The sequence below is a fragment of the Podarcis vaucheri genome (assembly GCF_965113315.1).
Source record: "Podarcis vaucheri genome assembly, chromosome: 12".
Classification (NCBI taxonomy): domain Eukaryota; kingdom Metazoa; phylum Chordata; class Lepidosauria; order Squamata; family Lacertidae; genus Podarcis; species Podarcis vaucheri.
Window position 1 is genome coordinate 4,759,395 of NC_138750.1, and position 67,214 is coordinate 4,826,608.

The following is a 67,214-nucleotide window of genomic DNA, read 5'->3' on the forward strand; positions in this document are numbered from 1 at the left end:
CTCCAAGCCGGCTGTTGTCTGCCTATTTTGCATGGATAGTGTTGTTTTAAATACATATGTTTCTATGCTTAGAGGATGTACTTACGTAGGTTAGAAGATTGTTTCTTGCTTCTTTCCAAATAACTCTGGTAGTGGCTTTCTGTGGCTTGTATCAGCCACAGAGGGGGGCCTTGCTGTGTATTTTCAGCACAACTTCAGGAGAAGTCACAAAGCTATCTCCAAGCTGCCATCCGTGTGCTTGAAGTCCTGATTCACTCATAAACCCAGCAAGCTGCCGGCACTGAGCAATCAGAGAAGAGGAGTAAGTTCTCAACACTGACTAGATCTCCAAGGGAAGAGTGATGCTCCACAGGCAGCATCATAAGCCTACTGGGGGAACCAGAAAACCATGTCTAAAGACATCAAAACACAACACCGCAGGTTACATCCTTCCTAGGGATTGTGGTATTGACCCATCTCCGAATGGCTAGGAGTATCCAGTGGAGAACAGGCGCCCTATGGAGAGCAGAGCATAAAGCATGCCAAAGTTCTTGTAATTATCTTTTTGATTGCTGAAGCACATAGAATAGTTTTCAGTGAGCGACTTTAAAAATGGCTTGCTAGTTGACAGCAGGTAGCTCAGGGCACCACTATTGAAGGAGCTATTGAAGGAGCTGTCATGAATGCTTTGTCTTACAAAATATAACCCATGAAATAGACTATACAGTGGGGGGGGTCTTTAGGAGTCAACACTTCTAGGATGCCTAGAAACCACAGAGCCAATTGTGTCATGATTTGGGTATCACTGCAGATATCATATGGGTGGCTGCTGAGTTTCACCCATTTGGTCTATCAAGCTGCAAAGAATGGTGGGGCACGTTCCTCTTGCCTCTTTTAAGAAAACCTTCTGATTCTTACCTAGGAAAACCAAAGGACAGAGTTTGCAGATGTACACCAACTCAGGTAGGAGATGGGGGGGCTGATGTCATCACGATGTCATGACTTTGCATGTGAAGTCATGACATCACATGCAGGCGTCATGTGGCAGCCCAGTTTCCATGGTCAGCAATGCTGACAGCTCTTCCTCCTGCTGTTGCTGCCATGGGCAGAGGGCTGCTTCCCCTCCATGGCAGCAGCAGCAGGAGGAGGTGGAGCTGCCATGAGCCACCACAAGCCATTGTGGCCGCATTTCCAGAAGCCACCAATGTATTTCTAGAAGTGCACGTCTGGTGCCAGCTTCCAGAAGTACATTGGCGTCAGTAGCCTACCAGGCCTGCTGGCAGCAGGCAGCCTAGCGGCGGCAGCCTTTTATGCCTTGTGGTGGTAGCCTGGAGGCCTTATGCCAGTGGTGTGGCAGGCCTTGTGTTGGCAGTCTGGAGGTTTCATGCCAGTGGTGACTTGGCATGCCTTGCGGCAGCGGCATCAACAACTGCCCATCAACTACATGGGGGGCTGAAGTCACTTCAGCCCCTTGGATTTGGTGTCCATGGTGATAGAGGAACAATATAAATTTGTTACTGCCTTTAAGGAGCAACTAAAAGTCCTGCTCCTTAAGGAAGGTGGTGAAAAGAGAGGGAACTCCTTCTTGTTATTTCCTCCTCCTTAAGGATCTCTCTCACTCAAAGGAGGTATCTCCCCAAACTTCCCCAATCTAGGCAAGGATCATCATTTATGGAGGGCAGGGGGCAGTCCCCTTCTACATTTATAGGGAGCAGACTTATTACAACATCTCCTCTGGCTACTGGTCTTTTTCTGGACACAACTGAAAGTGTTGGTTGTGACCTATAACACCCTACATAGCTGAAGCTCAGGGTATCTGTCAGCTGCTCCCTCCTTATTCTTCCACTCGCAGGTGAAAACCCTTTTGTCCCAACAGGTCTTTGGGAACTGATTGCTTTTAATGAAAGGGCTGGTGCCAGGCATCTTTTTGTAGTCATCATTTGTATGGTTTTAAAAATATGTGTATGCACGTTTTAGTGGCTCTTGTTTTATCTGTAAACCAACATGAGTACCTGTTAGGTAAAAGGTGGGGTATAAATTAACAACAACATCAACAAATCTGTGAACTGCCCTGAGACCTCCAGGTATAGAGTGGTATATAAATTCAATAAACAAATGAACAAATAAATAATACATTTCAGAGAACATGTGATTACTCCTTAGTAACAACTATATCTAAGGCCAGCTGTCTGTTACTACACAGAGTGGTACAGAGCAGGGGCAGACCTACATTTTGTGGGCCCTGAAGCTTGAACTTTCACAATCAACATCAAGGTCTAGGTAACCCCTGTTATCTTCTTCAATGTGCTGCTGACTCTCAAACTCTGGGAATGTTGAAATAGATACAAGAACAACAAACTCAAATTGGGTCTACTATACCCAAAACTTTTAAGCAATGTCAATTAAAGTTGCTTCTGGGGCCCCTCTAGGTTTAAGGGCCCTGAAGCTTCATTAGTTTCCTAGTAGCTCTGCCCCTTAAAGAGGCCTGTGTCACACGTATGCATGCAAAAGTCTTGCATTGCTTTCACTGCCAAAGAGGGGATAGCTCTTCTTGTGCTGATACTGCTATAGCTTTTGGGAGGTTATATATAGAAAAAATAAACCTAGCAAGTGCTCTTAAAAATTGCAGTGCTTTATCCTTTCATCTTTGCATGTAGTGCCTAAGAGTGGGTCTTTGACTTTGCCTTTCCCCTATCAAATCTCTTTCCCCGCTCTTGATCTAAAATAGTAGCCCTGCCTGAACCCAAGCTGTCTTCCCTTGAGTGCTTTGAAATTTCATAGAATCATAGAATCATAGAATCATAGAGTTGGAAGAGACCACAAGGGCCATCGAGTCCAACCCCCTGCCAAGCAGGAAATTTCAGCAAGTTGGCACATGACTTGCCCCTTTGCCACTGTGCCACCTGCCCATCTGCTTGATGTACATCAACCAACTCCAGGTAGCAGCATATCAGAGGTCTTGCTTGGTCTGCACTGTTGGACAGAGACAGACATGTTTAAAAGCTGGAGAACAACAGCTAACAGCTGCTGGCATCATGCAGTGGAGAGGCAAAGTATACTTTATAGATGTCCTATACAGTGCTATTTTTCTAGAAAAAGAGGTGCTGGAACTCACCATGAATGCCTCCTTCTTTCTCTTAAAATGGCAATGACACCCACCTGAGAGATGCCAGAATTGAGTTCTGGTGAGTTCCCCTTGGAAAAAAGCCCCGATTCTATAAATGTACCTTAGCTTGACCTGACGTTGCCATCTGCTGTACAGCCACTATTTCCCCCTGTGTTCACTGCTTTTGTGCATCATCAGAAGGGCTCTGAAGTCCACACATTGCTCTTGCATATAGAAGGAGCCCAGGCAAGTACATGCTGCAGAAAATCAGGTCATGACCTTTTGTCAACATAGCTCTTAATTAATTATCCTGAAAGGCTCCTTCCAACTCAGTCGCATGCTTAATAGTTAGCTTGGCCAAATTACGAGAACACACGTTTCCCAATTTATAGGGAGCTGGATTTATTGCAGAAAGCGTGACTGGCTGACTTTTCAGTCTGCCAATGCAATTGCCACAGCTGTTGCATCTTCTATTTCACAGGAAGCAGTAAAAGGAAAAGAGGGACTTGTGCCACATCAGTATTCACAGAATGATGCCTTCCTTCCTTAAACTTCCAGGTTACCCACAGTGGAGAACAGAACAAACAACAAGTAATAGAATGTAGAGCTTTAGCGCACAAGCACCTAGGCTCCACCCTGACACAGAAAGAGTCATGGGCTCACATTTCTTCCACAGTAAAACTTGCTATATTATTCTCTGCCTAACCATACCACACACAGAATGAGTTTTAAGGCAAAAGTCTTTTTCAGGCCTTACCATTCTGAGAGAAGGAAATGCATGAGAAAGGGGCAGCAGTGAGAAACTCACTCATTCTGCCCCCTTGATCTTCCTAGCACAATCATCTCATGCATCCATGGATGCTCCCGGCATGTCTTAGAACAGTGTGTTTACTGGTGATGGGAACAGCAACAAGAGGGCGGAGCTCACATGCTCCTCCCTCCTCTCCTCTCACATTATCTCTTGACACAAAATGCTAATGCCTGAAGAGGGCATTACAAGCCACCCCAATCTCTGCTGAGTGGGGCACAAGATTCCTGGGGTCTGGGCCCTCCACCAGGGTCTGTGTTCCTTTAGGAAAATAGGCATAATGGAGACTAGCACATACAATATATGGTTTATTTTATACATATATACGACCTTTAGTCTTCAGTGAAGGGGTGCACAACAGAATGACAACAACAATGCCCATTTACACCACAAAGCACTCATAACCCACCTACTTTCAGCAGGCAGAAACACCATAACCAGACACTGGAGAGAGCTGTCAGGAGTAAGCATGGACCAATGGTACCAAGTAGTATGGGAAACAGCCCTACTAGAAAAATTAACCAACAAACTGAAACTGACACGGGGACAAATAGAAGAAGACACCTTTACCCTGGTATGGCTCCCCTTTATCACATACACAGCCCAACAAGACAATGACAACAATCCACCAGCAGCATACAAATCAATATGGCTAACCTGATCCAAAACACCCACCCACCCCACTCACACACGAAAACAAAGATCACCACAGCCAATCACAAACAAACAAACACACCTTAGGCCAACCCCAACCTCTCTCACCACCAAAGGAACACAAGTGAACAGCAGAGAACCTGCACAAGCAACGCTGACACCAAACCCTACATACATTAAGCAATATAGAAATATCGCCACCTGACACCACTCACCCATCTCCCCTCCCCTCCACCCCTCTCCCCCTTTTCTTCCTAATGTCTCAACAAATAAAACTGATTTGTAAAAATGTTACATGGAAAAAATACAAGAGAGAGACATTACACATACTTCTGTAAATCAAGAAAATATTTAATAAAAAAGCAAAGAATTGCTATTTGAAATGCTGCTCAGCCTTGTTTTTTTTTTAAAAAAATAATTGTTATTAACCGACCAATCAAATCAAATCAAATCACATCACATCACATAAATTCCGAATTACAAAGCCGAATTTTAAATTTTTGTTGGGGTGACCCATATTTCAAGTTCCGAAGGGGGATTCCAATCATCTTCTTACTGCTGCGTTAATATCCACAAATCTGTCCAAATAATGTTCGTAATTCTATCCAGTCTTATCTTGCTGTTTCCACATCTCATCTTATTCGTATATTTTTCTTTTTTTCTTTATGATCTCTTCTGATAATCTCCTTAAGCAGGTAAACACCAATTATAATCCTGTGTGAATTTTTTACGTTCGTCCAGTCATCATATCAAGATGGTTTCCATATATCATCACTTTCATAAATAACAGCACTCTTTCCATCATTAATCTCGCAAGTCTGTCGCATTTTAGTCCCACTGAGGAGGCTCACCCACAATATGAAAACAGATCTTTCTGTCGGAAATCAAGCCTATATCAGTAGTGACTGGCAACTCTCCAGGTACCCGGCTTGGTCTCCTGTAGACCTCCCCGGCTGCATTCCCCAGCAAGATCCAGGCTAGGTCGCGATAGGCGATTCCTCTCAGCGTGAGAAGAACACCCCCCCCCTCTTTCCTGCCCCCCCCGGCAGGGGAAAGAGATAGACAGAAACGTATTTACATGCCTTTAGTTCTGTCTTTGCAGCATTGCAAAAACATGACTGCTCTCTTCAAGCTCCAGCAGTCAAGTGACTAACACTTCCTGTACTTCCTGTACAAGAACAAGAGGAAGAGCTCATATTACACTCTGAGCTAATTCCGGTGCTTCGCACTGTGAATTGACTGTCCCTCTGTTTCCCACGGAACAGTCCCAACATTCCATCATGTGATGTTTTCAAGCTAGCATTTTGCAGCTGCATTGCATCCATATCGTAACACTTTCCTCCTCCCAGACATAAATTTTTCAACAGAACTTGCCAAGATGGCGACAATATTTTTTGCTGCATCATTCCAAAGCTCTTATGCTTTCAATGGTCTTCTTAAAACATGCTTTGGTTAGAAAATTTATCTCCACACAGTTTTAAATCCACAGCTTAAGTCATTTAAACGGCATTTCTAACTTGTGACTTGTGGGGGGGGGGATTCTTGGTTAATCACATAGAGAAAAGAAAGGAAAGTTTCCCCCCCTCCCCCATCCAGTCCCGTCACCGAACATACCGAGCCTTAGTATGTCTTCTCATGATTTATTCTTGTTCCTCCGACCCGTCTTGTTTATCAGAGATCTCTTCAGTTAGCAATCTTTACTCCCCCTTCATCCTTGAAATATGTGCATTAGCTTCCTCCTAATTGTTTCTTTTGAAGTTCCTGCAGCTAGGGGCGCGGATCAGAGACAGTGTCCAGGAGCGCCGAAATCCACACAAGGGCTTTCTGCCTAGGCCCCCCCCAAAAAAAAAATTCGGGGGTGGTATAAGGTACAGCAGGCAAGGGCAGTCCCCCCCACAGCCTTGGGGGGGCGGGAGGCTGTTTACTCCCATCACAGCCTCTTAATTACCTCGTGTGGGTCGGAGAGATGTTATTGTCAGCCATCTTCTGATGCGCCCCTAGTGGCCACCGCTGCTCAGCCTTGTTTTGACTGTTGCTTATTTTTAAGACCCTGCATTTGTTTAGCAATGCAGGAAGTTGGTGACATTAAAAGCATGTTTCAATTCAGTGTGGTTCAAATCAAGATCGTTTTCTCTCTTTGGGGGGAAAACCCTTCAAGAGCATTTGAAATTTGGGGTGCTCCAGTTCTGAGAATGCTGTTCTTTCTGTTTGTTACCTGCACATGGTTAGAAATTAGAAACTGTGACAGTTGCTCAGATCATTTGGACAGGATTATACTTCCACTGCTGTTTCGGGACAGGACTTAAAAAGATATGCAAGGAAGCCTCCTGTGCCATGTTAGATGGAGAAGCACTGGCTTTTAGGACACACACTTCCAGATGTTGAGCTATAACCCATTTTATATGAACACAGGAATCCTGTGTGTAGAAGAATTTATAATAATATCCATTATCCACTATATGTGAACACAACAAATAAACCTCCCTCCCAGAATATTATTATGGTGACACCTCTGCCTTCCTTGCAGGGGCGGTGTGGTGGGGGCGGGCCACCCCGGGTGTCACCACTGAGGGGGGTGACAAAATGCCGGGTGGCACTCACCACGGGGCCTGCAGCGCGCCTGAGTCACGCGTCTCTCCTGGGAGTGACGCAGTGGCTTGGGCACCGGCAGACTCCGTGCTGCCCCAAACGGTCCGCCCGCCACCTCCCCCTTAGCTGTAGGGCGGCTGAGTGGGAGGAGGCAGGCAGACTCCTCAGATGCGTCCTGCCCTGGCTCGCCCCACCCCGTGGGTGGCTGGCCCCACTCCTGGGCGCAGGGCAAGAGCGCCTCCCCAGGCACTCGATCGGCTTGCTCCGCCGCTGCTTCCTTGAAATACCCCTTCAAAATCCATCTTTGCTATTCATATTGCTTAACCTCTTCATGTTTGCTCAGGAAACATGGGGCTCCCCAATGCATATGTGCTTATTGTAGGGAGCATTTGTCAGAAAGACTTTGGGAGAAGCCGTGGCTTAACCCTTTGCCTGCCCATTGCTTTTCACTTGGAGCTCTTTCCACTATACAGTTTTTCCCAGTCCATATATATATTTACCTTTTGAAAGAGGGGAGTGGAAGAGAAGCAGATGGGAAGGGGGTTGGGGGCAAGATTCAGCAGACAGAGAAAGGGTTAAACATTCCTTTTTAAAGGGGGGCCACCAGGGGGCGCATTGGAAGATGGCTGACAATAACATCTCTCCGACCCACACGAGGTAATTAAGAGGCTAATATGGGAGTATGCAGCCTCCCTTACCCCCCCCCCAGGAGATGGGGGGGACTGCCTTGCCAGCGGTGTCCATAATTCACCCCCGGATTTGAAAGAAGGGGGTGTGGGCACTTGGCACGAAGCCCTCGAGTGAGGCCGGCTCTCCCGGATGCTGTCTCTAATTCGCGCACTGGTTCGCATTAGCTCGAAAGATATAGTTGGAAATATATAATTGGAAAGAAGCTAATGCACATACATCAAGTGAAGATCAGGAGTAAAGTCTGCTGATTAATGGATCTCTGGGAGCGGAGCGACGGGCTGAACAATAAATCAAGTGAAGAATCATCATTAAAAGTTGGAGTGAAACCGAAAGGGGGGGGAGGAAAAAACTTTTCTTTTTTAATCTTATGTGAGTACCAATAACCCTCCCCTCCAGAAAGAAGAATAAGAAGAATTGTTGCAAATTATTAATTACAAGCAGGAGATCAAGAACTGTGTGGAAATGATCAAAGAGAGGATTGGTAGAAACATCGGGGAATGGAAAGTTTTATGACGCAGTTACAAATGGTGTTTCGCTAAGACAGGCTTGCCTATAGAAGGACGAGGGGGAGGAGGACCAGGGTCATCGGAATGTGAATGAATGGTTATCGGAATGTGATCTTGACCTGGCAGGGCCCCCTGAGATATGTTTGGCAAGCCTGGGGAAATCAATGGACAGACGGAGGGAATGTTCTTTATGGAGGTGCGGAAATGGTGTATGTTCTTTATGTGATATGATTTTTGGAGAGTGTAAAACCCACACAGAGGTTGTTTGTTTTCAACCCGCTTGTGAAGACTATCAGAGATCGCAAAGAAAGGAATACATGATAACAACAAGAAGACGAGGAAAGTAACAAAGAGACTATCTGGACAGAACTGGATAGAACTGTGTAATTAAAGCAGCAACATGAGTGATGTTTGGTCCCCTTTCGGAGCTTGATGTATGGGTACCCCCAACAAAAAATTAAAAATCTGGCTGTATAATTTGGAATTAATGTGATTTGGAATTAATGTGATTTGATTGGCCTGTTAATAAAAATTATATATATATATTTTAAAAAATCCTTTTTAAAGAGGTTTAATAGCTATCGATGTTGGAATATGAGTACTACGCAGCTGCAAACAAGCAGCTCGATGTTTACATCACATGATGGGTCTGACCGTGAGACAGGATGTTCCAGGGGATTCACAGGGATTTGTTCTGTGTGTAATATGAGACCTTCCTGTTGCTTGCGTGAAGGAAGTCTGATGCAGTTGCTCGGAGGAGTCTGAGTGAACGGACATGTTTTTTGTACAGTTGTACAGTCAGAAATAAACTAGGGATGAAATAGACTTTCTGACTATCTTCTTTCTCCTGCTGGTATGCAAGGGAGGAAGGGGGTGTGCATCTTCCACGCAGGGAGGCGTCGCCTAACAAGTTCTCCCTGGTCTGCCGGGATGTCAGCCAGAGGTAGATCACCGGCAAACAGGCCCCTGGAGCCTGGGAGAGGGGCCAGCCTCTCCCGAGAGAGCAAGTTTTTCAACAATCACATCTCCCCAGGGAATCCTGGAAATTATAGTTCATTGGGGCAGAAGCTAGAAATTTCTAACAGAATTCCCAGCTACCAAACTTCAATTCCCAGAATTCTTTGGGTAAAGTCATGGCAGTGATAGTGGCAAGTGGCTACTGGTGGCTTCACCAGTCAACTGTCCCAGTATGCAGCAGCAGCAGGAGGAGCAGCAGCTAGTGAATTATAGAAAGAAAGGGGCAAATCTACCTGTAATGACTTCTCATCACACATCATCTATAACAGTACATTGGAAGAGAGATGTGGGGAGAAGATGCAAGATTGCTGTGCTTGGTGATCCTTTGTCATGCATAGCTTGGACCTCAAGAGGGAATTTTCCATGTGATGAAATTTTACCCCCTTTTATTACCTGCTCTGAGCCTTCAGGATGCGGTGGGCTATAGACTGAAAAATAAATCTGAATAAATTCCAGTGTGAGAAATGTAAACCACAGATAATTAGAAATCTAAGCATAAAAGTGGCCCAAAGTCACATTTCTTATTTATTTTCTTTCATTATTCCTTTCCAAACTAAGAATGAAAGAATTCCCACAGTGCTCAGGTGCCTCATAGTCTGGGCTAGGCTGTTTTATTTATTTTCCAGACTCAGTTGCAGCACAGCATTAGCATAGTCACATGTATCTCTCTCCCTCTTGCTATGATCTGAATGTATAATATGCTTGTAAACTAATATGGAAAGTCTTGTGTTGAAGAGAAAGATAAGACTGCAATATATTCTGGGTACTATGTAGGGAGGTGGAAAAAACAAAGCCACTTTAACCTAGATTGTAAAAGTTTGAACGTTTATTTATAAGGCAATCCATGCGCTAAAATGGGCTTGCAATAGGGTACTAAAATAGCTACCTTAAAAGCATTTCATCTTTCTATTTAAGGGTGCATGAAAATGTCTGTGTAGCTGCAGGAATCTGCTACCCAGTGCAAAGGAAACTAACACACAGCTGAAGGAGCCAATTCACAATAACAAAGCATGCCATTTTTCTAACAACAAGGCAAGGACTCTGGCCAGATTTGAGAAACAATGGCATTTGAACAGCCACATTACCCTGAACTGTATATATTTGCATTTGGATAAAGAGTAAAAATGTGCTTTGTCCTTCAAATTATCTTGGGATCCTCTGTTTCTTTTGCCTGCACAACTTGCAACCCACCAAGCCAAATGTATGGCAGCCCATCTAACCAGAGCCGGGGGGGGGGGGAGTGTGCGGGGGGGGGGAGAGAGAATGGCCAAGTCCCTGGCCAACCACAAAACGTGGCTGGTGGGATGCCTTCAGGCCTGCCTTTGGGCTTATGCATTTCCATGGGCTCCGTGTTTTCAGATGTAATCTGAAAGACAGCAGCAGTAACTCTCTTTCAGAGGGACTTACATGGCAGCGAGGGCGGAGGATGCTCTTCCCCCTCCGCTCCCCACCCGCCGGGTGAGAGAGCACCTACCCGGGGCGTCAGCGGCGAGGGCTGGGCACGCGGACTGTGCCCCTGCCTGGTGCATGTGTGCCTGCACCCACCCCAGGTACTACGCCCCTGCTTTACACCAGCTGCATATGGTACAGTGGTACCTCGCAAGACAAATGCCTCGCAAGACGAAAAATGCGCAAGACGAAAGAGTTTTCCGTTTTTTGAGTCGTTCCGCAAGACAAATTTCCCTATGGGCTTTCTTCGCAAGACGAAATGTCTTGCGAGTTCTTGCGAGTTTGTTTCCTTTTTCTTAAAGCCCCTAAGCCGCTAAGCCGTTAATAGCCGCTAAGCCGCTAAGCCATTAATAGCCGCTAAGCCGCTAATAGCCGTGCTTCACAAGACGAAAAAACCGCGGAACGGATTAATTTCGTCTTGCGGGGCACCACTGTACTTGTGGAGCCACAGCAGAGGCAGTCGTACAGTAGCCTCTCCATAGAGTAAACTCATTCTCCCAGTGTGGACCCGTGTGCAGCCAAAATGGCACCATTCACACAAAAGAAGGAGGTATTGGCAGACTCAAGGGATCCCTAATCTTTGCAGAAAATATTGGGGGGGGGTCATAGGCCCCTCCAAAATTGATGGGCATAAATAAATTGCACCGGGACAGGCCTGCTGGCTGACACTCACTCGCATGCTTCCCAGCCTCCATCGGCTCCCTCCCTGCCCCAAGCCCTTCAACACAGCGGCGCTGAGTGGCAGATGCACGCGAGAGGTCCAGGAGGCAACAGGCACAATCCACTCTTCTCCCTATTCCACCCCTGCCCCTCCGTTGCAGGCCTGTGGGTGGCCAGGGAGCCAACGGAGGGGAAAGGGCTGTGCGCCTCAACTCCTCTCCCAGCGCAGCTCTGCTGCCGGGCAGGGCAAGGGCTCAAGGCAGGGCAGGGCAGCCGGCGCCCAAGGTCCTCTCGGTTCTGGGTAGGTATTGCCTGACGTTCCCAAGTCACCCACCTCGGGGCTTTCTGTATTCTTCAATGTTGTTGTTGTTTAGTTGTTTAGTCGTGTCCGACTCTTCGTGACCCCATGGACCAGAGCATGCCAGGCACTTCTGTCCTCCACTGCCTCCCACAGTTTGATCAAACTCATGCTGGTAGCTTCAAGAACACCATCCAATCATCTCATCCTCTGTCGTCCCCTTCTCCTTGTGCCCTCCATCTTCCCAACAACATTCTTCAATGACTGTACTACCAAATATAAACTTCCCTTCCCTGAGCACTTTAGTCCTGCTGTAAAATAGCCTCCCTCCCCATATCAGCTTAAAAAACCCCCCACAGAGAACACTACACACATAATAATAATAATAATAATGATAATAATAACAACAACAATAATTTTTATTTATACCCCGCCCTCCCCAGCCAAGGCCGGGCTCAGAGTGGCTTACAAGCAATAATAAAAACAAGTTGAATGATTACAACTTAAAAACAAAATTAAAATACAATATTAAAATATTGAAACATTAAAATATTAAAATGTAGCCTCATCGCAGGAGGAGAAGGAAAAGAAAAAAGAAAGAGAGGGAGGGAATCAAATTGGCTCTAAGCCAAAGGCCAGGTGGAACAACTCTGTCTTACAGGCCCTGCGGGAAGAAATCAGATCCTGCAGGGCCCTGGTCTCATGAGGCAGAGCGTTCCACCAGGCCGGGGCCAGAGTTGAAAAGGCCCTGGCTCTGGTTGAAGCCAATCTAACTTCCTTAGGGCCCGGGACCACTAGGGTGTTGCTATTTATGGACCTTAAGGCTCTCCGTGGGGCATACCGGGAGAGGCGGTCCCGTAGGTACGAGGGTCCTAGGCCGTGAAGGGCTTTAAAGGTCAAAACCAGCACCTTAAATCTGACCCTGTACTCCACCGGGAGCCAGTGCAGCTTGAAAAGCACTGGGTGAATATGCTCCCATGGCAGAGACCCTGTGAGGAGCCTCGCTGCAGCATTCTGCACCCGCTGGAGTTTCTGGGACAGCTTCAAGGGCAGCCACGCCTAGAGTGAATTACAGTAGTCAAGCCTGGAGATGACCGTTGCATGGATCACTGTGGCCAGGTTGGGGTGGGAAAGGTAAGGGACCAACTGCTTGATGCAACGAAGGTGGAAAAATGTCGCCTTGGCTGTTGCTGTAACTTGTGCCTCCATGGAAAGGGGGGCGTCAAGGATTACACCCAAACTCTTAACGGAAGGCAATGGCACTAATTGGGCCCCCGCAAGAGAAGGGAGTTGGTCCCTCATCCCCATGCCATCCCGACCCAGCCATAGGACCTCTGTCTTCGAAGGATTTAGTTTCAATCGGCTCCCACAAAACCATCCAGCCACAGCTTCCAAGCATCTGGTCAGTGTGTTCGAGGCCGAGTTGGTGTGGCCATCCATCAGCAGATAGAGCTGAGTGTCATCTGCATATTGGTGACAGCCCAGCCCAAAGCTCTGGATAATCTGGTCAAGGGGGCGTATAAAGATGTTAAAAAGCATCAGGGAGAGAATTGTGCCTTGCGGCACTCCACACACCAAGGGGTGGTGCGACGACATCTTCCTCCCTAGTGCCACCCTCTGTCCCCGACCAGAGATAAAAGAGCACAGCCAGTTACAGGCTATGCCCTGTATCCCCACGTCTGTGAGGCGGTGGTCCGGAAGATCATGACCGATCATTTCAAAGGCTGCTGACAAATCTAAAAGGATCAGCAGTCCTGACCTGCCTCGATCCAGTTGTCTACGGAGATCATCTGTTAGGGCAACCAGAGCCGTCTTGGTCCCAAAACCAGGACAAAAACCGGACTGAAATGGATCTAAAGCCGATGTTTCCTCCAGAAACCTACCAAGCTGTTCAGCAACCGCTCTCTCAATTACCTTACCCAGATACGGAAGATTTGAAACTGGGCGGTAATTGGATAGGTTTAAGGGATCTAATGAAGTTTTCTTTAAGAGTGGATACACCACTAATTCCTTCAGTTCCCCTGGGAATGTCCCCGTGTCAAGGGACAAATTGATAATTTCAACCAGGGGGGTCCGCACAACATCTGGACACTCCCTAATCAGCCAAGACGGGCATGGATCAAGGAGGCAGGTGGTGGGCCTACCAACTTGGAGGAATCTATCCACATCAGCAGGGAGTATCCGTTCGAAATGTAACATGCAGTTAGGTCCTCAGAATGTGTTTAATTTCAAGAATATTTTATGCTAAATTTTCTTTTGCTGGTTTCCCCCCTTTCATTTATATACAATCTTTCATCTTCCAGGGATCATCAGGGTTGTGTCCATGGTTCTCCTCCTGCCCATTTCATCCTCACAACAACCCTGCAAGGCTAAGAGATGGTGACTGACTCCAAGGTCACCCAGGGAGCTTCAGGGCTGAATGAGGATCTGAACCCTTGACTCCCTGGTCCAAGTCCAACACTAACCATTATGCCACCACCTTGAAGTGGGGAAACTGTGGCACATTTTTACACCATCAAAACAACTCCTTGCAATGTTTTGCTCAGTACCATTTGTGTCTATTTCCAGCATGGCCTACTTCTTAAATGTTTCAGTCTAAGCCCTAACATTTCATCCATAGTATCATTTAATGTCACACTGTGTTATGCACCGTCAAACAGCATTCTTATACATGCACACGTCTCTCACTGACCTTTTCTCAGAATGTCTGTGGATCCCACATGAGGCCCATAAGAAAGAAAGAGGGGGCAGACAAGCTAGAGGGATAAGGTGCATAGGATCAGGGGCAGGTAAGTCCTGCAGCCCCCGCCCCCATATTTTATTCAAGTTGGTGCCTCTGGGGTGAGTTGGGGGAATCCTAAAGGACTGGAGACACCAAAGACAGCCAGTGAGGACCATGTTTATTGGCCAGAGAATGCTGGCTGGCTGGAGGGGGGGCAGAAAAACAGCAGGAAGGGGAAATAAAATAGATTATCCTGGAAAAGGGCATGGGTGGGTGGCTGGAACTCTGAAGAGGAGCACACTCACTGCAACATTTCTTACACACTCTACTTGTTCTAAACAAATAAACAAGCAAGGTTTCTAATCACGAGGTTTCGAAAGGGTCCCATAAGGAATTCCACATGAGGAGGCATTCCCTTTTTTAAAAAAAAAGTTGTTGCGCTACTGAACAATTTTCTCTATTTGAAGTAAAATAGCTGTTGTTTTCACCCTGCTAACCTCCTTGCTTCAATATTATGTTTTTAAGAATTTAAAGTTGTAACTTGGTCTAGCATCGCTTTGTAGGCATGAAAAGTGGCCTATAAATAGCTGTTAGTCTGTTGCAGCAGACATACAATCATGCAATTGTAGGGTTGGAAGAGAGCCCAGTGGTCATTAAAGGCTAACATCTCTCCACATTAAAAAACAAAACAAAACAGAAAATGGTCCTGTGTTATGATCATTAGATGGGGTTAAGGCAGAATTGTGTGTGTGCCCCCCCCGGCCCCCCCGGCCCTCGCCCAGCGTTGAGAAGATTGCAGCCGTTTGTGCCATTATTCTGCTTGGTATTGTGGTGAGAGGGTAGATGCTGTGGGCTGGCGCAGGAGGCAGTGGAAGACAGGCGTGCCTGGCGTGCTCTGGTCCATGGGGTCACGAAGAGTTGGACACGACTAAACGACTATAAACAACAACAACATGGTAAGGTGAACACATTCCTTGAATCAGAGACAGTCAGCAAGCCCATAGCATGACTGGGATGGGGTAAGGTGAGATGGGGGGCTTGCCTCCCTAAATTTTCTTCGCCCTTCCCCAAATGTTTTACAAACAAATAATTAAATCATCAGCAAAACGTTTGTTTAAAGGGGCGTTTGTCATGCTTCTCTCTCTCTTTCTCAGAGGCCAAGCAAGAGCTTAATTAACTATGAACCCCAAAATTTCAGATCCCCTCCAGGATTCAAAATTTGGGGGTTCATGGGGTTGATGAAGCTCCAAGCAAACATCCAGGTATCCTACCTAAGCCACTGAGAACCGTGCATTGTGGCGGTTTGCTCTTTCAAGTCTGCAAAACACAACCATGCCCACCTACCTTTCTAGCTTGCAGCTATGGGGGGGGGGGTCTTTTTTTGTATGTTCTGATTTTCACCTTTTGAAATATGGCAACCTTACTTTATGCCAGACTACTGATAATAATAATGGGAGGGATGGGGAGCAAAGAGAATTCTGGAGGCTTCTGTTGAACACAAGGGCTGCTTGGGGAGAGGGGGAGATTTATTAAGCTCTTTTCTCGTGTTTGTCTCCCTAACTTCAGCATATTCCAAGGCAGGCTTCCTCTGAACCTGGAGGTTCCATCTAGCAATCAATTGCCAGGTGTCTTTCCTATTCCAGATTCAGAGTCTATGTGCTAAAGGAGACAAACCACAGAAAAGCATCACTGGCCTCAAACCTTCTTTGTGGGCTTCATTCTGCGACTGGAGGCCATTGTGGGAAGCAGGATGCTGGACTTGACAAGCCCTGTACCTGGTCCAGCATAGCTGCTCTCATATTCCAGAATCTTCCTTTCTTGAGACCAGTTTACTTTTTCTAACTTGTTGACACAACTGAGTGCTTCAAGAACTGTAGCAGCCCCCACTGTTCTGACGCAGGAAGATTTTTCTTCTGCATATAATACTACTGACAGAAAAACAAAGCCTTAGACTGTGGACCATGCGCTATGCTATGTGTCAGTTACAACCCCACTGTACTTACTTTCTACATCTGGCTTTGTGATGGACTAATGCCCCTTGGGGGCTGCATGTAGGACAATCTGCAGGTCCCGCTAGCACTCTGTCCTGTCCCAATTTTGCTTTGCACAGCAGCAGCAGCATGGCAGCAGTGTGGCAATCTCCGCTGCTGCACAGCATGGGGAGGAAAGTGGGGGAACTGCTTTGCATTCAGAAGGTCCCAGATTCAATCACCTGCATCTCCAGGTAGGAGAAGTGGAAGGTAGGATAGAGTGTGCTATTTATTAGCTATCCTTCCTTTTGCTCACTTCTGTGAGATTAATGTCTAGTGAACAGAGTTAAAAGTATACCACCCCTTGCAGCATTAACATGGAAACATGGGACAAAGCTGTGAAGCTTTCTCTAATCATCCAGGATGCCTTTGGAAGACTGGATCTTTCCCTTTATTTATCCCTCTAAACAAAATAACAACACAGAAGCCTGTAGTGTAAGAATAGAAAAATATTGTTTACTTACATAAAGTTGCTGACTCGATTCAAGCCAAACCTAGCAATGAAATAAGTCAATCAAAATATACTTCTTGATTACAAAATACATGGTTAAGATCAGGCATGTCCAGCTCCCTAGAGACTGTGATCTACTCCCACTATAAAAAAACTGGCAGTGATCTACCCATTGGATTGACCGAAATTGTTGAGCTTTTTGGGGGGAGCCTTCACCAAAGTTGTTGAGCTTTTTCCCCCACTGTTGACCAGTTGGACATGCCTTGTTTAGATCAGAGAGCTGTTCTCACAGTAAACAACCAGGTGCCTATGGGAAGCCCATCAACAGGACTCCCCCCGCCCCGCAGTTTCCACTAAAGGTCTGACTTGATAAAAGACAGCTTCCTATGTCTCTGCATGCAGTCACATGCAAAATCTGATGCCATGCCTGTGCCAAAACGAGCCTTCTTATAGCTCACCCTACAGGCACATTTTCCAGGACAAAAGAAACAGCGCTGTCTGTTTTCCCCCAATCCATGGCTGATAAATTCATTTGGAGAAGCAACTGTTCCTGGCCAAACTGCTAACTGGGGTAGGAGGGAGGTCTCACTCCTGTTCATTGAGTTGGATGTTGAGAAGGAGTGGGAGTGATTGAGGCATTTTTCATCTTCTACCAACTGGAGGGCTTTAAAATGTTTTCATTCACACTCAGACATTAGTCTACTTTACTGCATTTGATAATTTTGCTGCATATCATCCAGCTACTTCACTTTTTTGGTCAGAAGTGTGAAATAAGAGAAGGTGTAGGAGGACATAATTTTGAAGGATCAACCACTAATCTTCAATGGTCCATAGAGCCTAGAGTCCTTGCTGTCTGCTACCCCAATTATTCTGCCTTATCCAGACAACTGAGAAGACATTTAATATCTCAGTTAATGCAAAATATTTGAACAGCAGAATTTAAGGGGAAGAGGTCAGTTATTTTTCTTCAGGCAAAAAGTGGTTAGCTTCTATTTTTACTCAAGTCAGTGACATCTTTTCTCCTGACTCCAGGACAACTAACCACAGTGAAGTCTTCACATCAGTTAATTAGTCTGCATTTTGCTATGTACTGTACTTGTGGCACCTCTGTTGTGTTCTCATTCCTTAGATGTTTTTACGGAGGGGAGCAATGCAATAAATTAAGGCAGAAGTCTGTCTTGTTCGTATAATGCCAGGACTCCATGAAAATTCATGGGGATCATGTAGCAACATTTGACAAGTTTTTGAAATACTGTAACGGAATCTAGAAACACCCTCTTGTTCTGAGGTGAGCACTACAAACTTCCAGACAAAGCACTATAAATCTTAAAAAGAAGTGGGGGGGGGACCCCAAACACTGGGATTCTGTTGCAGTGATGGGATTAAAAGCAAAACAATCATGTTATAAATCCAGCTAATGTCAATTTCCAAACACTGTTAACTGTGGGAAGGCCAGACTGTGCTGTTCATTTTACAAAGGAAAGGACCTGCATATTGCTCACTGTCGGCAACAGACCTCATGAAACCTGTAGGGCACTCTCTTTGTACAAGGCAATGTTTTTCTTTTTAAAGTTTCAACCTTCAGGGTGCACTTTCCAGATCAACCAGGCTGCCAAGAGATCCCCAAGTGTCTGCAGCAAAATGATTCTGTGCTGCAAAGAACTCTGGGGCATGTTCGAGGGAGAACATACCGTTCATTTAGACTGCAGTTGGCAACTGCTCAGGAAGAAACAGTCTGGCTTGAGTTTCTTGTTTATCTTGCTTTTTTTCTTGCAGCTGTCTTGCAGAAAAGCTAGGAGTAAAGCAAATTTGCAGCCTCAGTTGCATATTTCCCTCCCTTTAAATGTACACCTTAGGTGAATAGACAGATTGACTGTGCACTGGGACACTCTCTCTCTCTCTCTCTCTCTCTCTCTCTCTCTCTCTTTCACACACACACACACACACACACACAGAAACCATCAGAACTGTTGAGCACCACCCCCTGAACCTACCATCAAAGACATTCTCATACCTCTTTGGGCTCCTTTGGAAAGTTGCTGGGAAATAGTCAATAACACCAGTCCTAAGGGATCTGTACTGGCTCCCAGTACGTTTCCGAGCACAATTCAAAGTGTTGGTGTTGACCTTTAAAGCCTTAAATGGCCTCAGCCCTGTATCCCTGAAGGAGCGTCTCCACCTCCATCATTCAGCCTGGACACTGAGGTCCAGCTCCATGGGTTTTCTGGCAGTTCCCTCACTGCAAGAAGTGAGGTTACAGGGAACCAGGCAGAGGGCCTTATTGGTAGTCATGTCTGCCCTGTGGAACACCCTCTCAGCAGGTGCCAAGGAGATGAAGAACTACACAACTTTCCAAAGACATCTGAAGGCAGCGCTGTATCAGGAAGTTTTTTATGCGTTTTACTGTGGTTTTATATGTGTTAGAAGCTGCCCAGATGGGCAGGGTATAAATAATAAAATTAATAATAATAATAATAATAATAATAATAATAATAATAATAATAATAATAATTCTGACTGAGGCAGCTCTGTCACTGTGCCCCACTTAGGACTTTCCAGCCCTGCTTACCAGGCCACTTTGGCCTTCTTATTATCCAATAAGAACTGAGAATACAGCCAAAATACATTCAGGTACCCCCTTCACCTTGGGAACAGGTTATACAGGAAGATTAGTAGCAATGGCCAAGTTCAGGATCAAAGTTATCAGGATCTAAAACTTATTTCCCCAGACTAATGGAAATTATTTTGGGTTGCCTCCAAATCACTCATATGTTCTGCTTGAGAAGAAGCTTCCAGACTTCCGGTCAGCGCCAGCGTTTAATGGCGGTCCTCCCTCCAAGCTCCGGAGGAGGACTGCTTCGCGAGTTCGGGTCTGACCCACTACGGCGAGTGGGGGACCCCTAAAATCACAGGCGTGGAAGCCTGGGAACAAGGAGACTCGGTGGGCACCAGAAGCGCCCCCCCTTACTGCGAAAGAGCCTTTTTAAAGGCTCCGGAACGGCATCGGGAGAGCGCGGGGCTGAGAGTCACAACCCAGCTCGCGAAGCGAAGCCGCGTCGCCATGAACGGAGAGCGGTGATTCCTTCCTGTAAATTGAAATTGGATTGAAAAACCCGTGAGTAAGATTGAACGACTATTTGGAACTTTAAAATTTAAATTCGAAATTTGGCTGGAAACGGGGAAGGTTAAAATTAAGGAAGTCTGCCTTCCCCTGACTGCATGACAGATAAAGCAACGGAATTTTAAAGCTGCATCCGAACGAAAGCATTGTAGGATTGCTTAAGCCTGGCATTGGACATAAATCTCCCCTCTAGCAAGCAGGGCAGAGGGGAGAAAAAGTAACTCTATGAACCTGCATGATTTATTTAAAAGAGAAAAGCCTTCCGCTGTCTTAATTCCCTGAAACGGACTGCGAAAATAAGACACCAGGGCAGCGAACTGACTTTAGAAACTTGTCGTAAAGTTACATAGTTGAAGTTCTGCTTGACACAAAGTTTTGGGACTTTGCTGCTACAATATATTGGACTGTGTTGACAGAGTAACTATTGAGAAAAAGTGTTGCAGTATTTATACTGAAGTTTCCTGGTTTCTTTGTTCTTTGTTTTTTGCTTCCTTCACTTGGACATTTTGTTTTGCTCCCCCTAGAGGGTTGAGAAGCAACAGTTGCAGAGCACAGATTAAGACAGTGGGATTTTCCATCAGGAAACTGTTCCTGTGGGAACGTCCTTGGGACATGAGTGGCCCAGCAGATGAGATAACTACTAGAGCTAAAGCAAAACAGCAGCAACAGCAACAAAAGAAAAGAGGCTCAATATCAAGTCTAACACCGACAGGAGCAGCTGGGCAAGAAAGAGTGACAGCTATTTCCATGGATTCAATGACACAGGTGTTACTCAAGATAAATCAATCTTTAGAAGCTTTGACAAAGCAGAGCACAGAAAACTCACAAAAATTAACAGAACTAACAGCAAGATTGGACTTGAATACGAAAAGTGTGACATCTAATACAGAATCTATAAATAAGTTGATTGAAGAAAACTCTGCAACACGTAAAATCGCAGAGGACGCCAGAAATATTGCTGGAGAGACACAGGAAAAACTAGAACCGATCGCTTAAAAAGTGTATGAACATGATGCGACCCTGTCTTTGATGGAATTACAGAGAAAGGAGAGAAACTTGAAATTAAGATTAGTTCCTGAAAGTGAAGGGGATAGCCTTGTGGAGTTCCTTACACAAGAGTTTTCTGACTTTTGGCAGGAAGATCTGCAGGAGGAAGAATTCAAGATAACAACAGCATTCAGATTGGGTAGGAGACAGAACAGAAAGACTCCGAGGGACTGTCTGATTACTTTCAGATCCAAGGAAGAAAGGGACAAAATATTAAAACTACATTACCAAAAGGCCCTGGAAATTGAAAATTCTCATATACAAATTTTTAAGGACATCCCTAAATACATTCTCGAGGTGAGAACTTTCTATAAAGATCTGGTCTACCTGCTGAAAAGGAACAACATACTTTTTAGGTGGGAGTTCCCACAAGGACTGTCCTTTAACTACAAGGGAAAGAAAGTCAAAATAAAGACAATTCAAGACAAAGAGAAATTTCTGGAGAAAAACCACGAGGATTTACAGAAGGGAACGGTAGACCCAACTTCAGAGGCAAAAGGGGCGGTAGATATCCTGAATCTATCGTTTGGACTGAATCTACCAACAGAGGAAGAGCAGCAACTTGGTGCAGTAGGAGGTGTAATTGACAAATAGCAAGATGGCCCTGCAATTCCTTAGTTGGAATTGTAATGGGCTAAACATGCCTTTGAAAAGACGGCAAGTTTTTCATATTCTGAAAAGAGAACAATTGGATTGGATTTGTCTACAAGAAACCCATGTGACCAGGATACACAGGAAATTACTTATAAATAAAAGATTAGGACAAGAATTTATTTCATCGGACAAAGTCAAGAAAAGGGGAGTGGTGATTTATGCAAAAGAGAAATTGGCCCCAAAAATGATGTTTAAAGATGAACAAGGAAGATATTTGGCAATTGAAATACAAATACAAGTAAGGTGGATCTAAATCAGAGAATAACAGAACAAGAGATAGAGAGTGCCATTCAGAACATGCAATTGGGCAAATCTCCAGGACCAGATGGACTGACCTCCAGATACTACAAAACTTTGAAGGAGTGGTTGGTACAACCATTAAAGGAAGTCTGTAACGAGATCTTAGAGGGGGAAAAGGCGCCAGAATCGTGGAAAGAAGCTTATATTACACTCATACCAAAGACAGAGACTGAAAAGACTCAGCTTAAGAACTACCGCCCAATATCACTACTCAATGTGGATTACAAAATTTTTGCAGACATTTTGGCAAAAAGATTGAAAAGAGTGTTGATGGAGAAGATTCATAAGGACCAAGCAGGCTTTCTCCCAAAAAGGCACTTATCAGACAATGTGAGGAATATAATAGACATTTTGGAACTACTGGAGGTGAATATAAACACTAAAGCAGTGTTGATATTTGTGGACGCGGAGAAAGCCTTTGACAACATTTCTTGGAGTTTTATGAAGAAGAATCTTCATGGGATGGGGGTAGGCCAAGGATTTGAGAACAGTATGGGTGCGATATACTCCGAACAAAAAGCTAAATTGATTGTAAATAATGTGATAACCGAAGAATTTAAGATAGAAAAAGGGACACGACAAGGGTGCCCTATTTCCCCATTGCTTTTTATATCAGTCCTGGAGGTTTTGCTAAATATGATTAGAGATTACCAGCAGGTTAAAGGTGTACAGGTCGGGGCAAAACACTACAAGTTAAGAGCTTTTGGAGATGATTTGGTACTTACTTTACAAGAGCCAGATACTAGTACAAAAAGGGTGTTGGAAATAATTCAAGAATTTGGTCAGGTGGCTGGATTCAAATTGAACAAACAAAAGACTAAAGTTTTGGAGAAAAACTTAACAGTTATGGAGAGGGAGAAATTCCAGAATGAAACAGGTTTGACAGTGGTTAAGAAGGTGAAATACCTAGGGGTTTACTTGACATCTAAAAATCTGAACTTGTATAAAGATAATTATGAAAAATGTTGGTCAGAAATCAAAAAAGATCTAGAAATATGGTCAAATTTGAAACTGTCAATGTTAGGCCGAATTGCAGCTATTAAGATGAATGTATTGCCTAGAATGTTATTTTTGTTTCAAGCTTTGCAGATTCTTGACAAGATGGACTGTTTCAAGAGGTGGCAGAAAGACATTTCGAAATTTGTCTGGCAGGGCAAAAAGCCCAGAATAAAATTTAAAATACTGACAGATGTAAAAGAAAGAGGGGGATTTGCCCTGCAGGACTTAAAATTGTACTATGAAGCAGCAGCGTTTTGCTGGCTGAAAGAGTGGATGCTCCTCGAGAACACAGACATCCTGGATTTGGAAGGTTTTAATAATGAATTTGGTTGGCATGCATATTTATGGTATGACAAAATCAAGGTGCAAAGGGCCTTTAAAAATCATATTGTTAGAAAAGCTTTATATAATGTTTGGATAAGATATAAAGATCTGTTGGAAAACAAAACCCCTAGATGGTTGTCACCCTTGGAGGCTAAGGCATTGAAAAAGCTCAATATGGAGGCCGGATGGCCAAAGTATTGGGAAATTTTGGAACAAGATGGAGATAAATTGAAGTTACAGAGTCATGAGAAACTGAAACCCAAAGTACGAGATTGGCTCCATTATTATCAAATAATGGAGGTGTACAAACAAGATAGGAAAATCGGCTTCCAGGTGGAGAAATCAAAATTAGAAACTGAACTGTTAGAACCCAATACTAAGAACCTGTCAAGAATGTATAATTTGCTGCTGAAATGGAATACACAAGATGAAACAGTTAAATCAGCTATGATTAAGTGGGCACAGGACATTGGTCATAACATTATGTTTGCTGACTGGGAATGGTTGTGGAACACCGGGATAAAATTTATGGCATGTAATGCCTTAAAGGAAAATATTATGAAAATGATCTATAGGTGGTACATGACCCCAGTCAAGCTAGCAAAGATTTACCATTTGCCTGATAATAAGTGTTGGAAATGTAAAGAATCTGAAGGTACTTTTTACCACCTCTGGTGGACGTGCCCAAAGATTAAGGCCTTCTGGGAAATGATATATAATGAAATGAAAAAGGTACTTAAATGTACTTTCCCCAAGAAACCAGAGGCCTTTCTCTTGGGCATTGTCGGCCAATTGGTGTTAAAGAAAGATAGAAACTTTTTTATGTACGCCACTACAGCAGCAAGAATACTCATCGCAAAGTATTGGAAGACACAAGATCTACCCACGCTGGAAGAATGGCAGATGAAAGTGATGGACTACATGACACTGGCTGAGATGACCGGCAGAATCCGCGACCAGGGGAAAGAGACGGCGGAAGAAGACTGGAAGAAATTTAAAATCTACCTTAAGAACTATTATAAAGTTGATGAATGCTAAAATGCCGAGGTTTTGAGAAAGAAAGGGAGATTACAGCGATATAAGGTTAAGTTGAAGGAAAGATTAGGAAGACATATGTTTGATAAAATTATTTAGAAGTTGCTGAAATAATTTTGGACATTGGGATGCAGGAAGGGGAGGTATGGGGGAGTCTGAGAAACGAGGTTTATGAAAAAAAGGTTATGAAATTATACATGTTTGTATGTCTTTTTATATGTTTGTATTGTTTAAAAAATTTTGTAAAACCAATAAAAAAATTTTTTAAAAAAAGAGAAGAAGCTTCCAAATTTTGCTTTAGTGACATTTTGGTGGGAACTCTATTTCCACTTTTCATCTAAGTCTGATAGGTCAGCCTGAAGCCAGCATCATAAAAAATTGTGAAGGCTGGACAAAATAATTTTGCAGGTCTTATGCTGCTCCAACACTACCAAATGGCCATCCTTGATTTAAATGCTGGCTTTAAATGACACAGGCCACTCAATGCTGCCCAAGGTCTTATCTTAATGGAACATCAACTTTTAGCAACAGAGGGAAGGGTTGAGGCCATTTATCATTTCTCCCATGAGTGCTGGGGATCTTCAGATACAAGCAGAAGAGCCAGAGACAGCCGAAGGACAGACCTCAATATTCTATCATATGGTTATGACTGCTGTCACAACTGAAGCCTTTATATTAATTATGATTATTTTATATTAATTTGGTATAACTGTGCAATGTTGATTTTTGATGTTTCAAGCACATCACTAAGATACATGCAATAAATAAATGAACCTTATATCGACAGTCTCCAGTGGCCAACATAATGGCCTTTTTATTATTAATTAAAAATGGCCTTGATGCTACAGTGGAGCAGATCTGGAGGAGACATTCAGAGCATCATCTGCTGGTGCTCTAGAAGGTGAATTTCAATGAGACACTGACCCTGAAAACCAAGAACCCTTGTGGCATTGGCATTAGGCCATGCTGAATGAGGGCCAGCACTGAACCAAGAGTCTGAGCCTGTGGCCTGGCCAAGTCAGCTACTTTGGCTCTCACATATGCAGGCCTCAAGGAAATGGAGTGTGAAACATTGAGCCATGAGATTGACAGGTGCTATGAAGCTTCTTGCTATGAAGCTTCTGACAGGCCAGTCCTGATATAAACCCAGTGCTGTGATCACTTGCCCTTGCCTTGGCAAGGCAACATCATGTTCAGCCTTCTCCACCCATGCCACAGCTCCAGCTCAGTGCTAAGGATCAACTGTAGCTTTTGGCAGCAACCTCCAGCAGCAGGTGAAGACTTCTGCACTACCAGATGGCCTCACAGGTGTTGTGCTGGAGAAAACACTTTTCTGTGATGGGGTTTCATTATGTAAAGAATGAGATTAGTTGAAACATGTGGGTGAGAGTTCCCTTATCTTTCCCTCACCCCTGCTAGCATGCAACAAAGGAACAGGTCTGCCCGGTGCTAATTTTCCAGCGCTACAACCTAGCCAGACGATGCCCAAGGTAAACTAACCCTGCTCATTAGGACTGCCCCCACCCCTGAAAAGCCCCCCAGACCTGAGGCAGGAACACTTAGATATGTTTCTGGACACCCTTGGGATTCTCCAAGAGCCAAAGATCCACTTCTTGTCCTCTGAGCCCCAAGGCTAGACGTTACTCAGTACTAATAACCAAGAAGCCAGGCAGCAGATTTAGAGGCAACGGTTCCTGTAAGGGCTGATGCACACTTACCTGTCTAGGCACAGCCTGTGTCCAAGCACTCCCCCCCCCTTACTGCTTCCACCAGGAAAACCTTGTCTTTAATGCTGAATCAGAACAAATGGCAGTTCAGATTTCCCACAGATTTCTGTTTACTTCAATTCAGCATTAAGGAACGGGTTTTTTGCAGGGAAAGTGCTGAGACAAAAAAAGGGGGGCACTCTGGCAAAGAGCTTTAAACTGTGCCCCGTGCCTAGAAATGCAGAGGAAAGGCAAGTCTGGATGAACCCTAATAAGCAACACCAACAAATAAATGCAGGTACTTTATTAAGAGATAACAAAGCTGGACAGAACCCCTTTTATGATAAAATTGCACTTTAAGGAATGAAGGAACCTTTGAGAACAAAGCCATTAGAGTCCTGGACCCCACCAGCAAGCTGCATCCTGGCATATGTGGTTATTGCAACAAATCAACCCAGATCAAAGGCCAGTTTTCATACAGCAAAGCCGGGATCCCCCCTCGCCCTTTATCCAATCCAGGCCTTGGGCCCATTTCCCCCAGCACTGGGGAAGGTGGCAGCAACTGAGTGGATTTCTGCCCAGCCAGGGTGACCTGAAGCAGCCTTGCAGCAGACTCTCCCCACAGGTGGCGAGTTGGGCTAATTAAACGGGAACTTTTTCCTCAGGAAGACTGCCTCCAGAATCCAAAGTAAAAAGCCATTAAAAGGAGCCCAAGAAAGGATGGATTCTTTACAGCTGTTACCTGCTCTCCTGACAGAGTTCAACTTTGAGACAGTCAGCAAAATTTAAGCAGGATTACTAGAGGATCTATTGTTCACTATTTAGATTTTCAAAGCCCCTGTGCCAACTGGAATCACTGGGATTCACTGCTATTTGAAGAGAGTATAATCAAAAGCCACCTGCAATATTCCAGCTGTGAGCTGAATTTATGTATTTTACGAGTCCCAGTGCAGAATTGAGGACAGCCTTCACACGGAAGGGCCTCACTGGTTCCTTTTGATTGAAGTGAGGGCCGCAACCCCGCCATACTCTAGCTAACACAAAGATCAATGCAATTTTGATCACATGCCCATTTGTCAAAAACTCTGCATATTTAATCTGTTCCAGAAGTCACTGCACAGCCTGGTTTGTATGGGCAGAAATAGCTGCCCACCCTCTCCTTTTCTGCAATGACAGCAATGCAAATAAGTATTCTGCTTCAGAAGCAAATAATGTCAGAAGCAAATTTGATCAAGGAAATTGTCATTCACAGAGCACATTCTTACCACCAACTCTCTGGTTGTTCAAGCAGGCTTTTAAAAATGTAATGTCAGGAACTTCTGCAAAACTCTGATCTCCATGGAACAAACAGAATATTCCGCGGCTTAGTAACCAACTGTATGAATGGGCTTTTAATGCGAAAGCTCTCGTAAAAATGAATCCCATCAGTACCTCTGCATTATACCGATCTCTGAGATAGTGAGCTTTATTGGGTTTTTTGGGGTTTTTGTAAAATAACTGGCAGCACTGAAGAGCAAAGCAAACAATTATGCCCTAAGCAACCAGTATGACTTGGAATAGAAAATAAGGCACTACACTGAAAAAGAAGAAGACAAAATAGGCTATTATTTCAACCACTGCAGGAAGGTATGCCCAGCTACCAGATGGAGAGGGGGATGTTTATATTACTGTGCAGATTATAGTGCTTGAAGTGCTAAAAGTACTGATGTGGGTAATGCATCCACAGCATACATTCCTCTACAGAGCTGGGATCAAATGCTCCATGGGGCAGAGGGAACGGAGCTCTCTGGTGCCACGGATATACAGGGCCCCCACTTTCTCTTCTGAGAGTTACAGGCAGAATCCAGCCAAAGGTGCATTTTTAAAGCCCTGCTGGTTTTGATGGAAGCTTATAATTAATGTGTTTTAACTCTCTCCCATTGTATACCGTGGGACAGAAAGAGCAAACTGCTGGATTTCTGTGTCTGCTGGATTTCTGAAACATGGTCGGATCATTTTAAATTTTTATTTTTGCATTTTCCATTTTACAAACCATAACAACAACAGCAACAACAGCAACAACAACAACAACACAGATATCATATCCCCTTTGACCCCCTTTGTGGATCCTTATGTTTACATTTTCATTCTGCATTTTATTGCTAACTCCAATTATTATACATCCTTAATCAGTCCATGGTTCAGATTTTTGTTACAAGTCTTCTGTCAGACCTACTAATAAGTGTAATTGTTTACAATATTTTTTCAAATATATTTTATACTTGCCCCATTCTTTGTTAAAGTTTGATTCTTCCTGGCTCCTGATTCTTCCTGTAAGTTTTGCAAATTCAGCATAGCATTGTTTTACCTGCCACTCCTCCTTGGTCGGAACTGTATTTTCTTTCCATCGCTGGGCCAGCAACATTCAGGGAGCTGTGGTTGCATACATGAACAATTTATTCTGGTCCTTCAGGATCTCTGCATCTAAAATCCCTAAAAGGAAAGTTTCTGGTTTCTTAGAAAAGGTTATTCTCAACATTTTTCCCCAAATTATTATATATCATTTCCCAGAAAGTTTTTACCAAGCTTTCTGGTCCTGTCCTTACACCCACATCCAGATATGGCGGTTGTCATTTGCTGGCCTACATATTTAGTGCAACCCCTACTCTCCAGTGCAGGACTCAAGCCCACAACCATGAGACTAAGAGTCTCATGCTCTACTGACTGAGCTATTCTGGCTGTGATCTAACGCATGCGCAGAGCAGGGTTGAGCTCTAGATCAGTGTTTCCCAACCACTGTTCCGCGGCACACTAGTGTGCCGCGAGATGTTGCCTGGTGTGCCGCGAGATGTTGCCTGGAGGGAGGTGGGCGAGTCCGGCGGCGAGAGGCGGGGCGGCGGCGGCGAGGAGCCAAGCCGCGCTCTCCTTCCTGCCTCGCTTTGGTGCCTCCTCCCCCCCCACCCCCAAAGCTTGGAGGTTCCCTGGCAGGAAGGAGGGAACTTAATCCTCTCCAAGGGCTGCGGAAAACAGACATGCAAATGGGGGCTTGCCAGCTCTTCAAGCGCCGCCGGCTTTCTTCGGGAATTACCGCCCGCCGAGCCCGGGAATTACCGCCCGCCGAGCCTCCCAGAGTGGCGGGGAATAATAATAATAATAATAATGATAATAATGATAATAATAAAATTGACAGGTGGTGTTTTTCTAGGTGAGGGGGTGGGGACTGTAACAACAAAAAAATCAGCTGTATATCAACCGCTGTTTTGCAATGATATATATTGCAAATAAGGAAGATCAAAAGGAGAATGTTTTTTTTTGGGGGGGGGACTCTCTTCCTCTTCCTCCTCCTCCTCTCGTTCTTGCTCCTCTTCCTGGCAAAAGGGCTGCTGAGACCCCTTCTCTCTTGGGTGCCGGTGGGTGCTGTGACGTTGACGCTGCTGTGGCAAGTGCCTTTACTTAGCAGAGTGCATTCCCCTTTACACAGGAGGGGAGGGAAAAAAATTGAAACTTACACTTTCGTGCGTCCCTCCCGGCGTGACGCTGCGCGCTGACGTCACGGGGCTGTAATGGTGGTGTGCCTCGAGATTTTTTTCATCAAACAAGTGTGCCTTTGCCCAAAAAAGGTTGGGAAACACTGCTCTAGATAAGCTCAGTTCTCAGTGGGCTGCTTGTGGGGAGGAGTTCTTCCCCTTAGGTTCTCCCCCCCCCATTGATTTTTTGTACATTTTGGTTTCCCTCCAAGCTTACCAGTATTTTTCTCTTATGGTGGCCAGTGCAGTTTTCACTACATAAGCGAAGGCACTCACCCCTCAACATCAGAAAGACAGTGAATAATATGAATTTGGCCCACCCAAGAAGGGATCCCCCCCCAATCAGAAGTTGAATGTTGGAGGGGGGGGCTCTAGATGGAATGTTCAGCCCTAAGGGGAAGAAATGTGAACTTAGCAATTCAGCAAGACATTTGCTTCAGAATGCAAGATGCTTTATATGGGGGCAAGGGGACTCCACAAGATTAGTATAATGTTCATCCAATTGGGCACTTAGTGAGCCTCCCTAAGCATTTTATCATTCAGGTCATAAGGTTTAATTAGCATATTACAGTTTGGCCAAATGAACAGCACAGAGATGCAGAAAAATAAAATAAAAAATCTTTAAATCCTAAAAATAGAATACCATAAATCTTCCCGCTAGGGATGGAGCACACAATCTGTTCCACGATGCTCGGTGGCTGGAAGATGTTGCCTGAGCGTTGCATTAGGATTCTAAACAGCCAAGGAACTCAGCTGAATATATTTCACAGAACAGCAGAATATCCTTCCCTCCTTGGTTCTTGTCACTGGAAGTCACATCCTGGCACTGAGATCTCATAAAGAAGCCCATGGAAAGCAGCAAAAGGGAGATGTCACATCCAACAGGAGCATGATGAGAAGGGGCATCAAAGGGGGGAGCAAGGTTTGGCATACCACTTGGTGTGGTTGCTGTGGGTTTTTTAGGCAGCCTTTTGTGTGCGAAAACCATGAATCCCTGAACCTCAATCCTCCTCAGCGTAACAGACATTGTGGCTGCACTGGATTTTGAGAAGCAGCTCATAAAATCCACACAGCACCTTCACAGCTATTGCTGTTTCTAGGACACCAGCCAACAGAAACATTTTTTTCCCCAATTCAGAAAAGCACACCATGCACTGGAACCTTTAAGCTCTTGCCTTTATTGAATCTGGAAGCCCCCTGAGAGCCAAGCTAGGCATGAAGTGAACTGTGAATGCAACTGATGAGTGCATGTTTGTTATGTAAATGGCAGCCACAGGGAGGTCTGGGCAGCCTTGGTCCCATGCTAGGGATGTGTGTGTGTGTGTGTGTGTGTGTGTGTGTGTGTGTGTGTGTGTGCATTAGCAGCCCACAAAAAATCTAGTAGCCTATGAGATGTGCAAATCCCTCGTGAGAAATTTCACAAAACTTGTTTGAATTTTCCATTCGATTACTGACCAGTATTCCACCTAAAGTTGCAGGGTTTCACCTGAGTGGAATACTGCAAATTCTCCTTGAATTTTGTTTTGGTGAAATTTGGGAGTGACTTCATAAGAAGATGGATTACTCTGGGATCTCTGTCAGTTCAATTATTAATCTGATGCCAAAGCAAGATAGGCACTTTGAAACATCCATTCCAAACTTAGCAGGGGAATTGGGGTTGATGTAGAAATTTGTATATTCTGCATGCTGCCTTCATGCCATTTTCAGAGCTGCTGCTGAGGACAAGGTGCTGTTTAGGGGTGATATGGAAGCTTAGCCAAACAGCTCGCTGGAGAGCTTGGAGTCAGTCATAATCACACAGCCTAACCTGCTGTGTGGTTTGTTGCAAGGATAACATGGAATTCAGATCTCTACATGGGAATTCTATTTCAATCCTCACTATTGGAATTCAGACAAATGGGATCTGGAGAGGTGCCAAGTTGCCACCCACCCAACAGCAGGATCACCGCCTCTTAACTGGGACAGGATCAAGGCAGGAAAGGCAGGCAGAACAGGGCAGCAGCAAGGTTGGGGCTTTCTCAGCTTGCTTCAACCAGTGTACAGCCCTGACCTGGACACCACCCTCCCCATCCCCCAGGCTGCTAAGCAGGGATGGATCATCCCTTTTCGCTGTGCCAGGCATGGCTGTCAAGCTTCCCCTTTTTTTGCGGGAAATTCCCTTACTCCAGCGCCGTTTCCTCCCTGCTTCCCGCTGCCATCCCGGATTGTTAGATATCCCGTAGACTATCCCCGGGACAGGTGAGGCTGCTGATCCCTTATTTTCAAATCTGAAACTTGACAGCTATGGTCCCAGGCAAAACACAAGGGTGCCACTGCCTGTCTCGCCAAGGTTGTGTGGCTTTGTCACCGTGGCTTCTGGCCAGATCTCACCGGAGTCTGTTGCCAGTGACACCACCCCACAGGAGTCCACCGCCCCAAGAGGCTGCTTCTGTCTGCCTCGTGGGCAGGCTGGCCCTGTTGCTAAGCAGGAAGGACAACTCTGCAGTTGGGAGGGTGATAGCACAACTCCATTTCACCATGCCAGCCACTCCTGGGGCTGGGGAAAGCCAGCTATGAGCAGGATTGCCCACAGTAAGTCTTTGCTTTCAGGCAATGGACACCCCACCCCCACCCCGGCTTGTCCATGTTGCCACTCCACACCCACAGACCCATTGTTCCCCCCAATCTGCTGTGGAGCTGTCAGCAGTGACCACTGCCTAGTTCGCTATTGCTATCACTTTATTATTTGGATAAATTTGCATCTTGGAAGGCAATAGGAGGCATTGCTGCGGGGATCGCCAGCAGCAGCAGATCCCCTCAGACAGCCCTTGCAATGCCGCCACTTTGCTCCAAAGGCAACAGAGCAGGTTTAAGTTTAGCAGCAGTTGGGCTGTTAAACACAAAGCAAGATTTTTCTCCCCAAAGTGCTTTTTGAGGCCAGTTCACCCCCAGTGCCTTATTTAGGAGGGATCCTAGGCCACAACATAGGGCACTTCTTCAGAGCGAGACCTTGTGGGGTGAGGAGAAAAAGCAACAACCACCACATGGTTGATATGGAGGAGTTAGTTGGCGCACAAGAGGGATGGTATGGTGGTTGCTTGACTGCTTGGCAGATAGCAGAACATCTTTTGGTGGCCTGGGGTGGGCATGACATGCCCACAGAGAGAAGCAGTGGGGTATTCTGGAGGAAGGACGAGGGAAGAGAGCTCATTTCTTCTTTTTGCAGAAAATTGCCAGGGCATGCAGACATACCCTTAGACTCTGGGGCTATGCAAGGTATACACAAAGGACCACAATGTATGATATAACACATCTTTAGAAAAGTGTGTCTGAGTGGATTACACTTAAAGAGCAATTTGCAGGAGGGCTTCCTGGAAAAGCAGGTTATTACAGAAAGATGGTTATTTATGTAGCATTTTAAAATGTATTGATTCATCTTGGTGAGAAAAAAGAAAGAAAGCATTAGAACCCAATCTTGTCAATAGGAAGTCTTTATTCAAAAGATTTTTTAAAAAAACCTGTTTTCCTGGAATACTTATCAGGAAAAGGAATGAAAAATGACAGATTACACTCTTGTTTGATATAGCCCGTCATTACTTCAAAATTACTGAAGGACAGTGCAATTTCTGGGAACAAGGATTAGCCCGCATGGCATGTACTGCCGGTACATAAATTGCTCCCTGTGTTGAGACGAGAGCCTCATCCCTGACATCACATCTTCGTCCCTCTACCATTCGCACAAACAAGAGACAATGGAGTGTGCCTCCAGGGGTAAAGTCAAGCTGCTGTGTTAGCAGCACCAAAGTGACCTTCCTGGGGTGCAAGCCTGGGCCATGTGTCTGGAGGTCCTGGGCTGTCCAGATGGGCCTCACTTGGGTGTGGTTCAAAGGAAAGCAGAGCAAGACATTTGGCACCAGCTGGCTTCAGGAGCTGCCAGGAGGAGATGTACAAGGTGCCATCCAACCGCCTTAGGGACTCCATTCAGGATTTGTGTAGAGTTTACTCCTTAGCCTTTTCTCCTTCCAAAGATGTCCTGCAAGGCAGCAGAGATTTAACACCAGAGTCTTCCTTCTCCAAGATGGACTACCTTCCCAGGTGGATGAGCCACATAAGTCCCTCACTTCCCTCTACAACATGTGCAGAAGCTGCCTTCTTGACTGTCGGACCCACTATTGGTCTTGTCTGCACAATCCACCAGAGCCTGTCTTCACATGCAGGCAGGGACGCAGTGTGGGGGGACCAGGGAGGCCATGGCACACAGTGAAGATGCTGGCTTCTGTGGGGATCCCCATCTGACCCTGGCTCCCTGCCCTACCTCCAGGGTTCTCTGGGCCCCAGCCCTCTTGCTGAATGGCTGCCCAACCAGTGCTTGCTCGCGCCTCACTTGGCGTGCTCCCTGAAAAATGAGTGGGCATATAGGGACATTGTGAGTGGGCACAGAGGGCAACCCGAGTGCAGCCTGGCCTGGCACTCCTTTCTGCAGGTGCCTGGGACATTTGTCTGCCAAGGACCTCATTGGCTGGCTAGGCAGTGCGGCCCCGCTTGGCTCTGGGGGTCACTCCGGCAGCTTTGGTGTGAGGGCTGGGCTGGCACAGCAGACCCCATTCACCATCCATGCCCCAGGGCACACACCTGATGCCAGAATGCCACACTGTGTCACTTCATGCAGGGAAGTCCCTAAGTCACTGAGGGTTTGAGACTCTCACTTGGTTTAGCCAGCCAGCCGAAGCTATTTCCCAGGGTGTGGCCACTGTCTCATGTTGACAGCTTCTAGGAGCCAATGTTGACAGCTGAGTGCAGGGTGAGGACCAAAGGTGGACAAACTACCTGAGAAGGAGCACAATGTGTCCCCCATCAGAGGTACTACCCCTCCCCCAGCACCCCATACACCACTTTCCTCTAATGAAAGACCAGCTAACTGGTCAATTGATAATATGCTCCCAGGCAACCTCAGCTTCCTCCATACAATGAAGCCTCAGAAATGCATAATATCAATTTTGGCATAATAGTTAACCAGAACAAGACTGAAACTCCCTCACTGTGGAAACTTTTACATGACCAATGTCTCTTGCTAAAACAAACAGCAGAGGGAATCATTAGCTAGGGTTGCCATACATCCAGAATTTTCTGGACACGGCCAGTATTCATATCTCGCAAACAGCGTCCGGGGGGAAATTGTTGAAATGTCTGGGAAAATCCAGATGTATGGCAGCCCATGTCAGAAATGTAGTTTTTGGTGAATTTCATTTTTTAAAAAAAAACAAAACGCCTTGACAAAAAAAAAAGCTCCATTACTTTTGTGTCCAAATTTTTGAAATATGGCAGCCCTACTTTAGTAGAATCATCACATTGGCAAAGGAAGTTTCTTGTTCAAATGCCATAATTGGTATACTGGTTGGGTTAGGGGAGACAAGAATTCAGGCTGTAGCCCTGCCAACTGACTGTGGATAAGTGTGCTGATAACCTACTTGTTATGATCTCAGAGAAAGGGAATTGCAGTCTGGAAAAGGCAACTTGAGTGGAAGGAGCAGGAAGTTGTCGAGTCATAAGACTCCCGACTTTGCCATCTATCCTAATAATATTGATATACACTTCAACAGACAAGAAGGGAAGATTCATTGTGTTAGCCCAAATGCAGGTATTGCAAAAATGTTCCCAGGTTAGAGGCCAAAAACTCATATCCTGCTAGCAATCTGTTTTCCAAAAGAGCAAGGACAGCAGATGTAGACCTCATAGAATCACAGAAGTGTAGAGTTGGAAGGGAACACGAGAGTCGTCCAGTTCAACCCCCTGCAATGCAGGAATCTTTTGCTCAAACTGGGTCTGGAACCCACAAGCCTGAGATTAAGGGTCTTGTGCTGCCCCTACTGAACCATCAGAACACACTGAGATGGTTGGGGAAAGTACAGTCTACTGAACGATTCCTGACACTCCCCAGAGGAGGAAGAGACATGTGGTGGTGGTAGGTGACTCCCTACTGAGTGGGACAGAGGCAGCATTGTGCAAAGGTAGAAGGAAGTCCTGGAAGGTATGATGTTTTCTAGGTGAAAAGATTCACAATTCAAGTAGTACTCATGGGAGACTTCAACTACCCTGATATCTGCTGGAACTCAAACTCTGCCAAGAATGTAAGGTCCAACAAAGTGCTACATTGCCTTGCTGAAAATTTTATTTCTCAGAAGGTGGAAGAAGCAGCAAATGATCATCTATCTTGGATCTGATCCTCATCAACAAGGAGGAACTGATTGACAAAGTGGAAGTACTCAGAAACTTGGGAGGAAGTGATCACGTCCTCCTGAGTTTGATGATATGCAGGCAAGGGAAAGCTGATTGTAGTTGGACATAGAATCATAGAATCATAGAATCATAGAGTTGGAAGAGACCACAAGGGCCATCAAGTCCAACCCCCTGCCAAGCAGGAAACACCATCAGAGCACTCCTGACATATGGTTGTCAAGCCTCTGCTTAAAGACCTCCAAAGTAGGAGACTCCACCACACTCCTTGGCAGCAAATTCCACTGTCGAACAGCTCTTACTGTCAGGAAGTTCTTCCTAATGTCAGGAAGTTCTTCCTAATGTTTAGGTGGAATCTTCTTTCTTGTAGTTTGGATCCATTGCTCCGTGTCCGCTTCTCCGGAGCAGCAGAAAACAACCTTTCTCCCTCCTCTATGTGACATAGAGCGGACACGGAGCAATGGATCCAAACTACAAGAAAGAAGATTCCACCTAAACATTAGGAAGAACTTCCTGACAGTAAGAGCTGTTTGACAGTGGAATTTGCTGCCAAGGAGTGTGGTGGAGTCTCCTACTTTGGAGGTCTTTAAGCAGAGGCTTGACAACCATATGTCAGGAGTGCTCTGATGGTGTTTCCTGCTTGGCAGGGGGTTGGACTCGATGGCCCTTGTGGTCTCTTCCAACTCTATGATTCTATGATTCTATGATTCTATGATTCTATGATTCTACATCCTTTTATATATTTGAACATGGCTATCATATCACCCCTTAACCTCCTCTTCTCCAGGCTAAACATGCCCAGCTCCCTTAGCCGTTCCTCATCAGGCATCGTTTCCAGGCCTTTGACCATTTTGGTTGCCCTCCTCTGGACACGTTCCAGTTTGTCAGTGTCCTTCTTGAATTGTGGTGCCCGCTCTGGACTTTAAGAAGGCCAATTTTAAAAAGCTGAAGGAGATGCTGGGTGTGATCCCGTGGTCAGAAACACTCAATGAGAAGGGAGTCCAAGAAGGATGGGAGTTTCTGAAAGGCAAAATATTGAAGGCCCAAATCTTCTTTGCCAATGACTCGTAGCCAAGGAAGATTGTCGGGATGGGTTTTTGGAAGATGTCTGTGCGTGAATTTGCTTTATTTGTGTAGATCAGTGTGCACTGACTTTGCACTGTCTTTGCAGTAAGTCTTTGCAGTAAGGCTCTATTCCAGTGGTATTAGGATCATGACGACCGGTAGATTTTTATCTGCTGCAGCCTTAGAGGCCCAAATGCAGACAATTCCAGCAAGCAAGAAAAGTGGGAGGCATCTAAAGAAACCAGTGTGGCTGCATAAGGAGCTGTATAATGGGAAAATCTCAGTGGGCTGAATCAGTGCACAAGACCCTGGTTGTTAGGTGGTTAGCTAAGATAAGGGGTGGAGGGATTGTGTCACCATTCTACATTACTTATTGTTTTGAAGTGGTATCATTTCACTTTCTCCCAATTACATTCCCTCAGGGTTATGCTGCTGTTGGTAGCATTAGCCACAGGATCCCTCTAATAGTATGGAAAAAATAATAATCTCTCTGTGTCTAAAATGTCCCCTGAGGCCATCTTTGAGATCTAGAATTATTCCATTTAGAAAGTACTATACAACAGAAATCACTGCTGTTAGAAAACAAAAGTGAAATGTGATCAGATTTCATTCATGCATTCTGAAAAGCAGAAGTACTGAATTTGTTTTGACATGTTTTGTAATTTACTGTTCATTGAATTTTCACAGTTGAGCTTAGATTTGGGTGTTGATTTGATGTTTATTATCAGCTGCTTTGGCACAATCCACCACGGAAAAGTGGCACAAAGATTAACTCAACTACAGTAGGGAATGGAGGGAGAGGGTGTGGAAAGGAACTACCTGATGCAAGAAGCCTTGCTGGCAGTACTTCTTGTCTACCCTCCCAATATTTATCCATTTATGGCTCTCATTTATTTAGTGGAATAAAAAGAGAATTGTGTTATCTACCAGTGAACTCAGGGCAGTTTACAACCTAAAAGCCAGAACAAGCAAACCTGGGAAGGAACAAAAGAGAGAATTATCTCTTCTGAAACTTCTCAGCTCCTCTTCTCTTGCCCCTCAAGGCCCACAGGGCTTTATGTGACCCCTGGGAAGATGGGAATACTGAACACTTTCTGGTTGTCATTGGCTGTCTTTGGGGAGAAATGATGGCATGAACCCCTAGGCCTTTTCCGCTCTGAAGCGGATCCTGCTTGCACTAAACATCTGTTAGAAAATTAAAAGAAGGGGAAATAATTTCAAGTTTTTTTTTCTTGTTTGTTGAACTTCTGACTGAGTCCCCAAGAATCAAAGTTTTACCTCACACAAAAACCACTAGATAATGTGTGGTATTTATAAATATATTGGGTCCACGGAGGTGGGATCTGCTACAACTATAGGTAAAATAAGAGGAGAATTCCCTGGATGCCTAGCTCCAGGTGTGGGGCAAGTACTCTTCGGTGAGAGAGCTTCAGCAGAGAATTAAAATCACAAAACATGCAGGTTCTGTCTCATAACACTCTATGCAGCAGCACCTGAACATACCTTAACAGGCACCTCTTTGAGTCTGCATGTGCCTTAAGATTGTGGAGCAGGGCTTTTTCAGCTGATGTCCCACTGCTATAGCATTTGCTTCCTAAGCAGGCTCACTAGACACCCGTATAGTCATTGCAAATCTCCTCAAAAGTGTTTTCTTCTCTCTCTTTTTAGAAAAGGCCATGAGAAAGTAGGCTTTTCATGTCTGAATTGGGAATTGTAAGGAAGCATTTTTATTGCCTTAAGCTGCAGGGTTTTGATTAGAGGGATGTTAAGAAGAGGTATCTAGATGGCAGTGCCTGACTGTGCTGGTTGAATGGTGCACTTCAGGAGAAGATTTGAAAACCAAGCATTTTATCTCCTCAAGGCATCTTGCTGCACCTAAAAGCCATTTGCAGTCTGGTTTGTTTCTTTTTTGGGGAAATATAATTGAACTTCCTCTTTAGCTCACACCTGAGATGATTCCCTCTGCTGTGCCAAAGCAGGTGGTGGTAGTCTCCAGCTCTTCTAATAGTTTTCTCCTGCTCAGTCTGCTCCGTAGAGATGTTTCAAGCAAGTCTTGGCCATTTCTGTTTATAAAAGAACATAATTACAATTCCAGCTTATTTATTTTATGAAAAGTTATTTTTGTATACCTTTAAGAAAGAGTTGTCAACACTTAATACATTGTTCAACGGGCATATTGAGCTGCAATCCTAACCACACCTATTCAGAAGTCCCATTATGATTTCAGGTAGGGTGAGGCAAGAGGCTATGAGTGTGATTTCTTAGGTTACTGGAAAACAGCCCAGGTATCAGTGGTCCAGGCTACAGGAGGGCTGGGTTGCATGATCCCAGGAATTTCATCAAAGCTATTGCAGCACATGCAGGGACTGCGGTTCAACTGTGCCCCCTTTCATGGATTCCAGGTGACCAGGTATGGATCTGAGCCCCATCCTTGGAGCATCCTCATCATTAGCCATGGCCACACTGGAAGGTACTGCTTTAATTAAAGGGGGCCAGCCCTCTGGAGTGATCTCCCGCAGTGGATGGGTGGGAGCATCTCCACACTGGAGTGGAGCCCTGCAAACTGTCATTGCCAAATCCTTGGGCCACTGGTCCCCCGGGGTTATCTAGTTCTTGTTCTGGCTTCATCACCTGAAGAAAAGGAATCTTGACTCCTGGTCCCTAACACTTAGCATCAAGCTACATATATCTCTTTCTTCATCTGTATGATTTGGACAATGGAGCAGGGGGCTGTGTGTGAATCACCCACCTACACACAAAAGCTTTTATTTGTCTTGAATGAAAAAGTTGCAGACTCTGGGCTTGCCTGCGTCATCACATCTCATATGACATGTGGCACCATTGAGGTGTTTGGAACAGTCAGTGTACAAAACTTTGACTTTGCAGTGTTTAGTTACATAGCTTAATTGAACTGAATTGGACCTCTTTTAAAAATGAAATATATATCTGTATAATCCCCCAATGAAAATGCACAAAAGTAGAGTTTTATATCCATGCCTGTATCAGCTGAATGACACTAAACTAGTCAAAGGAATTAAAGATGAAGGTCTCTGAAAATGTTCAGAAGTCTGCTCGCCTTCATGGTGTGGCAGCGTCGCTCAATGGTGGAGACTCCTCCTAGGCCCGGATGTGGGATCCCAAGATTGGCCTCCTGTCTGGATGGGGGGTGCGGGCATAGGCCCACGCTGCTTATCAGGACTCGGGTCCTAGCCTGCACCCAAGATTGGTGAATGGGGGTGCAGGCTTGGATGTGGGCTGGGCTGGGGGGAGAGCTGATGGAGCAGGAAGGCGTCCCCCAGGTCCGTGCCCTGACTATTTAAACAACTCGCACCTGGAGCCCCTTACCTGTTCCATTCCTTGCTGGGTTCCCTACATACCCTCCCTCAGTTCAAGTGCTTACTTTATGACCTGGCTCTGGCTAGCAGGGTCACCATATTCTGGGGCCAGGTAGGAATTTGTCCACCAGGCAAATTGGTTCCAGCCTGGTGGTTTTGCCTGCCTCAAAGCAACCGTCACAACTTGTTTGGGCATTGGGGCAATCTCATGCTTGGATGGAGGGGAGGTTGGAGTCTGCGCCTGCCCCTCCAAATGTGGGTGTCCTGTTAGAGGGATCCGGGCAGAGGGCCTCAGCCAACAGCACTCTCCCAGATGGCGGTTACTGCGGGTGTTGCCCTATTTAATGCAATCTTAGGAACCCCTGCTTGGATTGGCCATAGCGTCACTTCCAGAGGGCAGGCCATTGCCCAAGCCAAACCTCTTTCAACTGTATTCAGTAATGTTGTGGCCTGTTTGAATCCAAAAAACTAGTCTCTGTTATCTTTGATTTGCTGGGGGTTGGGGACTGGGGAGCACTACGCCTAGGCCTGCAACTGTTCAGAACTGAAACACATGTACAAGATGCCTGGATTCATGATCACACTGCAGAATAATAGCTGCCAGTTACTGAAGCAGAAACAAATTGAAAAGAAGATGTAAAATTTGTTTTGAAGAAAAGTATATGATTGCTACATCCAGGACCAGCCAAGGCATTTTGTTGCCCAAGGAAAAGGACAAGATACCACCACCCCCTCTCCATGTACAGAAACCAACCATATTGATAGTTGACTCTTATTTCAGCTCCAGGGACGGTATAGCCAGATATGTTTGTGGGTGAAAAAAGCTCTGCCCCCCCCCAGCATCAGATTCCCAGAGAGGGATGCCTCCTTCTCTCAACCGAACTGCATCTCCTGCTTGCTGATTCCACCTAAACATTAGGAAGAACTTCCTGACAGTAAGAGCTGTTGGACAGTGGAATTTGCTGCCAAGGAGTGTGGTGGAGTCTCCTACTTTGGAGGTCTTTAAGCAGAGGCTTGACAACCATATGTCAGGAGTGCTCTGATGGTGTTTCCTGCTTGGCAGGGGGTTGGACTCGATGGCCCTTGTGGTCTATTCCAACTCTATGATTCTATGATTCTGTGATTCTAAGCTACGGTGCATCCCTAAAAATAAGTTAGGGCACTTCCAGACTGCTGATATTTGAGGGTGAGATTCAATTGCATTCAGGCCAGACAATCGAATTTGGCGTTCTGGCAAAACAACCCATCTTCCAAAATATTTGGACTTTTTGCAGAATGGAAAGTGAAGGGATAATGCACTATAAAGTATGAAATGACGATTGCTTGATGCAACACAAGTATAACTTTCCAACATACCAGAATGAATGCCCATTAGAGAGTGGGCACTGTATACCCTTCTTGCAAATTTTGTGCAAGCAAATCAGGATGAATGCTCAGAAAACAGGCTGTGTGTAAGAGAAGTGACCTGCTATTTCTTTTGAAAAGCGTATTTATCAGAACAAACACAAGAGCTGAAAAACCTCACACAAGCCATGCTTGCACAAAACCCTAAGGCAAAGCATGGCTTAGTGTGAGCATACCCAATGTGCAGGCTTCAGGGAAGGAGAGCACACTTGCATGGGTCTTCTTCCCCAAGCCCTTCAAGTCAGTGTAGCATGGCAGCTGAGCCAAGGTTCGGCTTAGCAGGACATCTGTTGTACAGAAGGAAAAGGGGGGAGGGGGGTTGTTTTCCTAGAGCACCTCCTCAGAAAGTGTTTCTTTTAAAAGTGAAAGTTACCAGCCTGGTTTCAGATATTTGCTGTAACGTTTATTCTGCTCAGAAAAGAAAATGGGTTATATTTGCATTCACTTTGCATTGCTGGAATGAATAAAAAATATCTTTGCTCACAAATGGAAACCAGTTCCAAATATATTAGACTTCCTCTGGATGAAAGGTTCCTATACTCCTGATCTGATGGTATGCTATTAGGCTGAAAGCATGGGAAACAGAAATAACAGGCTGTCAATCCTTCCCTTTGTTTGGTGAGAAAACAAGCAGAATAATATAGCTTTCCAATGAACAGGTAACAAAAAGCTAGTGTATGAGTGATTCACAAATGTGCAGCTAACTGATACAACTCTTCACACTTTGGACTAATGTCTGAAGGGGTCATTGCATCTCACACACCTTCCTAATGCACCATTTCCCCCTGTGGTCATTACAATGACACTCTGAAAAGCAGTTGTGTGAGTTGCTCTCGTGCCCTCTCTTGCCTAAGAATACATGAAACCTGTTCTTTTATTTCTGTGGAAAATTCTGCCTTCTCCCATGCATTCAAGGCATTTACTGGCAGAAGCAGATATGCCTGTTTACAAAACCAATCCAAATTATTGTTGTGCATTGTGTTATCATCTGCAATTGACTTATTTACACATCATGTCCCCTATTCAAAAGCAGCAACTTCTCTGTAAGCAGGAGCTGAATCATCGTTGTGCATCACATGTGCAATTGGCTTATTTACACATCAGAATGCACATTCACTCATTGTTTCTTTTGTGCATCTGTTAACAATATTCTCGGTGTTCAGGACCTTTGACCACAACTGCAAATGTATGAATTTCACTTTGGGATTAGAAAATCATACATCATTTGTCTTTTCTCCCTAATATCTTAACCCACCTTGAATCACTCATATCAGGAGCAATATACTCCTTGTTGCTTCTATTATTTTTCCAGCCAAGCAACTCTGATTCTGTTTAATACTCATGGTTTTAAATGTTACTGCTTTGTTGCTTTCAGCCCACATACTTTGTCAGAAAATGTCTTCATCTTCTCTTTTGCCTTTATCGTTTAACAATTTTGGGATGTTCCAAAAAACTGAGAATCCACAAATGTTGAAATATCACAAGAATGCAGATATGGTAAGATATAATATGTATAAAGAAGGCTGATCGCCAAAGAATTTATGCTTTTGAATTCTGGTGCTGGAGGAGACTCTTGAGAGTCCCATGGACTGCAAGAAGATCAAACCTCTCCATTCTGAAGGAAATCAGCCCTGAGTGCTCACTGGAAGGACAGATCCTGAGGCCAAGACTCCAATACTTTGGCCACCTCATTAGAAGAGAAGACTCCCTGGAAAAGACCCTGATGCTGGAAAAGATGGAGGGCCCAAGGAGAAGGGGACGACAGAGGACGAGATGGTTGGACAGTGTTCTCAAAGCTACCAGCATGAGTTTGACCAAACTGCAGGAGGCAATGGAAGACAGGAGTGCCTGGTGTGCTCTGGTCCATGGGGTCACAAAGAGTCGGACACGACTAAACGACTAAACAACAACAATACAGTGGTGCCCCACAAGATGAATGCCTCGTAAGACGGAAAACCCGCTAGACGAAAGGGTTTTCCGTTTTTGAGCTGCTTCGCAAGGCGATTTTCCCTATGGGCTTGCTTTGCAAGACGAAAACGTCTTGCAAGTGTTCCGATTTTTTCCCACTCCCCCCCTTTTTCTAAGCCACTAAGCCACTAATAGCCTTTTAGCCGCTAATCCGATAATCCTTTAATAGCTGCTAAGCCTTTAATAGCCGCTAAACCGCAAGACGAAAAAACCGCTAGACGAAGAGACTCGCGGAACGGATTAATTTCGTCTTGCGAGGCACCACTGTATGTATTGTGCTGTTCTCTAAAAGGAAGGAAGGAAGGAAGGAAGGAAGGAGGGAGGGAGGGAGGGAAGGACAGACCTCCAGAATTTTCTGAACAAGATTTGCAACTGATAAAATTGCACCATTTAAACAGAATTTCACTTGTGCTTCTTGTGATAACTGGCTTTCTATTGCAATTATAGTAGCTTGCACTGCCACTGTTGTGAGCTGAGGTATTTTAAATGCAGAGGTATTTCATGGATCTACTAAATATCTACATATTGCCCTTGATATGTAGATACATGATGTATTTTAAAGCATCTGTTTAATTGGTGTATGTGTTTTGAGAGCAAAATAGTGGAATAAGCATGCATTCTAGTACCCCAATTGAAATCCCTGGGTTTGCTTAGATGCACAAAGCTCTTGCCCATTTAGTTTAATGGAAAGGACAGGACCATGTGAACAACAGAAACAAACAGGACAGCCAATTTGGTAGGGCACATCACATCTCTAAAAGAACTGAGTGGATCCAGCTATAATAGAAAAAATTGAGGCATTTGCCGTGCAAAAGAGCATTCTGGGCCATGTAGAATGTACCTTCTCTTTTCATTTGTAAAAATACCATCAGTTGAAAAGTCGTGTCCTCCCTAAAAGAGGGCACATGTTGCGGTGAGACCTGGAGACTGACCTCCTGTGTTGTGGGTGGGTTGGATTGGTTAGCCACAACACCCGATTGGTATGTCCCTCAATGTTGGATTTAATCTGGCCAATGGGGTGCAGTCTAAACGGATCGAGGGACCTATATATACCCATGCACGTGACCCAGAGCTTCTTCTTTCGGCTCATGCATTCGGAACACCTGCCCACCTCTCCCTACTTTTAGGGCTTGTTGCGCTTGACCTTGCTATGCCGTCATGTGTTGTCTGTTGTTGGGACAGAGGCACGGCACAAATTTTCCCCACTTGGCTGATTGGCTGTTGCCATTTGGGTTTCGCCTGCCACATAGCAAATCGTCACAACTTGTAAGATTGCGGATAGGGTCTGGTTCAGGTGATAGGGGTGGGGGAGTGGTCTCCTCATCCCTATGTGAAGGGTATTCCGTTAAAGGAATCCAGGGACTCAACTGGTTTGGTCAACCCCTGAAAGGGGGTTGTGCCCTTGCCTGAGTCCAGGGGGACATTTGGGTGGTGGACATAGCCTGTTCCCGGCTTTCCGCCTATCCAGGTGTTCACCCTAGGCTGACCTATGCTGGTGCCCTGGGTCAGCGCTACCTGCAACGGTGCAGGGAGCTAGTCGAACCAGAGCCTATGCAACCATTCACTTTCTGTAATCAATAAAGTTGTGGCCTAAATTCTGCCAAAAACCAAAATTAAAATTAGAGTCATGTGTGAATTTATTTAGGGGGGGAGGTCTCTGGGGCTGAACACACAAAAAAGCTGTTCATCTTTTTTAAAGCAGTATGTTGGCATAGCCTTGTCTGATAAAATACCAATCAGAAAGTCAGCAGAAATAGGAACTTGTTATTTATGGGCAGTGGCTTTAATTCATAAAATGGGTAGATAGAAAATCTTCACTTTGAAATAAATGTTTGTTTTCAGTGTCAGCTTGCCTTTCATAACACCACACACTTGCAGCAGGATAGCTTGGCATAATTCTGGAAGGAATCTGCAGCGACTGACGTCTTCTCAGCCAGAAAAGAAATGAATGAGTTGCAACCTACACATCTAATTAAAAAGAAGAAGCCTAATAGACACAGTTTGAAAAGTCACTTCTGAAAGCACAGAGCATGATTTCATCAGCTGCTATTATGAAAGCCCCTTCTAGTCAGAAAAGTTAATCACAAGCACAAAGAAGCCACCTCAAGGCTTGTTTCTTCTTGGGCGTGGCCATGCCTCCCCTCTCCCTTCTCTGCCCTCTGGTGCTGCTGCTCTCACAGGGTCCTGAAACTATCTTCCATTTTCCCAAAGAGCTTTGTTCTGATCCCATTGGAGCAAGTTGAAGGTGTTCTGGCTAGTCAATGCCTTTTCATTAGATTTTGAGGTTTGAGCTTTTTTTCAAGTTTTAAGACCTCTCTGTCTTCAATTTTGTTGTGCAATGTGTGTTGCCGTGTGTTTTGCTTTGTATTTATATTTTAACCATTCTTGTGTGTGTTGCTCACAGAACTTTGGTTATGGGATGACAAAGGGAAAGTGTAAAAACACAAATGCTTATTTAAAGAAACTGCAAAGCATGTTTAATCTATTTTAGTATTTTAATTCTTGTATGTTTTAAAGTAGGGTTGTAAACTGTTCTTGATTTTACTATTTTATCTTTTGTAAACTGCTCTGAGTAGTTGTTTTCTTACAATCAAGCAGTATATACATTTTATGAAATAAATTAATAAATAAACCTCTTGATGGGTGTAGATAACTGCCCATCAAAGCCTGTTAGCTGACAATCAAGTTATGCAAAAGATGGTTATAGCTAAAGAAGAACATAAAAATGACTTTCTGGGTCAGGCCAATTGCCCATTGAGTTCAGCCCTGTGCACTTGCAGTGCCCAGACAGATGTTTGTGGGAAACCAGGGAGCAGAACATGAGCGCAATGACACTTTCTCCCCTCCTGGGGTTTCCAGCAACTGGTATTCGGAAGTCTTGCTGCCTCCAGCTGTGGATGGCAGGGCAGAGCCATCCCGGCTAGTAGCCATTGATCCTCCTCTCCTCCTCTCTGAATTCCTCCTCTCTGAAACCTCCTCTCTCTGATCCTCCTCTCCTCCTCTCTGAATCTAATCCTCTTTTAAAGCCATCCAAGTTGGTGGCCATCACGGCCTCCTGTGGGAGAGAGTTCCATAGCTGAACTGTCTCTTTACTTGACGCAACCTAATTGCACTTAGAAGGTACTGATGGCTCCTGAGTATTCCAGGAGACCTGTAGATGGCGGCAGAATCTTATTTTCTACTACAGGGTAGGGGAACATGTGGTCCTCCAGATGTTGTTTGTGTCCTGGCTCCCCTCATCAGTCACTACAGTTTATAAATGTTTTATTTACTTCAAGTTTTAAAGGTTTTATTTTAAAAAATAAGTACAGCATCCCAACACGAGTCTATGGGCTACAAATCCATAAGGCATAGCAGAGATCTACGATACATGTCTAGGTGTAAACTAGGTTGCTGTTCCAAGAATCAGCACAAGTACCTGCACTCTCCTTTTGAAGATCAGGGTGGGCATGTGCTTGATGTCCCAAGCCTTGGCACTGGGCAAGCAAGTGGGCACTCCTCCATAGAGGCTGCATGTGAAGGGTGTGCTCACACTGGTGCCGTTGTCTCCATGTCTTGGAGACATGCCAGAATCAATGGGGCCAGACTTATCCCTAAGCACCTCCGCAAAAGGGGATAGCTCAGAAGGGGAAGGTGCCTGAGAACTTCAACAGTTCCTCACCCCTTCCTCCAGATCCAGGTCTTTCCCTCCTAAGCAGCTAGGGCTCTCCTGTGGGCCAGACTCCTTCTGGGGTCCCCAAATCCCACCCACCCCAGCCAGCCTGCTACCACCTCCCCCAGGGTTAAACTATTCCAAATCTCTGGTTGCTTCTCACTCCTCCTCCTCATCTAGCCAGCCTCTCCCAGACATCTCCAGAAGGCTCATACCAGAATGATACTAGTTTCCCTTGACTCCATCCACTATGGCTTATGGTTAGCAATGATGGAAGCTACAAACCTGTGGCATCCAGAGGGCCACAAGTTCTGCAACCCAGGTTGAATAGTTTAAAATGCTGGTTTGCTTTCTCAGGTTCTACACAAAGGGGGTGGTGCTGCCAAAGGAGATTTTCTACATTGTTTGTAATACCATTCGGATGCTTCCATGTGTGCAATCAGCTTTCATCTGATCAGTTTCATAGTAAGGCTTCAAACCAGTGCCTGTGGCATACTTTCCCTTGTTATATGAAGTTTGGTATACCTTTTTTTGGTTGGAGAACTGCATCACAGATTGGGAGAAGTGTAACTTTTTAAGGATAACTGCATTTTGGGAAGTTCAAATTAGGTCAGTTTACATTAAAAGAGAACTGAACCTACTGACCTTGTTATCCCTTACCTTCAGTTTGGAGATTCATTGCATGGGGCATCGGCCTGCCAGTCTAGTAGTTCATGACCACGACACATTTCAGAAGCATTTCAAGTTTACTGTTTGACCTTCGGGGCATGGAGTTAACCTAATGGTGGGTGGGAAGAGTTTCAGTGCCCAGCACACACGTGTGATGTCACACGGCAGAAGCAGGTCTCATGGGACCCACTGTGGCCTCCAGAAGGCCTGCCGGAGCCCTCCCTAACTGCAGATAGGCTGGGTGGAGCCTGTTGTAGCCACAAGATGGCCTGGCGGGCCTGGCGTGGTCTCAGGAAGGCTCTTCCTGCACGGAGGCAGAAGCTCCAGCTCAGTCACCACCACGGCACCAGCATGGGAATAGCAGGATTTTTGTTGGTGGGGGCAGGCTTTTGTCAGTGGGGGCAGAACCTCATATTTGTATTTTTTATTGTTTTTGATTTATTTAGGGGGGGCAGGTGCCCCCCTTGGCTACACCCATGGGCACCAGAGAGAGGAAAGGAGTGGTGGGTTGGGGCTGGGCACCCACAATCAAAATTGCATGGGTGCCCAGGCCCCCAGGGGCCCCCAGAGATGGTGCCAGTGATTTCTGGGATTAGATGCTCTCAAGCAAAATTTCTGATCTAGTTCTTGAATCAGGTATACAAAAGCCGTCTCTAAAACATGATTCTCCATGTGAAGGCTAAGGAAGACAAGCAATTGCTGGAGATTCTGATGTGAGCATGACAGACATGATAGAGAGCTTTCCACTGTCCTTATCGTTTCCGACCTAGCTGTTCCTAACTGTTCCTAAAGTTCCAAAGCAGGACATGCTAGGGACATACTGTGACATTATCTCATACAAATATCTGTACTAGGGGCCCAAGACAGTTGACACAATCATTTTGGGTGTATATGCAGTGATGATGGAGCATATAGAAATTGCTTTTCTGTTCACTGTCCATCCCTTGCTTGGCATTTGTTGAGCCTGGTGGATTAGGAAGCATTTTAGCTCGGTTGCGGGTGGGATCTGTAATCTGCAGTCAGGAGCATCCACTCTTATAACCTATTGCAACTGGGTCAAGAGACAAGTTTCTATTTCTTGTGATACATGGCTTCTTCACAGATGTTCTCTCTTTTCCCTTTTAATGCTGTTTAACATTCTGGTATATATTCCCTGGCCTATTTGTTGGATTAAATATATAGCCTTAAGCAACAGAGAAAAAGCCGACACATTTCTCAATGTAACCTTAAGATGTAATGTGCATTTATCCAAAATCGGTACCATTTTTCTTCTTTACCTGAGACATTTGTCATCAATCTTTTGAAGTGAGTCAAGTGGAAATCTAAGTTGTCATTCATGCATAATATTATATCCACAGCTTACTAGCAGCAAATGTTTCAAATCAGCTAACTGAAGCCTTGAGCATCTTGCTCTTACTAATGGAACTTTCCTCTTGTGCCATGATTGTCATGTTAGTGAAGAATAAACTTAAAAACCTACCTTCCAGTCCTAATGCCTTGGCTTGGGGAAATGGTACACTAAGTAATATAGTAGAAGGAACATGGGTTAGCCTATAGACCCAAAAGATTAAAGCCACATCCATGTGCAGGACTGCTGTCAGCACCTGCAAAGCAAGAGCGCACCACTGAGCCCTTTCCCAGCCTGGCCATCTAAGCAGAACCAGCCAGCTGGATCAAGCCACCATTTTAATTCCCTACAATGTGGTGGAGCATTGTGGAGTGAGCATTGCTGGTGTCTGCTGCTGCCTTCTGTTGCCATCAGGTGAGCCTGCCAAGGCCCACCTGAGGGCACTTTGCCCAGGGCCCCCTAAAACTTGGATCTTGCTTAATCCATGTGCTTAATCCTTGGATAATCAGATTTGCTTGTTTGTTTATCTGGTTCCTGCAGTACTTGTACACCCACTCGGATCTTCCACACATTGTGGTCCACAAAAGTAAGAATTTAAAAGCAGGAGAGCAGAAACAACTAGCTCACTTCGTCTGGTTCAATCTATCTAGTTCAGCATAGTCATGGCCCAGGATTTAGATCCAGGAACTTGTGGTCCATAAATGAATCCTGGGACCCTGAAGATCAGGAAGACCTTCTCTCCCTGGACTTTTTCTTCAGGAATTAGCCCCCGGGGCAATCTCTCTGCTACTGAAGGTGAAGATGGATCATGGTGCCTCCAACCCCTGCTCCCAACAATGTTTCCTTGCCCATATCCTCAGACACTAATCACTCCTCCCCCGAAACTCCCTCTGCTCTTGAGACCCTACCTTCATGACCACACCAGTCCCAGAGGTAGCGCAGGACAACACACCCTCAGTGGAGCACACACCACAGGAACAGAGCAAGCACCATTTGGCCAAGACCTCCACCTCCCAGGACTGGGCACCTGCCTCCCCTAGGGGTGAAACCAGGCTTTATTTCACCTGAGTCAAAGACCCAGGTGCCTCAGTTTGGCACCCCTATGCACATTCGTGTGCACGCACGCACACACGCACAGGCTGGGAGCCTCAATGGTGCCTCTCTGGAGGCTTCACCTGGGGCAAAAAACCTGGCTACCACCCCCCCCCCAATAGCTACGGCTCTGTATCTCCAGCTGGACTATTCAGCTGGAATAGCAGTCCAGGGCTCTGGCTCCCTAACTAAGGCCATGTTGGCTGACCTACTTGTGTCTCTGGTTTCCACAGTTCTGTAGCAGAGGTGCTGACTATAGATCTCCACTGCCTGCTGCTTGCCCACCTGTCTTCAGAATCCTGAAGTCCACGGAACCCCAGGGGCTTTCTAGCACCATCCACTTCTGCCTGTGGGCATCAAACATAACCAGGAGAGCCATTCTATTTCTGGGTAGGGCCAGTCAGGTGCCTCTGGGAAGTCTGAGGAGACATGGCAGTGGGCAGTTGTGAAACTGGCAGGCATGTTTCCAGTCCACATGCATAAACAGCTCCTTTGCATACCACTTCTTTTTTTTTACATTTGGCAGCTACGGAGAGTGGCCAGGAATAAGAAGTAAACAATGGAGTTACAATTGTTGCTTCCAAAATTGGGTGTGCATAGGAGCTGAAATCACCCGACACCCTCTTGCTCCACAAAACCTCACATTTAGAGTTGTATAAACAGGGACTATCTGTTTCTTTGCGCAGTACATATGAAACTGTACAATAATGTATCAGGTGCCCAGTGACAAAGCATTGCAAAGGTAATCCAAACAAGTACCAAATTGCTGTGGGAGACATAGATGATGAGGAGAGTTTCATATATAAATTCATATAGTCATAACTGTAGAGTTTCCCCTCCTCTTCCTCAATATGAGGTTGTGATATGCCTCTGGGGAACTGTGGGATTCTGCCTGTGTGAAGTCAAATTGCTGAACAACAAATATATCAGTTTATGAACACTGTCAGAGAGAATCTGGTTTTTATCCCATAATCTAGATGCCAATGCAACTTCTCATTGTGCTTGGACAATTGCCTCACCATCATTCAAACAAACATCCTTGCTGTGGCTTTTGTATTTTATATATCGTTGTGATTTGCCATGATTATTGGAGGACCTCTATCATCTTCACCTTCCATTGTGTACAGAAATATCTCTTCTGCTTGTCTATCATTTACTCTTTCATCTCTCTGAGTTTGCAGAGACTAAGTAAAGTGATGCGCCACAAGACATCTGAAAGAAACAGATAGTGTTTCTGCTTGGCAGGTTTAACTTCCAAGACAGCATGCATTTTGCCATCAATGCAGATAATTTTGATAGGTGCCCTTGTGGGTAAAAATGCTTCCCCTGATACTGCTAATATCAGACTGTGTTGTACTTTAAACATACTTCCGCTCTTTGAATGACATTAGACCCACTGTGAAGCAACAGGTACAAGCAGACTTAATGTGTGACACTTATATTCAGTTGCCGTTTCAGCACAAAAGGTCTTTTATCTTCATGAGTAAACAGTACTTTTTGGCTCCATAATAAAATGTGTTCTTCAGAAAAAGAAAGAGAAGAAAGAATACAGAGGGATAAACCCCCAGCTTTGATTAAGAACTACTTTATGGACACTTTTCTCCTTGTCAGCTAAAATAAAGGGTTTTGCAGCTGAAATCAGTGGTGCCAAAGTGAAGAGGAGACAGGGAAAATCAGACCCTGTGATGAAAGCATATTTGTTCTGAGAAATGTGTGTTATTCTAAGTGAGCCAGTATTATACATGAACCGTAACAAACATTATGATATCACTAGAGACAAAAATCTGCTTGGGTGGGATGTATTATTTATACTGCCAATGAAACTGCTGGAGTTAGTCGACTTGCACAGTTAGATATATTAGGTGTTCTGAAAATACTACTATTAATAAGCAGTTTGCTACACAAACTTACTATACAAGAGGGAATAAGTCTTTTATGCACCATGGCTTATTGGGAATGCATGGTGGATTAGCAGTTCTCTCTCTCTCTCTCTCTCTCTCTCTCTCTCTCTCTCTGTACTGGGTGACATGGTATCTGAAGAAGTGTGCATGCACACGAAAGCTCATACCAAGAACTAACTTAGTTGGTCTTTAAGGTGCTACTGGAAGGAATTTTTTTTATTTTGACTATGGCAGACCAACACGGCTACCTATCTACTATGGGTGACATAGAGACACTCTTGAAAATGGCTACCAAGTTCTTGAAAATGGTACCGAATTCTGCCCTGTCTCCCTGCCACATTTACAAACAGCTGTATTCTTTTTTGTCATCTTCATAGGATGTGCTTCCTTGCCTCTGCTCACCAACACTGGCTGCTGTCATCAGGGAAGTCCACCCCCATGGCTCCAAGAACATATGGCTCCCTCTTTACTGCTTCAACCCGAATTGCTTCTCTGAAGATTAAGTCAAGCACCACCTCATTCCCTTGTACAAAGCTTCTGGGCTCTTCCAATCAGCACAGTTTTTGTTCTGTAGAAATGATATCCCTACAACTAATGAGAATCTTTAGGATCAGATTGCCAGATCCTGCTTAAGCACATGACCTGAAGACTTTCCTCTTCCCACCTATAGCAACTGCAAGAGGTCTTCATCCAAGGCCCTTTTCAGCTACCTCAGATGAAGTACAGCTGGTGGCTGTGAGCAGAACGGAGTATTCAGTAGTGGCACAAATATAAGGGTGCCCATGAGCCATTGGGTCTATAACTAAAAAGCCATTGCGATGCGCCCAGGGAGCAACAGGTCTTACTGCATCCATGTGGCTCACGTGAGAACATGAAACTGTTTTGCTATTATTATTAAATTTATTTATACTTGCCTTTTCCCCTGACAGAGACTCAAGGCAGTTTACAGATAAAAATAATAAGAACAGCTAAAAACATAGGGGCGTGGGGATCATTTAAAAACAATTAAATGAAAGAATTGATAGAATCAAAACTATATACAGTAGAAATATAAACATATATTAAACCATACAAATAATTACAATTTTAAAAAAGCACGGCACCAGTCCTTTCAATAAAAGCAGTTGGTTCCCAAAAGCCTGCTGGAAAAAGAAAGTCTTCACCTGCCAGTGGAAGGAAGACAAGGAGGGAGTCAGTCCAGCTTCTCTAGGGAGTGAGTTTCAAAGCTGGGAGCAGCTCAGTCAGTCTTGCAGGTACCACTCCTCCCACCTCAAACACCGCTGCCAGATTTATAGTGATTGACAATGCAACCCTGTTATCAGGGTACCTAGTGTTAGGGGTACAGTTATGTATGATTGAGGAATCCACACAGCAGTTTTTGAACTTTATGAATTTGCAGGATATCGAATGATTCAAAAACGAGTATGTACATATTTCATTACAGTACACGGTTTGCATAAACAGTACATATAATTAAAATTATTATATGTAATTTACTAGCCAGATGCATCGAGAGATTGTAATGGAATGAACTTTCATTTGAAAACTGTGAAACACTAGTGAAATGGGTGCAGGGGCCGGTATGTGCACAGAAATCTGCCCATCCCTCAGTCTGATACATGTCAACTGAGAAATAAGTCCCGTTGAGTTCAGTGGGACTCACTCAAAGGTAAGTCTGTACAGAACTGCAACCTTTACAGGTGCTCCTTATAACTTTCTGCTAATATTACCTTCATGGTAAAAAGAGCATTAATATAAACTTGTTTTTACAGTAGTTGAACTTACTGCTCTTTCTCCATCTAAATTCTGCATCTATACAGCATTACACACCAAAATTATAAATGTTCTAGCACATTTAAATTGTGAATAGTAGCCATGGATGTATGGCAGCAGGCAGTGGAGTTGACAAACCAGTATTTCATTAGTTGTCCAAATTCATCATACTATATGCATGAATAAATTTCACTTAAAACAGTAAAATTTCATGCACGTTTTAAAACAAAAACCTTTAAGATGGCTTAGGGTAAACAGAGACTGCTAAATATCATTTTACATATGTCCTTATATCGGGAAGGGTACATTTTTCACAGTTGCTCTGAACTTTGCATCAAAACAAGATGGATATGGAGCCATCTGATGCTAAATCTTGTTCAGGTGTTTAGCATCTAATTTAATAGAACAGCATGTGATATTCCAGCAGAAAACTCATTAAGGAAATTTAAGATTCAGATATTTGAGAATCCTTAGTGCCTGTCAGACAGTGAGATGCATTCAAGGGGATATTTTGGTCAGGAAGCATTCCTTCCTGCCACCAGGGCGCTATTAATTTCACCATGAAATTGTTGCCTATCATTCTCAGCATGCATCGCATAAAGAAACTTCCCCTATCTTACTGTTGGGGAGGAAATTTAGACTTAATCTGTAAGCAGTTCAAAGAATGAAGAGAATAAGAGAGCATCTAAAGGCCCAGTTTTAGACTCCTGTCAGGTAGTCCAGTCCATCCCTGCCCTGCCCTATGCTGGCAATACTCCAAATGCAAATGGTGTGGGTAGGGCAAGGACAAAGTTGGTATGGGAAGGAAGGAAGCCATTCTCTTGGCCTTCTGCTTTGCAGACGTTGCAGCTGTATGGTAAAACCAGAGCTCAGGGAAGCAGCTGCCGCACTGCAATGGCAACACGCAATTCAGGCTAGAGAGAGATTGTCACATAGGACCATAGTCACATCTGGTTATGTGCATTTGTGTACATTTAGAAACCATTACTAGGATGTACATTTCACAGAGAGCAACCAATCAGTTGCTCAACCAAATCACCTCAAATACATTTTTTCAATTAATTTGCCTTAGATCACCCAAATCAGTTGAATTAATTTAACCATTACTCTGCTCCAATTAGTGGCATAGGAAGGGGGGTGCAGTGGGTGTGGGCCGCCCCAGGTGTCATCACCGAGGGGGGGACAATAAGGCATTAATATGTGTTTTTAATTTTTTTAAAAAAAAAACATTTTTTGGGTTCATGACACTTTTTGAAAAAATAATATTATTTAAAACAAGTTTAATAACTTCATCTGACAATTAATTAACTTCAACAAGTCAACATAATACGTATTGAAATTTTTTAGTTCAGTCAACAAACACAACAAAATGCAGCAGAACTCGACTCTGTGTAGTGGAGAGCGTATGGATAAAGAAGGGAAGGTGTTTCTTTCCGCCGATTCGCCGAAGTCTGTCTCTGCAGTTTGTACTCAAGCGAGACGTAAACAACCGGTGACTCATCATCATTCAACCCGCAACCAATCCTATCTGCGTCATTCTGTTGAGTTAGTTGTGAATTATTACTGAAGCTTATAAGTGTTGAATTTATTTTTGTTACATTTTTTAGTTCATTGATTCATTGTGATCATCCTCTTCTCTATGATATTGAGTTTGGTAAGTAACGTAAACATTACTTACCATGCTATTTGTCTGTATACTATTTGTTTGTATTTGGGTGAGCAATTGATTGGCTTGCTTTCGGTGAAATGTAAATTCTAGCAATTCTGCATCACTTCTCCTGAAGAAGGCCACACCAAGCCACCTGCTCCTCCAGAGGCCGGCCACGCTGGCCTCCACCATCGCCAGAGAGGTTGTGTCGCGTCTCCTGATGTGCTGCAGACAGGGCATGCCTCCTTCTGTGTGTGGACTCGCGCCGCAGTAGAACCAAAACACACCTGTCTCTTGGTCCCTCGCTCTGACGTGACCAGTCCAGGGGAGTAAATTCAGGACATTCATGATTGGGAACAGAAGCCGGGGCAGCTTCTCCCAATTCGTGATGTCCTGAAAAAATTGGAACCCTTGAGGTGTCTTAGTGCCTCAGTCTTTTTTTTAAAAAAAAATAATAATTCTTATTGAATGACTTTATGTTACAAAAAAAACCCAATACAACCATACTACCACTAAGTATAATTAGGAAAGAAAAATTACATACATCAATATCAGCCCTATCTGGATTGCCTTTCAGTTTCCTGGCTCTCATGCAGTCCATTACTGAGGCAAGACACTGGTCCAGCACATCCATTGCGTCACCTGCAGATATAGAGGAGAAGTAGAGCTGTGTGTCATCAGCATGTTGCTCCAGAAGGATGCCATGGTCGAGTGTGTCAAAAGCCTCTGAGAGGTCAAGGAGAATTAACAAGGACATATTTCCTCTGTCCCTCTCCCAACGGAGGTCATCGTACAGGGCAACCAATGTAGTTTCTGTGCTAAAATTGAGCCTAAAGCCCAATTGAAATGAATCTAGAAATTCAGTTTCCTCCAAGAGTGCTTGGATCCAGTTTGCCACCACCCGCTCAAGAAATTTACTGCATTTGATGAGCAGAAAATATGTCTGGTTTGAAAAACATGTTAAAAAATCAGATTTTTGGGAATCTGGCTGAAAGTATGAAATCTCAACCTATTTGAAAATAATTATGCTAAATTGTGGAAGGAGGTTAAGAAAGAGTTGGAGATATGGGAGATATGAAGCTTTCCCTGCTAGATAGAATTTCAGCCATTAAAATGAATTTATTGCCTAGGATGCTGTTTTTATTCCAATCAATCTCAATTGAAAACTATTCAAGCTGCTTCAAAGAATGGAAAAAGACATTTCTAAATTTATCTGGAGGAGGGAAAGCCAAGAATTAAGCATAAAATAATTATAGATATAAAAGAAAGAGGAGGCTTTGGTCCGCCAGACTTGCAAATGTATTATGAGGCAGCTTATTTGTGTTGGTTAAAAAACGGGTTGCATTGGACAATGCAGACATCCTGGATTTAAAATGAACCATGGAAAGAGAAGAAGGGAAGCCATTGGATATTTTAAAGTTTGTTAAATTTTTATTTGAAATTGTAAAACAGAAAATTTAATAAAAATGATTATAAAAAAGAAGTTTACTGCATTTATTTATTGCTTATTTGTAAATAAGAACTTAAGAAGCCCACCCTCACACTGGATCAGACCAAAGACTTGCCAATGTTTAAATGATATTAGGGTTGCCCTGAACCTTCTTTTCCCCAGACATGTCCTCTTTTGGGGGGGGGTAAAATTTCAATCTGGGTGACTTTTTTAATTTGCCAACATGTCCTGGTTTTTGCAAACAGAGCCAGGAAGTATATGTGCAATTACCACTCTTTACCTTTCCTATCTCTGTGGTGGATGCTGGGATTGAACTCATTATCAAATGGCACCGTAGAAGGTGAGGGGCTCCATGTCCTCTTTTTTTGCTCTAAAATGGCAACCCTAGATCAGTGTTTTTCAACCTTTTTTGGGCAAAGGCGCACTTGTTTCATGAAAAAAATCACGAGGCACACCACCACTGTGTGCGGAGAGGGAGATGTCAGAGCCCCACTGCTCTCTATGGGGAATCGGATGAGAGCGGACCCCCTGTCCGCTCTCATCCGATCCCATCCGATCTGATCCCCACCCAGGACGGATGGAAAATAGGGTGGACACAGTCCGGTGCCCGCCTAGTGGGCAAAAATTTGACTTTTTTTAAAATAAAAAAAATCTTTCAGATTTTTCAATTTTTCCCACGGCACACCAGGCAACATCTCGCGGCACACTAGTGTGCCGCGGAACAGTGGTTGAAAAACACTGCCCTAGATGATATATAGTTGGAAAGATGCTTACACAGCCTGCTATTGTTTACCCCTTTCCTACAGTATTTCTTCTAACTTTTCATAATGAACAGCAGCTACTTCTCTTCACCATTGCCTGTACTCAGTTTGGCTGCCTTTGCAGTTTGCTGCTGGATTCTCTTTAATTCAGTTGCACCCCCTCAGCAAGGACTAATTGTCCAATTAAAAGCTACATCTTAATAGAAATCACCAGACACCAGCATTTCAAATCACAACATCTTAAACTGCTAATTGTGGTAATTACTATCATTGGAAACATTGCTGGTTCTTGTATCTGAGGAGCCTGGTCCTCGGCGTCCTCATGTCAATAGCAGCATTCTCAACGTGCTAATGTACATTAAAAAAAACAGCCTGCGTCAGGATGCGTAGCCAGATCTTATGCACATTTACACAGAAGTAAGTTGCCTTGGATCTAGCAGGAGCCCACAGGAGAATCGCAGCCAGCAGGTCGGATGCTGCTCCACTTGCCTTCGTTAATGGAAGTGCCAATGTCGCCAGGAAGAAGCGGGACTTTTACAGTTGTTGCCTCAGGCTCTAGAATACCGTCCCGGGTGATGTGCGGCCCAGCTCCAGTCTGGCCTTCCTTTAGAGAGGCTGCAGTACAACTGTGGGTGCTTATTTGATTTGATTTATTATATTTCTATGCTGCTTTTCATTCAAATGACTTGCAAAGTGGCTTGCAAGCAACAAATAACAATTACATAATAGAACATTATAAATATTAAATCATATAGAATAATTAACAAATCATTAGCAAAACAATTACAATCTATAAAGCACTATTGGTAACACAACTAAAAAAATAAGCTAAACAGCACAATTACAACCAAAATCTTATTACAAGCATTCATGATCTATAAAACAATACTAACTTTAACAAAATAACAACCAAAAAATAAACCAAGCAATGTTGAATTCATACACACATGGAAAATTTAATAAATACTATTTTTTAAAAAAGAATTCATATACACATTCTCCCCACCGCATGGCTCTTAATCTTCCACTCTATTCAGCTCATTAAAATGGCGCGTTGTGTCCTTTTTTGGTGCATGCACATGCACTGGGCAGTGGCAAGGTGTGCAAGGCCAACAGAATCCACTGTGCCCGGCCAGCCCTCACCACCAACGCTGCTGGGCGCACATACACAAGGCAAGGCAGAGAAGGTTCACAGAGCCCACGAGCCAGCTCAGCCCTGGCCACCAGAGCCAAGCGAGGCTGCACTGTGCTCCTGCCCGCCCCTGCAGGCCAATGGCTGCAGCCAATGTAGCCCTTAGCAGGCAAAACTCCCCACCACCACCACGCTGGCCAGGCAGCCATTCAGTGAGGGGGCCAGGGATGCGGTGGTGAGGCCAGGCCAGCAGGGCGGGACAGGGATCCCTGTGGGGGGGGTGCCTGGCTCACAAAAATCATGCACCTGCGCTTTGGCTCCTCTGCTCCTCCATGCTACGTCCCTGCATTGGAATATACAGACACACAATGACCCTTCTAAAGGTTCCTTAGGCCGGAGGTGGGGCAGGACAGGATAAACCAAGCCCCCCATGATGACAGACAAAGTATCTCTCCCCTCACTGTTCTACCTCTGGAATTAGCTCCCTTATGAAGATGAAGCTTACTTTCCCCCAGTTGTATTCACTGCATACTGTATTGGTGGATTTACATTTCTGAGCACAGCTCTGCACAAGATACAAGATACAGTACTGCTTTTTTCCTTCTACAGACTGTCTCTCTTCATCACAAAACGGCTGGAAGCAATTAGTGCTACTCACCTGCCTCAGCTCCAGTGTTTCCTTTACAGCTTAAGTGTTTTCCAAATATGTAAACAGTTATGACTTCTGCAGTGATTTAATTACAGGAAATGAGAGTGATTGCCATCACATGTTACCTGCGAAAATTTGAAGGTGTGATATCTCTGCTGTGGGGAAAGAAAGGCAGAGGCCATCCATCACACTGGCTGTCCCTATCGCCACCTTCCCTGCTTGGTGAATATTTTAAAGGTAGTGCAGTTAAATGGTCTTTGAAAAGAGTTACGATTCGGCGTTCTTCCTAGTTTTGTACTGAACTGTTATCATCATAGTTAAGTAGATTTTGAATAAGGAGGCAAAATAACTCAGGGACGGACTTTTAAGGAAGTCGTTTTTAAGCTTTCCTCCTTTGGAGAGTCTTTTCAAATCAAGACCGGTCTGCCTAGGATGATAAACACACAATGTAAGCCAACACATAAACTCTGCACGCATAAACTCCTGGGTTTCAGAGGCTTTGGAGGTGTGGTGGGAGGGTGCTGGCCACCCTTAGGATGCTCATTATCACCAGGCACAAACGGAGAAGGCATTCAACGGTGGGGGAATATTGACTGCAGACAGCAACATGTCCTTCTGAGAAGCTTGTCTGCCATTACTTGTATTTTGATTGTTAAATCCCAAAGAAGCCTCCAAGAAGCTCCAAGTCTCTTCCAGCTTCCTTTTGTAGGGAGGCTGGGTGCAAAATATATGTTTAATGGGCATAAAATGTTTGTGGAGGTTTACATTTGCAGAATATCTGTTTTGTGGAGATCTGTAGGAAGTATGGAAGGCGCTTGTGCAGCTAAAGCTGCAAAAAGGGGGTGGTCTCTTTATTTAAGTGTTTCTGTTAATTGATGACTATCCATAGCAGTGACCGGAGGAGGAATGACTGCTGAGAAGAGCACGGAGAGAAGAAATGGCATGGTGCACCTGCAGTAGCACAAATGCACGTCTTCGCTTGCTCCAGCTGCAGCAAAACGTTGGTCTCTACAGCCACAGCAGGTGCTGCAACCTTCCAACAGTTTGACTTCACTCCCCAAAGGTGCACTTCTCTATTGCCTCCTGAGACAGGCAGATGCCAACCTAATTGACAATTCATCTCTAGGAGAATGGGTCTCTTTGGAATCAGAGGAGAATAGTTATTGGACCTATATTAACAAGTAAGAACCTAAAGAAAATTTGAATGCATTGCTAGTTGCTGGAGGGCAATGTGTTGGTTTGTATTTATAATGCTTTTTGTAACACACTTAAAGACAGTTTGCAGAAAAACTTTTGAACTCTTTCTTGGTATGGATAGTTAATTGATTCATACTCTGCACAAGGTTCATATCAGGAAATTCTGCTCAAATAATTCTAAGACTGGGGTCATCACTACTCCTGTCTGCCACAGTGAAGGTGTATTTGATCTTGGGCAGTGGCGCAGCTGTATGCTCTGGCACTGGGGTGGAGAGCAGGCGGGGGCATGGCTGGCATGCGTCCCAGCGGTGTGGCGTGAGTCCTGGGGGCATGGCGCGCCACCCGTGGGGGCGTGGTGCGTGGCGTGGGGGTGCGTGGCACATGCCCGGGGGCAGCTGGGATGGTACCCCCCCTCCTCGATGGTGCTGGGGGCAGTGCGCTCCCCCCCTCCGTTCCTCTGCCAGTGTCTGGGGTTGAAGAGAACTCAACCAGCCAGTGCTACTGCCACTTCTGCCATTGCTCCAAACTCTGCCCCTGTGGGCACCATGTCCCCGGATTCATTGAAAAAAATCTGGTAACCTTAGCTTAACGCCCCCAAGTAACTACACAACTATTCAACCCACCTTTTCATTTTTAAATACAAGGATTTGTGTTTTTGGCATGTATCCAAAGACCCATTTCATTGTGATAATAATAGTTGCACAGAAAAAAACAGAACCTGCCATGTATTACTGATGAATAATCACAAATAGTTTGAAATAGACCCCCCCCACCCCTTCTGAGGAGCAAGGATGTCATTGCTGTCACCCCAAAGGCCAGATTGGTATAAAATATAACACTCACTTTGGAATACTCTCTGCATTTGTGAAAACTGCATGCGCAGCTCAAGCAGCATGTAGCTTCCCTCCCCTCCCATCATCTCATGGCCTTGTTATCAGTGTTATGCAAGCAAGTGTGAGGATTATCATTCACCAACATGGAGCTTTGCACTGGTGTCTCTAAATTGGTTCCAATTCACAGCCAGATGCGGCTTTTGTCAAATTGGCAAGCCCCAACGGAAAGGATACTTTGGACCGAAAGATAATGCATAACAAGTCTAGAAGCTTAAGATGAGCTGAGTTATGCATCTCTACACAAGAGCCAAAAATAATGTTTTTCAAGGTTCTTGATCTAAGCTTCCTAACAAGTATAAATTGGTGAATTCTAATTAGTAATTACAGCATTTGGTCGTCCTTTCATGTGTTTTAGACTAAAAGACTGCCTTATTTATTTATATATTTTTGAAGAACTGTAACACAGTAGTTGCACACCTGCTAGAGACCTCATTCCTTGCTACTCTGGGGGGGGGGGTTAATTACATTTCCTGCCTATTAGAGGAAAGGCGCTTTTAGATTTTGGCATCCTTTTCAGTCATATTCTTTACTCATTATCTCAATGTGGCTTGTTATGTCCACCATGTTGAATTTCTTCTCATTCTGCTGTGGTTTTATATCAAGTTAGAATGATGATCAGATCCTGATTTTTTTGAAGACCTGTGGGGGCCGTAGAGGCCAACAAAGAGCAGGAAAGACTGTGGGCTTATCTACAGTACAGACTTAAACTTACGCAATTGTCATCCCCTGCGAACTGAAGTTCTGTACAGTACATATCTGTACAATAATCATTTGTACACTCAGTCACAATTTCCACGACTCTTTAGGTAATTTCTGACAGTTTAGATGCCATTAAAACTCATCCCTTTGTAGTGCAGATATGGCCTTACAAACATGTTTTCACATCTATGTTGCAGCCTATGCTGCATAATGTGAGGTTCAGTGCACATCATGGTCCAATGCACAACATAATAAGGAAGCACATCTCATCTACACATGAGAAGAGGCTATAACCAATGAGGTCAGGGTGATCATATTATTCCTCATAGTTCTTTCTTCAGGATGCTGCCATTGCGGCTGGGTCTCAAGTGTCAACATGCAAGCATGCAATATTATGGACCAAGATGGAAGTTTGTCCTAATGAAGTACCGGCCACAGTCACAAGGTTTGGAGGTTGGATGAGGAAAAGAGCATAGTTTAGAAAGGAGTGGATTTAGGATCAACTAGCAAATAAAGGGGAAGCGGGTGGCACTGTGGGTTAAACCTAGGACTTGCCGATCAAAAGGTTGGCAGTTTGAATCCCTGTGACAGGGTTAGCTCCTGTTGTTTGGTCCTTCTCCTGCCAACCTAGCAGTTTGAAAGCACGTCAAAGTGCAAGTAGATAAATAGGTACCGCACCGGAGGGAAGGTAAATGGTGTTTCCATGCACTGCTCTGGTTTGCCAGAAGCGGCTTAGTCATGCTGGCCACATGACCCGGAAGCTGTACGCCGGCTCCCTCGGCCAGTAAAGCAAGATGAGCGCCGCAACCCCAGAGTCGGCCATGACTGGACCTAATGGTCAGGTCAGCAAATAAAGAGATAGGAGGCAGGAGATATATTTATTTATTTTATTTTGTATATCGGGGGGGTGTTGAGAGAGTCTCTTCCTTTAAATTCCTGGGAGTTTACCTTAGTGAAGACCTCACTTGGAAAAACAATATAACTTAGGTGGTTAGGAAGGCCCAACAGAGATTCCATTTCCTCAGGGTCTTGCGAAAGAGCAATGTTAAACAACAGTTGATGACCTCCTTCTCATATTATATCCTCTCATATTATATCACAGTGGGGTACGGACAGGAAGTCTTTACAGAGGGTGGTGAACACAGCACATGATGTCATGGGCTGTCCCCTGAGCCCGCTAGATGACACCGCAAGGGCTCGATGCCTTAGGAGAGCGAGAAAAATTCTCAGGGATGATTCACACCCCGGCCAGCACCTCTTTAATCTTCTACCCTCGGGCAGGAGATATAGAAGGAGAATCAGTCGTACCAACAGGCTAAAAAACAGTTTCTATCCGTGGGCTGTTAGGCTGCTGAACGGAAAATAATATAGTGCAACTGACTTTCAGGGTTGGTGTGTTGTGCGACAAGCACAGAGTGCAATGAGACTGAGTGTTGGGGGGGGAGGCTCGGTTAATTTCATTGTACACAGGTTGTACATTGACAATAAAGGTATTATTATTATTATTAAAAATTTATACCCCAGTTTTTGAGAGACATCCTCCATGAAGAGCCTTACATTAAAACCAGCTCCACGAAATAGTAAAATGTAAAAATATTAATACAGTACAACCAAACAATAAAGCAGCATAAAAACTGGAGTACAGGAACAGAATATAACACCTAATACAGATCGTAAAAGCAGCATTCCAAAAAATATAAAAAACAAGATTAATATTTTTAACAAGTACTTGTTATTTTTGGTGGCTTGTTCTTTTCAGTGTTGCCTCCTAGCCTGACCTACCAAAATCAAAGTTTAATATATTATTGTTATAACTTTTACGACTTCCTCAAAATCAGTGCGTATACTGCATTTTTCTCCCAAGTCTGAAACCATGATATCATTCAAGGAATGTAACAGGCATAGCGTGATGCATAACAAGGCCATTGCTTGCCGCCACTCACAGAACTGCTAGTTGGCCTACTCTTTGGCAAGGCAGCATGGATGACTTACTTCATTAAGCAGGGATGCTGAAGACTCAGCTCTCTAAGATATTTTGGCATAGGATGTCACCATGGAGTTACTTCGATACTTGCCCAGAGGAGGAATAACAACTTGACAGGAGACATTCATAGAAGCAGACAGGTTAAATCTGTATTAGCCCTATTAGCCTGCTGAGATGAATGAAATTTCAGCTCTCATCTTTTAACCTTAAACAAAATTGCTATAATGGAGGGAAGCTATGAGCACTGCAAAAGAATTCATGCTATGGAAGAGGAAAAGAATGACATCAGACTTCTGGCGTTGGTCCTGTGCTTCTGGTTCCCGGTTTGTAAATCCAGGCATTTATTAAAGGGATATAACTGTGTGCTATGTGTGCTTAGAACCCTGATGCCTTTTTTAAAAAGCCAAATTGAAGGGGTGTTTGAGAGTGATAAAGTGACAGAGAATTGATTTTATTACATTTATGACCACCCTTCCTTCAAGGAGCTCAAGGTGGCATACACAGGATCCATTTGAGAAAGTTTAGGATAAAAGACAATGACTGGCCCAAGAATAGTAAAAGTAGTCATGGACCACCATAAGAAAAAACTCTAAAATCCACAGTGGTTGGTACCAAAGCAAATATGTACCACAAAATTGTGGAAGCTTTTGGGTGCCCCAGAATTCTTCAGGTAAAATGTTACACAAAAAAGGGGGTGGTGTTTAAATTAATAATGATAATAGTACAACCATTAGGCTGATCAGAATGCAGCTCTTCCACAGAATGTGTAGTTCCACTCTCATTCTGTTGAGTATTTTGGTCATCTTCTATACCTGTGGTGCTTGTTCCTAACTTTGTGTCATCAGGAAATTTCAATCACATCCTCCCTTCCTGAGAATTCAACTGAAGAAAATGCTGGAAGATGTGCCTAGATCAGGATGAGCGGGGCATCGTCAGCCTGTGGGCTGCATGTGCTCCTTCAGGCCTCTTCAGGACTGACCCCAGGCCAAACCCCTCCCTCTCAGTGGGGCATGCCCCTCACAAGTCCTACTCCACACCCACCACATTCTGACTAGATTGAGTCCTCAAGCTGTGCCAAGGCTTCTTGCTTGCATGGATGGAGAGAGGTGTGTGCATTGTGTGGGTTTAAAAACCTCTGGCTCTTCTGTGGCTGGAATGCAGTCTATGGTCTGAAGAGTCACATTGGTTGCTTGGCCTGCTCTGGCTTCTGGCCCAGACCACCACTAGCCAGATGACCCCATAAGGTTGGCAATGATGGACAGTGTCCCTCGGCAGGAAAAAGATTATCTACCCCTGACCGCCCGGTCATTGTCTTGACCATCCAGCAAACCATTTAAGCATGTTCTTAAAGCAGTGCCATTTGCTTGAGTGGGCACATACTCTGTTCATCTGCCACTGACAGATACAAATGTTCTGTTTATGATCATGAGTGAAAATCAATACATAAAATAAGTATTAGCAAATGTAATGTATGAAAAAAGTTTAAAAGCAGCCAGATGACATAAGTATAATACAGTGTATTCTACTATGTAGGATAACAAGAGAAATTATGCATTTTTGTTGTGCAATCCACAATTTTGGCACTACATTGTGGGATTTGTTCTTCCTTTCAAATGTTTGATTTGTTTACAGGAAATGTTATTGGCTCTCAGAACAAATTTTTGTTCACATCTGGGAAGCCAGGTAAACATGCAATCCACAATTTTGGCACTCCGTTAATGGATTTGTTCTTCCTTTCAAATGTTCTTATTTGTTTATAGGAAATGTTGTTGGCTCTCAGACCAAATTTCATGTTCTGAAAAGCATCCAGCGGAAGACAGAGGAAATTAGAAAAGAAAAAAAGAAAAAGCTTTAGGAAATGAAAGCTGAGAAGAAAAGCTGAGAGGCAGCGTGTGGCACAGCAGGCTAGTATAGAGAAGTCCAAATCAGGAAAAAAGTCTTCCAACTATTACATACTGTATGTGGTTTGACTGTATCTCAGAAATGGAGGAAGGCGGAGATTGGACAAATCAGTTTTTCCGTTGTCCCTCCTCTCTCTTTTGCCGATTGGCTGCAACCATTTTAGGAAGAAACTGTGGTGAGAGATCGCGGATTAGAAATGTTCCCAAAGAACATTGCATAAGGAGTGGAAATTGTCTACTCCTTATGCAAACACTCACCTAATAAACAATTTTCTGGGAACAAATTGTGCTCAGAAACTGGGACCTGCATGTATAGGCTTCTGTACATGCCAGAGTGTGTGAGGGGGGGGGGTTGATACAGACCTTTTTCTGTGTGCTTTTCAGCTCTTTCTCAGTGTTTCCCTTCCACACTGGTGGGTGGTGCTTGACAAGAGATATTCACATGTGAATTACTATGTCTTGTTGCCCCTCTTGCCCCACCTTCCCTGAGTTGCATTGTGGACATGCACAAATATATTGTTTTACCCCTGCACAGATATTAATTTTTATTTTTGAGATACAAATTTTACAATATACCAAACTTGTGAAAACAGCATTTAATAAGTACATGTGTGACACACATGGCCTCAGCAGCAGCATGATGTGGGGATCGATGGCACCCAGAAAAATGTCACCACACACAGCTGGGAAACAGCAGATTCTGTGCTGGTGTTTTTCCACATCTTTATTTTCTTCCCTTTCTGCATTTTCTGAAGAGCAGGGAAATCTGAATTCAATGGGGGCAGAGAGGTGTGGGCTGTGATTTGAATGAGGATACCATTGTGCAGAC

The 67,214-nt window shown here is 44.5% G+C and overlaps 1 long non-coding RNA gene across 2 annotated transcripts; it reads right to left on the reverse strand.

Annotated features, from left to right (window-relative positions):
- Positions 1–38,802: 38,802 nt before the first annotated feature.
- On the reverse strand, positions 38,803–60,613 carry LOC309515449. 2 transcript variants are annotated; one of them, XR_014212483.1, is made up of 3 exons: positions 59,837–60,613; positions 56,264–56,361; positions 38,803–38,992 (listed from the first exon to the last, which is right to left on the reverse strand). It is a non-coding gene; the product is annotated as an uncharacterized lncRNA (long non-coding RNA). The 2 variants fall into 2 exon arrangements; XR_014212484.1 differs by lacking the exon at positions 38,803–38,992 and adding an exon at positions 55,523–55,609.
- Between the last annotated feature and the right edge of the window lie 6,601 nt (positions 60,614–67,214).